Source organism: Zingiber officinale, chromosome 11B (assembly GCF_018446385.1).
Source record: "Zingiber officinale cultivar Zhangliang chromosome 11B, Zo_v1.1, whole genome shotgun sequence".
NCBI classification, from domain to species: domain Eukaryota; kingdom Viridiplantae; phylum Streptophyta; class Magnoliopsida; order Zingiberales; family Zingiberaceae; genus Zingiber; species Zingiber officinale.
Genome location: NC_056007.1, coordinates 5,342,161 through 5,414,075, shown reverse-complemented (window position 1 = coordinate 5,414,075; position 71,915 = coordinate 5,342,161). Strand labels below are relative to the sequence as shown.

Sequence of the window (71,915 nt, the reverse complement as noted above, 5' to 3'; positions counted from 1 at the left end):
ATACCATTTGAAAACAAATTATAAAACATTAATTCAATAATTATTATTTTATTTTATTTAATAAATTTAAGCCCTATTCACCATTCGTGTATTCTCTTTAAAAAAATATAAATCAAAATAAATACCATTTGAAAATAAATTAGAAAGAAATTTATTAAATAATTCTTATTTTATTTTAATAAATTAAAACCCTATTCTCTTGAAACCTAGTTTTAATTTGTTCGTTCGTGTATTCTCACCGTCGTCGACTTCTTCTCTCCTGTGCATCTTACTCGCCGAGGATCTCCTACTCTCTCTCAACTAGTAATCCTTTGTTTATTCTTCTTCCTTATACTGTCATGTTGCACATCCTTATTGTCGCAGCAAATGTGTGTGACCAGTGACCTCTTTGGCGTTGCACAACCAAATCACAACAACCTATTACCACCTCCTTGGCCGCAGATGCGCGTGACCAGTGGCCTCTTTGGTGGTGGGCAATTAAATTGCAGTGACTTGTTGCCACCTCCTTGGCCATAGCCGCTACCAAAAAAGATGATGCAATACTTTTCCCTAACTCCTAGATTAAAGTGTTTGTATAGTTCTAGGCATACCACAGAAGATATGAGATGACATGATGTTGAGTGACCAAAAGAGAATGATGTTTTAAGACACCCAACGAATGGTTCTGCTTCGAAGATATTTGATGATACATTTCCAGTACTTGGCATGGATCCTAGAAATGTACATCTTGGTTTCGTAACAGACGATTTTAATCCATTTGATACCATGAACACTGCTTACAGTATATGGTTTGTTATAGTTGTTCCATATAATATGCCACCTTAGAAGTGAATGAATTCTGAAACCAAGATGTTGTCTTTATTAATACCTGGATTGACATCTCCTAGAAAAGACATGGTTGTGTTCCTTCAACCACCTATAGAGGAGTTAAAACAATTGAGGGAAGGTGTGAATACTCGAGATGCAGTGACTAGTGATATTTTCTTAATGCATGCAGTAGTTTTGTGTACCATCAATGATTTCCCTGTGTATGCTTTAATGTCTGGATGGAGTACAAAAGGGTATAAAGCATGTCCAACTTATAATTAAGAATTTCCTTCAAAAGGCATAAGGAGTAAGATAGCTTATATTGGACATAGGCGTTTTCTTCCTCTAAATGATCTAATGAGGCAAAACAAACAATTTGATAGTCAAACGGAAAGGAGATCTCCTCCTAGAGAAGTAGCTGCTGAAGAAATACTAGCTTAGTTAAAACATGTGCATGTTGGTATTCTTGGAAAACATAAGCAATATAGAGGTATAAAGCGCAAGCGTTCTCCTATCAAGCTTAATTAGTTGAAAAAGAGCAATTTTTCTAGCTTAAATATTGGCAACACTTACCACTTCAGCATAACTTAAATATAATGCACATTGACAAGAATGTAAGTGATAATGTTCTCAGTATGTTGTTGAATATAGAATCAAAAGACATAGAAAAGGTTGTTGGGATGTATACTATAAGCCTAGCTTTTCTATGAACATCCGTTTTGAAATATTTTGAAATGAGAATCACTTTGATCAAATGTTTGCATTTTATATTTATATATATGTCAATGCAGTTGTCCATTTAATTTATATTGTAGATAACATGGTGTGTGGTGCCACACAGAAGATAATGTTATCGGGTCCTTATAAATTATAAATAGTAGCTCACAACCAAGATGGATTGGGATAAACCATTGGAATGGTTGTAGTGTAATTTGGTATTAGTCTGTCTTGACTATAAAATTACACTAGTACACTATGTGTGTATTGAGCAGGACCATTTGAGGTTGTTCGATTTATATTGACTACAGAAAAGAACAGAACCTATGTTATTATGGATGTGCGCTCTCTTAATCCCTATATAATAACAAGCACGTATACTTAGTATTTATTTCTTTAACTTATCAATGGGTGAGATTTATTCGTTAAATCAATAGGCCCGATGAGTTGGGAGATAGATTATTTATATGGTGTGTTGTTGATAATAAAAGGAAACTGTATCCTAATTATTTAGGCTGATGATGCCCCCTTGAGGAGCTCATAAGAATTATCATGTAGGACTTAGTCCGACATGATAATAAAGTTGAGTGATACTACTCTTGGAATCATATGTTAATTAATTGGGTTGTCAGTAACTCAATTAATTAATGGACATATGATATCTTAAACACAGGGAGATTAACGCACTCATGATAAAAAGGAGCTCATATTGTAATATGAGATCGATGCGGTAGTTCAATAATAATCCTTTAGTGGTATGAGTTATTATTGATGGACTTGGGTCGGGTGTTCGGGCCGAACATAGGAAGCCTAAGCCCATCAGGAGGTCTAAATCAATTCCTCATCTAGGTCCCTGTTGTAGCCTCTATATAAAACCTCGCATCCATCCATCCAAGTTGTAGTTGGTTTTTGTTTTCGGTGCCACCTCCTCCTTTCCTAGGGTCGGCGACACCATCTCCTCCTCCTAGGGTCGGCGCCACCTTCTTCTCCTCCTAGGGTCGGCGCCACCTCTTCTTCTCCTTGGTGGCCAACACCTCTTCTTCTCCTTGGTGGTCGGCGCCTCTTCTTCTCCTTGGTGGTCGGCGGCTTGGAAAAGAAGAAGAAGAGTAGAAGGCGCCCCATCCTATAGCTTCTCTTGGTGGTCGGAGATTTGGAAACAACGAAGGGAAGGGTGTTTGTTATCTTAGTAGATCGTTGCCCACACGACGTCCAAGAAGAGGAGAGGAATACAGCAGAAGATTAAGAGAACTTTAGCTATAAAGGAAAGGTACAACTAGTTCTTTGATTCTGCTGCGTAATTAGTTTAGTTTTCTTTGTATCAATTTTGAATACCAACACAAGAGACCAGCGATCTTGTACTTCGATCAAGGTGTGCTTTGATCCGTCATGAACTTACTTGATTGATCAAACACATGTCTGATCGAACATGTGGATTGCTAGGAAAAGTTCTATACTTGTATAATTTTCATACAGGAAAATTGAAACAGAACAGAATTTCAGCGCCTTCAAAGGCAAGACTAGATCTTCAAGACATGGGGATCAGGAAAGAGTTGCATCTCTACAAAGATGAAATAAATGGAAGAAGCCACCAACAACATATACATTAAGTGTTGGACCGTGATCGTTCGATAGAAGGGGGGGGGGGGTGAATATCGATTACGAAAATTCGTTGAATAAACGCAGCGGAAAATTAAAACAATGCTAACACAGAACCTTTTTACTTGGTTCGGAGCCTGTGTCGACTCCTACTCCAAGGCCCATTGTAACGACCCGTCTTCTACTGACTAGGCTGTAAGGCCGGGGTTACATTATGCTAAATTGTTCTTGGAATATCACTAGATACCAAGGTGCGAAAAAACTGTAATAATTTAAAATTTCTACTAATTGCTATCAAATCTGGAATTTATATTCCAGATACACTTTTATTATTGTACCTATGCTAAAGAAGGAAACTTAACTTCCTATTTGGTCGAAAACCTGTAGTTAGACACTTCTAGCTGAAATCAGACATTCCAATCGATCGGCTGATCGATTGGAGTTGTCTGATCGATCCACTGATCGATTCAACATGCTACTGTGCACGGAAGTCCCGTCTGGATCGATCGGCTGATCGATCCAGTCTGGCCAATCGATCCAGAGATCAATTCAGAAGCTCTCTGTTTACGGGATTAAAATTCTTGATCGATCGGCTGATCGATCCATGGCCGATCGATCAGCTGATCGATTCATCAGCTTTCTATACACGGCAGATCGCTTCCCAATCGATCGGCTGATCGATTGGGGACCCTCCAATCGATTGGCTGATCGATTGGAGTTCTGATTTCTGCGATTCCTGCTGCATTTCACCTCTATCCCACCTACAACACAATTGTATCAACTTAATAGCATTACTAACTTGCTAAGCATGTCATTACTCTCATCATACCTAATTATTTAACCAGCATCAAGACAACTAGTGGTCTAAACATAATATAGCGCACACATTCATAAGTCATGACCCATAATACTCTAGAAGTACAGAAATTAACCAAAACTGAAATGCTGAGTCCTTAGGTGGGCTACTCCCCAAGGATCTTTATTCCAAGTTCCTGCCCACACACATCTTGATGCATTGCCCTCCAGCCTCCGCTAATCCATCTTTCCTTTGCCTTTATCTGTAGTATAAGGAGAAATGAAACTATAAGCTTGGGAGCTTAGTAAGAAACCATCTACCTCAAAAAAACATGTATTCGATGAAATCATGCTTTCAAAAGATGCTATTTGAAGTACATGCTGATGATCATGCTGTAAGTGCTAAAACATGGCATATAGACAATTAAGTCATGCTAACAAATTCTGAATAAAGGGAAACTAACCTTTGTATCAACAAGCTAACTAAATCGATACATAAGCTATGTTATTTGTTATAACATTAAGAAAACTAAATGGGAACTAAGCTGTATTCACACATCTGGTTTGTGAAGTTAAAAAAAACTATTTATATACATAGATAAAAATACTAATCATGCTGCTGTTGGGCCCGGTAACTGTACTTGCTATGCGCGCATCCCTAACTAGACCCGAGGTAGCAAGTCCCGAATCTAGTAGGGTTACTAGGTTATCTAAACCTAGGGACGACTATGAGAGCCTAACCCATGGACAACTGAAGTCCAGTACAGTGCCTCTGATAAAGTAAAATACTGTTTATAACTTGATTTATCTTATCTTGCTTTTACTAGGTTATCTGAACCTAGAGGCGACTATGGGAGCCCACTCATTGGACCGTAGTCCCATATAACTGAAGCAAGGCTATGTATGCTATTTAGAATGCATCTATGGCATTTATCTGAGTTATTAAAATGACTACCGTGGTATTTTACTAAACTAGTCATTTTGTCTAACACCTGGTGTGCTCTAATTCTGCATATGACTGCGCTAAGAACATAAGAGCGAACTAAAGACATAAAAACATGCTATCAGCTACTTATACTGCAGGTGAGGGGTTACTCACATCCTGCGCTAGTTTTCTTACGAATCTGATCGCTAGGTTTCCGGAAAAGATGATCTCTTCGGCGATCCTCCCACGTCTATGCGTTCTTCTCGCAGAGAGGAGCGTCCTCGTATCGGAGACGTCGCCGGAAGGTGCTCCTATGGCCCTAGGGATGGAACCCTAGGTCTCCTTGGCTTGTGCGCCGAGAGGATGAAGAGAAGAGAGGCGGCGTCGGGTGAGGGTGAGGGAGAAGAGAATTGCCGATCAAAAATCCCAACTCTCCACTTTATTTCCCTATTTATTTTAAGTGATTAATACACCCCTACTAAACCTTAAGTATAATTGTTCTCCTCTTCTTTCAGCACACCCCTGCTGGGGCCCCTTGGTTACTAAAGTCATCTATAAGTCGTAAGGTTCGGTAGGTCTCGGGTTCAATTCCTGCTTAGGCCGTTTTATGTTTTTATTTAATTTTGCTACTTCTGCTATTCCAAAAAAATTCCCTAAAAATATTCTAAAATTCCAGAAAAATCATAGAATATTTCTAAAATTACTTTGAGAATTTTCGGGCATTACACCCGTACTCGTTGAGTATTTTCGTTGGACAATCACTATCAATTCGAAAATGAAATTCCAAGTTTAAAGTACAAGAACTGATAGCAAAGAAAATACTGACAAAATGAAAAGAAATAGACTGAAGACAACGCTTTGTCGGAGTAGCCTCGCGGCGTCGTAGGAGCACAGTAGAGCAGTTTGAGAGTTTTGAGTTGTATATGAAGCTCCAGCCTTGACCCTTCTTTTATATGATGCTCAGGGCGCCTGGATCCCTTCCGGGCGCCCTGGTGTGACGTAGCAGTCCCAACCAGCGAGCTCCACGTGTCGACGCCGCGTCTTGGATAAAATTTGCCTCCGGGTGTCCGGACCTCCTTTCTTCAGAAAGTCCGTCTCCTGCAAGACAAGGTTAGTCCGAGGCAAATATATAATGTGTATCCTGTAAAACAACGTATTAGCACAATTTATAAGTTCAACATAAAGAATATGACTTAGATTCTGTCTTTCCGAGACCGGAATCTAGTCACGATCTCGACTTAGATATCCGAAATGGATCTAAGCTGGATCGACGCCTAATGTTCCCTTCCCGGGAACGCGTCCTCATAGACACTCCCCTCCAGTGACTTACCTTTACTCGTTAGACATCCGGTCAGCCCTTCGACCCGTCTGGACTTCTCGCTAGCTATCCGGTCAGCCCGTCGACCTAGCTGGACTTTTCGTCGGCTATCCGATCAGCCCGTCGACCTAGCTGGACTTCGTGCCAAGCGTCCGGTCAGCCCGTTGACCCGCTTGGACTTCGTGCCAGTTATCCGGTCGGCTGTCGACCTAGCTGGGCTTCGTGCCAGACATCTGGTCAGCCCATCGACCTGTCTGGACTTCGCCTGCATACTCGGTCAAAGTGTTAGATCAACAACAAAACTAACTTAACCTATTTTGTCATTCATCAAAATCTGGGTTAAACCGTTAGTGCTAACCGCACCAACAATCTCCCCATTTTTGATGGAATGACAACCTGGTTAAGTTAGTAAAAAAAATATGCAAGTAAAAACCAAGCATGGTTTTTAAGGTTTTAAGTTAGTTTTTCAAATTTACATTTAGTTGCTCTAACTTAACCACCTATCCCTTCCCCTTTGACATTCATCAAATAAGGATATAAGCAAGTAACCAATAGAATTAAGATAGAGTAAAACTTATAAGTTGTAAGAAATGATGTTAAGTTAACTTGGGGGAGTTTAAATTTTAACACATAGTAATTTAACTTTTGTAAAATAGCTAAGTTTTGAAAAATAACTAATTTAGCAACACAACTTAGTATTTAGTATATTTTGAGAAATTTTTTAAAGATAATTTTTGCAAAATTAAATGAATTTGCAAACTCAAAGAGAAAATTTTAAAAGCTAATTTTCAAGTATAAGTTTAGATAGTCTAATTTTCAAACATAAGTGTTTAAGTTCCCCATTTTAAGAAATTAAATTTTCAAAATAAGTTTCAACTTGGAACACTTTACAAACATGGGTTTTCAAAATCAAAGTTTCAAGATTAAGGTGTAAGTTTTTCAAAACAAGTTTCAACTTTGAAACACTTTTCACACATGAGTTTTCAAAACCAGAATTTCAAAACTAAGTTTGAAAAATCTACTTTTCAAAACTAATTAAAATTTATTTTTCAAATCTGAGTTGCAAAAGTTTCTATTTTCAAAACCTTAGTTTATAAAATCCAATTTAAAAGTTTAGTTTTGTAAAAGCTTGTTTTAAAAAAATAGATTGTATCAAATTAGATTTCCAAGGATCAGATTTAAAAAAGTTTTTAAGAGGAGTCATTACTTTTAAAACGGAGAAAATAATTTTGGCACTAAGTATGAAAATAAGTTGATTTAATCCTCCCCCTGAATCTGACATAATTTTAGAATAAATTTTTTAAAAATATTCACAGAAAAGTATTTAAAATGTATTTTTTTTTAAAATTGAGGTAGGATTTTCTAAAGAGATTTAAATAGAAATTTGATAAAAAGAAAAAATTGAACCTCCCCCTGAATTTGTTACTCCCCTTAATTTAATATCTCCCCCTTAAGTTAATACTAAGATTTGGTTATATTAAATTTTACAGCCTCAATACATTTTTGTACCTAAGTGTTTTGGTGGATGCAGTGTTAGTAATACTTATGTTTATCATCGAGTATATTATTTATTTAAGTATTTTTATATACTTGGTATGATTTTTTGATAAGAATTTGAAATGAATGAATAACCAATTATTCTTAATAATAAGTAATAAGTAATTTATTACAAACTTAATAATAGTTAATCATTATCAATAGTTTATTGATTAACTTTTATTTTACTTGACTTATCTAATTAAATTTCGTATTAATTGTCTTAATATCAATGGATAATAGTTATAATTATTATTATTATTTTTTTATTTACTTCCTTTTAAGTAGGATTAATTTAGTTTGAAGTTAACATGAAGTTAAAGTTATTAAACAGAGTTAAGTAAGGTTTAATTCAAGTCAATTTTAGTTCTCAACTAAAGTTAGACTTAAATAATTAAGTTATACATAATTAGATTTAAAGTTTAAGTTAATGGAATTTAAGTTTTTAAGATAGGTGTCTAATTTTTAAATGAATTTAAAAGATTTTTTTTTAAAGGGATTTCTAAAACAGTGTTTAAAAGGAATTTACAATGATTTTTATAATATGTTTCATGGCAATTAACATACGTTTGATTCAGTTTTAATTTTAGATTTAAATTAATATTAGTGGTTAATTTAAGTTTAAGTTTAATTTTAAGTTTAAGTTAAATTTTTTTAATTTGAATTGTAATTTCAATATTAAGTTTTAATTTTCAGTTAAGGCAAATTAAGTTTAAAAATAATTTTTAAAATAATTTTTAAAATATTTTTTTAACTTAAAATATTTTTTTTAAGTTAAAGTAATTTTTAAAATAATTTTTAAGTTAAAATAATTTTTAAAATAATTTATTAAGTTAAAATAATTTTTTAAAAAATAATTTATTAATTTAAAATAATTTTTAAAATAATTTTTAAAATAATTTTTTAAGTTAAAATAAATTTAAGTTTAAAATAAATTTTTAAGTTAAAAAAATTTAAGTTATATTTTAAAATAAATTTTTAAAAAAATTTAATTTAACATGTTAACTTAATTGATTTAATTAATTTAATTTAATTAATTAATTAATTTAACTTAATTTAATTTAAATTTAGTTTAATTCAATTAATTTAATTAATTTCATTTAGGTCCTTAGTCATCTCACCCGATCTATGTGTTCAATCAGGGAATCCTATAATTTTGTGAGATGAATTGAGTTCAATTTTAGGGTTTATTTTTAAGTTGTGTTAGATTCAGGTTTAGCTTTGGGTTCAACAAATAAGAGCTCTCTGGATAAACTTCTGGGCTATGGTGAGTCACTTGGACATCATTAGAGTAACCATGCCTTCGAGGTTTTCCAAATAGTCCTATACACTGGATTTAGTATAAAACCTTGGTCTAACTGGTTAGGATCCATAAAGGGTAACTTCGGTCTGTTCCACTTAGCCAAATGCACCAGGTCGAAGTCATATCTTCCTAGACATGCATAGACTAAGCTTTCCTAACGTACTATCATCCAAAACATCACCAGTACCATTTTTCAAGTTAAACTTGAACCCTTTTTAACTAGTCCTAATTACCCTGTCGGGTAGGTTGGTTAGGGTTACCCTGCTGGGTATGTTAGTTTTGGAGGTGCCATCTATTCTGGAGCCTCCCCCTGAATTAATGACCATTAATTTAATTTTTAGTTCTAGGTTTATGTCTATTTCTTTTATAGTTATAATTTACTTGGTGATAGTCTAAGTTTTGGTGAGTTTTAAAATATTTAGATTTTAAATTTTTTGGTTTAGATTTGCATTTTGGGTTTTGATTTGGCTTATTCGGATTTACATAATATATTTTTTCTTTAGGTATATAGAATTGGTTAAGTCATACTTGCGTGATCAAACACGCTTTCGGAACCCAGGCTTTACTCGTAGGTTTGTATTGGGTTATTAATGATTTAAAAGTTTTATTTGAGTTTGTCTTATATCCGAGTCCGATTTTATTATAACATGTCTTTTGATTATTTAGGATTAAGTCTAAATTTTTTGATCTGGTAGTAAATTTTTCTAACATATTTTTTAAATTATTTATTTCTAATTTTAATGATGAATTCTCCTCCTCAAGTGTTAGATCTTGAGTTGGTTTATTATTTACAATTTGTTCCTTGAGGATTTGATTTTCCTCAAGGAGCAATTTGTTTTCATTTTCTAATTTAACTAACTTATTATTTAAGCAAGAAATAATTTTAAAAATTTTCGGTTTAAGTTTAGATATACCTCTTCGGAACATTCGGAAACGAGTACGGACTCGTGGCTCGATTCGGGTTCGGATCCGTCTTCCGATTCGTCTTCCGACTCTGCTTCGCGGGCCATCAGTGCGAGGTGGCTCTGGTGCTTCTGATCTTCGTCCTCCAATTCGTCTGAGGAGGAGTCGTCCCACATTGCTTTGAGGGCATTCTTTTTGGTCGGCTTCGTTTTGTCGATCTTCAGTCTTGGACACTCGTTCTTGTAGTGCCCCTTTTTGTTACATCCGAAGCATGTAACGTTCCTCGAATCGGCTGGAGAACTGATTTTTTGTAGATCCTTCTTGCTGAAGCTTCTCTTCCTCTTGGTGAACATCTTCCTTACCAGGTTCACCAGGTGTTCTTCATCTTCAGAGCTCTGGTCAGAGTCTTCTTCAGGTTCAGACTTGTTCTTCTTGGAGGAACCTGCATATAAAGCAACACCTTTCTCGGCTCCAGCGTTAATCTGCTCATGTAACTCCAATTCACAAAACAATTCATCTAATTTAAGTTTAGTTAAATTCTTAGAGATTTTGTAGGCATCCACGATAGATGCCCACAAACTATTACATGGAAATGCGTTTAACACATACCTGATTAGGTCTCTGTTGTCCATCTGGTGGCCTATTGCATGGAGTCCGTTGATGATATCCTTGATCCTCACGTGCAGCTGACTCGTTGTTTCTCCTTCCTGTATTTTTATATTAAATATTTTATTTAATAATAAATCCCTTTTTGTTACCTTAGCATTGCTAGTTCCTTCGTGCAGCTCGATCAATTTATCCCATAACTCCTTAGCGTTCTGATGCGGTCCGACCCGGTTCATCTCTTCTCTTGTTAATCCGCATTGTAATGTATTGATCGCCTTATTCTCCGTTGATGTCTTCTTCTTTATGTCTGATGTCCATTGTTCAGGATCCAGTAGATTCCCGGAGCTGTCAACTGACGGTTTATAGGCTTTTGTGATGCTCAGCCACTGGTCGAAATCTGTCTTGAGATACACCTTCATCCGCTTCTTCTAGTACGGGAAATCATCCCTGTTAAAAAGGGGAGGTCGCACTGTGCTGAAGCCCTCGATCTGCGACATTTTAATCTACAAAAAAAAAACAAATAGAGAGGTTTCAAGACTTGGTCTTGGATTAGTAGTGCGGGAAGAATTAAATAAAAATAACTAAATTGATGTTGCACCAATTTAGATTTAATTACGACGGAAGGAGATTTCCAAAACAGTAATAATACCAGTTTGGAATTATACGAAAAACTGAAATCCGAAAGCAAGAGAAAAAATCTAAAAAAACAGATCACTCCCTTGTCTGATTGGTGGTTGCACCAAATCAGAGCGGTACCTGTTATGATACCACTTGTTGGACCGTGATCGTTCGATAGAGGGGGGGTGAATATTGATTACGAAAATTCATCGAGTAAACGCAGCGGAAAATTAAAACAATGCTAACACAAAACCTTTTTACTTGGTTCGGAGCCTGTGTCGACTCCTACTCCAAGGCCTGTACTTGCTGAGTACTTTCGTTGGACAATCACTATTGTTAGGACCAAAAGTAGCTAGAGGGGGGGGGGGGGTGAATAGCTCGTCGCGTGCTCATTGCTTGGCGTGGCTTGTTTCTTCAAAGATGTGCAGCGGAAAATAACAGAAACAATCACACAACGCTAACAAGGTTGGTTTACTTGGTATCCACCTCACAAGAGGTGACTAATCCAAGGATCCACACCACGCACGCACCCTCCACTATGAAAACATTCCTTTTCGGTAACTACCGAGGGCGGAGAAGCCCTACAAGACTCTCAGTACAAGAAGAAAGGAAAGGGAAACAAAACACAAGCGCAAAGCTTACAATGAGTACTGAAAACCCTAACCCTAGCTTCTCTTCTTGCCTTTGATCCGCCTCTTGACTTGGAAAGCTTCCAAGATCCTTCAAGAACTGGCGATCTGATCTTTGAGAGCGCTGTGGAGGAGTTGGCGAGAGATCTGGAGTGAATCGGAGAAGCAATGCCGAAGGAATCGTGCGCCTGCGGCCTTTATCGACGCCAACGGTCGGATCTCGATCGATTCGAATGTTCCCAATCGATCGGGGAGGCTTTGGATCGATCCACGGATCGATCCAGAGTGCCTCTGTACTCTGGGAAAAAAGCCTGGATCGATCCATGGATCGATCCAGCGCTTATCGCGCGAAGCAGCCGCGTCCCAATCGATCCACTGATCGATTGGGACATCTGGATCGATCCACGGATCGATCCAGAGGCTCTCTGTTCGCTAGGAAAGGATTGGATCGATCCACTGATCGATCCAGCTCCTGGATCGATCCACTGATCGATCCAGTACTTGGTTTTTATCCAAAACCAAGTCCCAAGCCTACCAAACCAACACTCGGTCAACCTTGACATGTTGGTACACCATGCCTAGCATCTGGTCACTCCTTTGACCTGCTAAGACTTCCCACCAAGTGTCTGGTCAATCCCTTTGACCCACTTGGACTTTTCTATTCATGCCAAGTATCTGGTCACTCCCTTTGACCTACTTGGACTTCCATCAGATGTCTGGTCAATCCCTTTGACCTATCTGTATTTCCTCGTGCCAAGTATCCAGTCAATCCTTTGACCTACTTGGACCAGATGTCCGATCATCCTTGATCCATCTGGATTTTCCCTTGCCTGGCTTCACTCACCAGGACTTTCACCTAGCTTCACTCACTAGGGTTTTCCATCTGCCTAACTTCACTCACTAGGGCTTTCACCTGGCTTCACTCACCAGGACTTTCACCTAGCTTCACTCACTAGGGTTTTCAATCTGCCTAGCTTCACTCACTAGGACTTTCCTTCTGCCTGGCTTCACTCACCAGGACTTCCATTCTACCTAACATCCCAGTTAGGACTTCCCAGTCAAGTATCCGGTCAACCTTGACCTACTTGACTCTTCTTCAATCAATTTCTTATTGTCAAACATCTAAACTCAAACCAAGACTCATCTTGGTCAACCAGGTCAACCTTGACCTGAGGGATGTTGCACCAACAACTATTAATTCGAAAATGAAATTACAAGTTTAAAGTACAAGAACTGATAGCAAAGAAAATACCGACAAAATGAAAAGAAATAGACTGAAGACAGCGCTTTGTCGGAGTAGCCTCGCGGCGTCGTAAGAGCACAGTGGAGCAGTCTGAGAGTTTTGAGTTGAATATGAAGCTCCAGCCTTGACCCTTCTTTTATATGATGTTCGGGGCGCCTGGATCCCTTCCGGGCGCTCTGGTGTGATGTAGCAGTCCCAACCAGCGAGCTCCACGTGTCGACATCGCGTCTTGGATAAAATTTGCCTCCGGGCGCTCGGACTTCCTTTCTTCAGAAAGTCCGTCTCCTGCAAGACAAGGTTAGTCCGAGGCAAATATATAATGTGTATCCTGCAAAACAACGTATTAGCACAGTTTATAAGTTCAACATAAAAAGTATGACTTAGATTCCGTCTTTCTGAGACTGAAATCTAGTCACGATCTCGACTTAGATATCTGAAATGTATCTAAGCCGGATCGACGCCTAATGTTCCCTTCCCGGGAACGCGTCCTCACAATCACTCCCCTCCAGTGACTTACCTTTACCCGTTAGACGTCCGGTCAGCCCTTCAACCCGTCTGGACTTCTCGTCGGCTATTCGGTTAGCCCGTCGACCTAGCTGGACTTCTAGCCAGCTATCCGGTCAGCCCGTCGACCTAGCTGGACTTCTCGCCAGCTATCCGATCAGCCCGTCGACCTAGCTGGACTTCGTGCCAAGCGTCCGGTCAGCCCATCGACCTAGCTGGGCTTCGTGCTAGACATCTGGTCGGCTCGTCGACCTGTCTGGACTTTGCCTGTACACTCGGTCAGAGTGTTAGATCAACAACAAAACTAACTTAACCTATTTTGTCATTCATCAAGACCTAGGTTAAACCGTTAGTGCTAACCGCACCAACATTAAGTTCTCAATAGAGAAGATTATTTTGTCAATTTATCAAATTTGTCAATTTATCAAATCAGTGAAGTTTCTGGATTGTTTTGCCACCAACTTAGCAAAACTATCAATGAGGTCATTGGTAAAATTTTGGGACTTAAGGCAGAGTGATATGTTTTAAATAATTGCCAAGAAGTTAAAAGTTACCTTGGGTAAATCATATATAACTCTTTCAATTATTACCTTTACCTAAATACATATTTTTAGTTGATAATATTATTTTAAATATCATGTAAAGAGCATCGAAATGCTTTACTAGCAAGGGGAGTGTGTAATTTGGAGCAACAACAAGAAGTTGAATTTTCATTATGATTTAAGGATAAGGCAAGTAAAAAGACATGTTTACATATGTATGATAAATGGTTCAATTCTAAATAATCTTAGAAATCAAATAAAATTCTATATAATGCTTCTCCAAAAAATCTTTAGGTTAATGAAATGTGAGCAGTTGAATCATCTGAGGCCATAGATGAATTGTATGCATTACCTAATAGATCTAATTTTAGTGTGTATTTATGCTCTTGTGCTATTATCAATGGTGTTAGGTTTCTTGTGGAACAACGAGATGTTAGACGAACCACACAAAATAGCGATATTCTTGTACCCAGTGACGTAGGAGGGCAGAACTATTATGACGTTGTTCAAGATGTTATAGAGTTGTGTTATTTAAAAAATTGTATAGTATTAATATTCAAGTGCAAATGGTTTGACACTGATCTTAGGAGAAGAAGAATTCAAGAAGACAACAAATTCATGAGCATCTATACTAGGGGAGAATGATACAAGAACAATCCATTTATACTTGCATCGTAGGTGAAATCAGTGTATTACTTGAATGATATCAAGAATGATCCAATGTTGAAATTGGTGCAATCTTATACCCCACGTAATGTGTGGGACTATCTAAATGTTGACAGAACTACTACTGATGCTCACATAGTGCAAAAACTTAATTCACAATCATTACAATTAGTGGTAGAATTACCAGAGTTAGAGAATGCCACCTTCTATCATGATGATATCAAACCAACCGAGGTTATCAATATCGATCATTTGCAGCAAAATATAATTGATTTTGTAGTTGGTGACAATGATTTTGAAGATGACACATTAGAAGAATATGATGAAGAAGACGACAGTACTGTTGAAATTGACGATGATGATAGTATTGACATTGAAAATAATGACACGACTTTAGAAGAAGTAAGAAATATATTTATATGAATTAATGTTTGTTTATTTTATTCATGTTGTATAGTCAATTTATTCATGATTTATGATTGCATTCATTTATTCGTGTTATTGATTTTTCTTATTTTTTTTCTAGGATGTCTAGTTTGAATGCTAATAGTTTAGGTGCTAATGAGGGTGGATCAATAGGTGATGGAAGAGGTAGACAAACGACATGGAGATGATAATCTTGTAGTAGAGTTCTCGAGAAGACATAAAATGGAAAAAAAAAGAAGATAAATTGAAGGTTGAATTTGAAGAGCATACCCGGGGTAGTCTCGAAAAAATGAAAAATGGTTTAATAACTTAATAGCAAAAATAGTTCGAGACACAATAACTCCTCATATTACGGGTTGGGAGGATGTCTGTTTGTGTTGGATATTGGGGCCTTAAATGGACCAAAACGATTTTGAAGAAGGAAGCCATCAATTGTTGAAAGTCGTAATTGACTTCAAAATTGAAATCTACGATTCGCGTAGATAGATTTAGACTATTAATTTGCTCAAAACCGATTAAGGGTGAATGAGAAATTAATGTTTAAAGTTAGCCCAAAATAATATTTATTATTCATTAATAAAGTGCATGGGAGAATAGTCCCACATCGGAAATTCTCGATGTGTATTCTCTACTTATTAATGAAGATGTGTTAATGGAGTTAACACAAAAATAAAAGGACAAGTGCTCCCTTAGCCCAGGGCGAGCAGGTGCTCGCACCTGTGAGCCCGCCACCCGCCACGTGCGCAATGGGCGCTTTGTAGGCGCACTTTGCACTTCGCATTGAGGAGCTTAAATTTATGCTCCAGGTGACATTGCAGTGCCTACGTGGCACTCGGGTGACGTGTCAGGCTCGTACCTGACGTGGCAGCACCTATGCGGCATCCTCGTGGGCAAAGGGAGATGACTGGACAGTTGACTTAGGGAATGGATGGCTACCGTTGATCAACGTTGATCAAATAGGTATGATGGATCGCTTGTGATGCGATTTAGAGCGTTGAATCGCAAAGAGTAACGATCTGACGGCTTGGGATGAGACTTGATCTGAAGCATCGAATCAATGGATCCTGATCCGATGGCCGATGACAATAGGCGGGATCTGAGGGTCACAACTCCTCAGATCTGATGGATGAGATTGAAGTGAGCTTGGTGAAGGGTTACAACCCTTCAGAATGGATGATCTAGATCGATCCAGCCCAAGGAACACATCCACTCACCCAAAGGACAATCAACCTCTTCTATAAATAGAACCCTCCAGATGATGGAATATTCACTCAATCCTCTCTTCTCTTCCTCAAGCATTCATCTCATCTTGTGCATTCAATAGTCCAAGAAGTCTACTAGAAGGTTCGCTGGTCTCGGAAGTCGGAGTGCTACGATTCCGAGACGTTCGTCGTCGTTGTATCTTGGGAACGAATTGCAACAATCCGTTAAGCACCGTAGCGGAGCAATATCGTTTACGGAGATAGTGTCGAACACTAGCCACGACGATCAGTTTGCATACTCCAGAAGCTACCCGGGAATAACAGTCGTAAACGATATTTCGTGCAAACTGATATGACTACCAACGACATTTCGGCGGCCGTTCCGACCGCCATTCCGACAACCATTCCGCACGGAGAAAAGCCGGAGAAATTCATCGGAACCGACTTCAAAAGATGGCAGCAGAAGATGTTGTTTTATCTAACAACGCTAAACCTTGTACGGTTTTTGCACGAAGACACGCCAGCTGCTACGGAAGGTAGTAAGGCTGCTAGCGATGCATGGTCTCACGGAGATTTTCTGTGCCGCAATTATATACTCAACGCCTTGGACAACACGCTATATAACGTATATTGTTCTCTAGAGACGGCAAAATCTTTGTGGGAATCCCTTGAGAAGAAATACAAGACCGAAAATGCTGGATTGAAGAAATTCATCGTCGGTCGGTTTCTGGATTTCAAGATGGTGGACTCAAAAAGCGTCTCATCTCAAGTCCAAGATATGCAATTAATACTGCATGATCTGGACGCCGAAGGCATGAAGCTGAACGAGACATTCGCAGTTGCTGCGGTAATTGAGAAGCTCCCTCCATCATGGAAGGATTTCAAGAATTACCTAAAGCACAAGCAAAAGGAGATAGGGCTGCAAGACCTGATCCTAAGGCTACGAATAGAGGAGGATAATCGAAAGTTATCCGACTCCAGAGGAACCAAGCGGACTATAGACGAAATGTCCAACCTGGTCGAGCCGAACGCTAAAAAGTCGAAGCAGTTCAAAAAGAAGGCTCAAGCAAAGAAGTTCAAAGGCTCCTGCTACAACTGTGGAAAGGCAAGACACCTGTCCAAGGACTGCAGACGCCCAAAGAAGCCAACCAAGGGGCCAAAGGATGCTGCGAATCATGTCGCAACCTCTCTTGAGGACTTGGATCTCACTGCGGTTGTATTTGAAGCCAACTTGGTGGATACCAACCCGAAGCAGTGGTTCATTGATACTGGAGCAACTCGTCATATCTGTTCCGATAAGGCGATGTTCTCCAAGTATACTCCGATAAATGGCAGGAAGCTCTATATGAGTAATTCCACGACGTCACCAATTGTTGGACTCGGAAAGGTTGTTCTGAAGATGACGTCCGGAAAAGAGCTAACACTCATTGATGTACTCCATGTTCCCGACATCAGTAAGAACCTAGTTTCTGGAGCGGCATTGGTCAAGGCCGGATTTAGGCTAGTGTTCCAGTCAGACAACTTTGTACTTACGAAGAATGGTGTCTTCGTAGGAAAGGGGTACCTAGAAAAGGGTCTATTCAAAATGGTTGTAATGCCTGTACTCCGAAATTTTGATGGTAATAAAATAAATGCTTCCAGCTATGTTGTTGAGTGTTTTAATTTATGGCATGATCGACTCGGACATGTGCATAATAATACTCTCAAACGTCTCGTCAAATAAAATTATTACCAAACGTCAATGTTGATGGAACACACAAATGTGAAGTGTGTGTGGAAGCGAAAATGATGAAACTACCTTTTCATTCGGTGGAAAGGACAATGATCCTGTCCGAACCAGGAGTCAACGGACACTGGGCACGTGGCGCTCCCTGCTGGATCCTCGAGTGCTCCGGCGAACCTGCAGCAAAACCGAGCAGGGAGGGGTGTCCCGGCGACGGCCCTCCGACGCTCAAGTCAGGCGAGGAATAACGAATAGGTGGCCTCAAGATGAAGATTTGCATACCTCCGGTGAAGAAATGGAGACCTTATATAGACCTCTCGAAGAAGCCTGGGCGCGCCAGTCAAAACAACCACCTGCCTTTGACCATGCCCAGGTATGGGTCTGTCAGAAGGGCCATGCCCAGATATGGATCTGTCAGGAAGACGTCTATGAGGCCATACTGCTACTGTATCAACCTTCCCATGATGTGACGGCAAGATCCTCCATCGTGTGATCTTGTGTATGGCCTAATCATCAGACATGCTTCTGCTGATATCCCATAACCCGAGCCGAGCGCATAGGCCGCTCGGCCACCTTTGTACCCTCGCCCCTATCCTGGCCGAACGAACCACCCGATCGGCCCTTCGGTCCCAGCCGAGCGGACTTCCGCTCGGCCCTTCGATCTTCCTGCCTTGGCGTCGGAAACCCAAGCCCATGGATGGGTTATCTCTAGCTCCGCTCGGACCATTACCCGCTTGGCCAGCCTTCCATCCGTCCTTAGGTTGGGACCCTTCAGAAGGTGGGCCCCCCATTCTTACCGCCGGATCACTTGCCTTCCCTTCAAGTCTAGTCGAAGGAGGAAGTGAGTCCGACTGACTGGACCATATGTGTCCGAGCGGGCGGTCGCCGTCTTTCTGTAGCTTATAATATCCATGGGGCCGTTCGGCCCTTCTGCCAAATTCAGCCGTTCGGCTCTTCATTTCGGTTGTCTTGTCACTTAATGTGGATATTTGCTTGTCTAGATCTTCTCGAAAATCACACAAATCCTCCCCATTAAGTCGAAGCATGCGTGGTATGGGCGCATTAATTGTGCCTGGCGACAGAGCGCCACGTGTCGACCATTGTGTGGCGGCGACGTTACTTACGATGGGACGCCCTCGTTTAAAATGGACGGCCCGATGGCGTCCTTGCCTTTCGTGACCTGGATCGGACGGCGGAGGCCGACAGGCCCCGGTTGTATAAAGTCTCAGTTCCCCTCCTCTGCCGCACGCTCGCTCGTGCTTCCTCCTTCTGCCTCCTCTGCCGATGTAGCCTTCGGCGATCCAGTCCCACTTTCCGGCTGCTACCTTTTCCCCGGTGATCTTTTCCGCCCGTTTCCTCCTCAGTGAGTGTTCTTCCTTCACTTACTAAGTCTTCCCTGCTCATTTCGCCCTTTTCGTTTCCCTTCCTTCGATTTCTTGCTATTCTTTCGCCTCTCCGAGATGGCAAGCTCCTCCGAACCCGCTGTTGGTGTTCAGGGCCCTTGGTACCTGACCATGGAGAGCCGATTTGATGAGGAGGGTGCTTGGCGCTTGGTTCGGACGTATGGGATTCCTGATGACCACGAAATAATTATAGCTGACCCGACCGACCGGCCACATGACCCGCCGATCGGCACAATTTGTTTCTTTTTAGATCAATTCCAGGGCGGCCTCAGATTTCCTACCCATCCCTTTATTTTGGAGGTTTGTAACTATTTCCGCATCCCGCTCGGCCAACTTGTGCCGAATTCCTTTAGGCTGCTGAGCGGAGTGGTCGTCCTCTTTAAGTTGCACAGTATTCCTCTTGACCCTAAAATATTCCACTTCTTCTTCTACCCCAAACAATCCGAGCCGGGCACTTTTATTTTCCAAAGTAGAATAGGCTTTAAATTTTTCGATAATATGCCGACCTCCAACAAACACTGGAAGGAGTTTTTCTTTTACATCCGACTTCCCGAGCGGCCAGCATTCCGAACCAGATGGCAGACCGCTGTGCCGAATCAGCCGGAGCCCATGCGGTGAACTGGTTGTCCGGTCAGCGATACAAGATCGACGAGTTGCTGCTCAAAGGGTGTTGTATATTTTCGGATTGTCTCCGTTCGGGCAAATCTCCCTTCCGCATGAGTAAGGACCCTTTACTCCCTTGGTCTTTTTGTCTAATTGATTTTAATTTCTTTTATTGCATTGAAGTCATGTGGCGCTCCAAGGCTACCGCTAACCTGAAATTGAAGTCCGTGGAGATTAGGCGGCTACGAAAAAGAGCTCGCGAGGACTCATCGGCCGTCCGGCGGATGCGAGGAGAGGAGGCGCGATCGCCCAAACAAAAGCGCCCCATCCGCTCAGCGGAGGTTGAGGCGGATCATTCCTCGGCCCCGCCGGGCGTTCAGGTTGGAGATCCACCATTGGAGGTTCGGCGGAAACGTCGCCGACCCCAGAGGGGGAACCACAGGCGCCGATCAGCGTAACTTCGCTTGACCGCACGCCCCCGCAGATCGGGACCCCTGTGGCCTCGCCTATCGCATAGCCCTCCGGCTCTCCTCCTCGAACTCGCCGCCGCTTACGTCGGTTGGGTGAAACTTCCACCATAGGGGAGTCTTCGCATCAGGCAGCCGCGACTGAAGAAGCGTCGTCCGACCACCCTACCATCAAGACTACCCTCTGATTCCCGTCAGAGGAATATTTACTGTCTGCCGATCGACCATCGAGCCCCGTTCACGAAATAACCCAGACTGGTCCGCTCGCCAAGCTCTTCGAGGACGCCCAGATTCAGGTGGCCCTTATGACGCCCAAGCAGCTCGGCGATAACAATATGCAGCAGGCCACTCAGGTAAACCCATCTTCATTCTCGTGTCATGCTGTTGTTTGATTCCTGATATTATTATTTCCCTTACAGCGCTGGGATGAGCAAATTGCCACGAGCCATCGGCTAGCCGAGTTAGAGGATCTCCTAGAAAAACTCCAAGTGTCGGGAGGTCCCACGGCCGAGTGGGAGAAACAAGCTCTTGAGGCCGAACAGAAGAAGGCTGCCGATCTGGCTGCAGAGGTGGTCCGACTCGATGACTTGGTGAAGAAGCGGGACGGGGACGTGAAGCGCGCCAATGGTCGGAAGAGGCGGGCAATTGCTGATCTAGATAAAATGAAAGTCGAAGTCCGGGCCCTAGATCAGCAGTCTAAGAAGCTAGGGGCCGAGCTGGATGCCGAGCGGGAGATCCGTTCGGCCGAACGCACAAAAGCTGAGATGGACTTGAAGGCTGTCCGAGATACCTTAACCGCTTCCCGAGCGGCACTCAAAAAATATAAGGAGGGCGAGCCAAGTCGGCTAGCAGCAGCGCGCCAGGAATACCTCCGCTCGGAGCACTTTGGCGAAAAGTTTGGTGGCAACGTCTCCTCAATCTTCCTCGAGGCGGTCAAGGTCACCACGGCGTACTTCAAGAAGGGGGGCATCTTCCTGCTGACCTGAGCATTCCCCCTCCCGAACTGGCGGCCATGATTGACGACATCCCGGACACCTTCTTTAACTTTGAAGACCCCGAGTGAGGCGAGTTTTTTGAGTGCTTTCTGTGTTTCATCCGCTCGGCGGATGTAAAATTTTTGTATGTGCCGTTCGGCATAATTTTTCTTATAATGAAACGATGTCCCTTTGCTTGTCTTCCTACTCATTGTCCACAATATTCTTCTGTTTGCTTAACGTTGATGCTTAGCGTCAGTCATGTTCTTAAGCATTCTCCCTCATGCGTCCGATCGGCTTGGCTCATTGCATAAAGTCCGAGCGAGGAGGCCTACTCGCTCTGCACGTATCCTGCCTGCGTGAAGTCAACAAATGCCGAGCATCGAAGGACCAACCCCCAATCGGGCCTGAATGTTTTAATATTTGTAGTTTCCGCGGTTTCTTACTCTGATATTCGTTCTTCCGCTCGGTATATATTTATAGCCGATCGGCGCGGCTCTCGATTTTTAACGACGGTGCTCGTCGGCGCGGATGTTTATAGCCGATCGGCGCGGCTCTCGATTTTTAACGACGGTGCTCGTCGGCGTGGATGTTTATAGCCGATCGGCGCGGCTCTCGATTTTTAACGACGATGCTCGTCGGTTTGCCGCTCGGTTTTTATAGCCGGTCGGTGCGGCTCTACGGTTTAACGTCTGGGCTAGACGACTCTGGCTAATTTTGACGCTTCCGTTCGGCGAAGCTTTTGCCCTCCTTTTTATCACTTTTGGTTCCTTTCACCCAGCTCGGATAACGTACTCTTGGCCGAATGGCTCAGGGTCTGCTTCGTCGAGCATCTGGGCTAGGATAATATACCTCCGTCCGACTGGTACGGGGCCTTCAATTTTAGAGCGCTTGGCCCGACCCATTTACCTCCGGCCGAGCGGCTCGGGGCCTTCGTTCTTTTGTTGGCGATGTCTTATTTGTTCTCTTGATTTTTCGTTTCTGCATTTCAAGTATTCAGTCGAAAAAAAGTACATAAGATGATTTACATAGGCACACCTTTCACCCTGCCCGGTAAGGCTGGAGGTGGTTCGCGCTCCACGGCCTATCTAGCTGTCGACCTTCCTCATCCTCCAGATAATACGCGCCCGAGCGGAGCTTTTCGATGATTCTGAAGGGACCTGCCCATGGAGCTTCAAGCTTGCCGACGTCGCCGACCGGCTTGACTTTCTTCCAGACAAGGTCGCCGATCTGGAATGATCGGGGAATGACGCGCCGGTTATAGTTTTTCTTCATTCGTTGTCGATACGCCATCAGCCGAACGGATGCCTTTGCCCTCTCCTCTTCTACAAAATCCAGCTCCATGTTTCTCCGTTCGGCGTTGTCCTCATCGTAGCTCTGGATCCGGGCGGACTCCACGCCGACTTCAACCGGAATGACGGCCTCGCCACCATATACCAAATGGAACGGTGTGACTCCTGCCCCTTCTTTTGGCGTTGTTCGGATGGCCCACAAGACGTTCGGCACTTCATCCGGCCAACTTCCTCCCAAATGGTCGAGCCGAGCGCGCAGAATACGGAGAATTTCCCGGTTGGCCACTTCAGCTTGACCGTTGCTCTGAGGATAGGCCACAGATGTGAAGTGTTGCTCAATGCCGTAGCTCTTGCACCAATCCTCTAACATCTTCCCTGTGAACTACCGCCCATTGTCGGACACTAGTCGGCGAGGGATGCCGAACCGACAGATGATGTGTTGCCAGATGAATTTTTTAACCATTTGTTCAGTGATCTTTGCTAGCGGCTCGGCCTCCACCCACTTGGAGAAATAGTCTACCGCTACTAGTAAGAATTTCCTCTGCCCGGCCGCCATCGGAAATGGATCGACAATATCCATTCCCCATTGGTCGAACGGGCATGAAACGCTTGACGCCTTCATTTCTTCGGCCGGTCGGTGGGAGAAGTTGTGATACTTCTGGCATGAAAGGCAGGTAGATACTGTCCGAGCGGCATCTGTTTGTAAAGTTGGCCAAAAGTATCCGGCCAAGGGGATCTTCTTGGCCAATGAGCGCCCGCCCGGATGACCCCCGCATGATCCTTGATGTACTTCTTGGAGGATGTAAGCTGAGTCCTTCGAGCTTACACATTTGAGCAACGGGCGAGAAAATGCTTTCTTGTAAAGCGATCTCGATGAGTGTAAACCGGCTCTTCTTCCGAGGAGCCGGGTTGCATATTCATCGAGGGTGTGGTGCCGACGGAGAAATTCTATAATAGGTGTCCTCCATCGCTTGGAAGCGTGAGGCCTTGCATCCGATCGACGTGCGCCACCAGCAGTACTTCAATTGGTTCTGAATGGCAGCGGGTGTTATTGAACTCGCGAGTTTGGCTAACTCTGCTTGGTTCTCCGTTCGGGGATCTTCTGTATAAGAACCTCTTGGAAAGTAGCTTTGAGCTTTTCAAAGGCCTCAACGTAGAGTTTAAGCGAACACTATTGATTTCAAAGGTGCGAGAAAGTTGTTGAACTGCGAATCCGAATAGAGAGTCACCCGGCCGGCACCCCCGTGCTGCCTGCAATCCGGCTATGAGGGTCTCATACTCCGCTTGTTGTAGCCTGGTAATCCAGCCGGACAGATAGGTGCATCTTTTCTTCCTGAGGTGAAAGTAGTAAGATTCCGATCCCACTTCCGAGCCGAGTGGAGGATCCATCCACATATATTCTCCACATAGCTTCCTGCTCTGGCCTTTGCACTTCAGTCACAAAATCAGCCAAGGATTGGGCTTTGATCGCCGAGCGGGGCTGATATTGGATGTCAAATTCACTTAATTCTGTCGTCCACTTGATGAGCCGTCCAGACGCTTCTGGATTCAACAGTATTCTTCCGAGTGGACTGTTCGTCCGGACAATGATGGTGTGAGCCAAGAAATACGGTCGAAGGCGCCGAGCGGCTAGAACCAAAGCAAAGGCCAACTTCTCGAGGCCCGTGTAACGAGATTCAGCATCTTTCAAAATGTGGCTTAAAAAGTACACCGGCCGCTCTTCGCCGCTCGCCTTCACAAGTGCCGAGCCTACAGCATGCTCAGTTGACGACAAATAAATATAAAGTGACTCACCCCCGATCGGCTTGGCTAGCACTGGCAGAGAATTAAGATATGTCTTCAATTCTCCGAACGCTCGGTCACATTCTTCGTCCCACTGGAACTTAGTAGCCTTGCGCAGGATCTTGAAGAATGGAAGGCTCCGGTCGGCGGTTTTGGAGATGAATCTGGACAAAGCAGTTATCCGACCGGTCAGCCATTGTACTTCCCTTGTATTTCTTGGGGGCGGCATGTCTTGCAGAGCTTTCACCTTGTTGGGATTTGCTTCGATTCCCCGCTCGGTCACTATGTACCCCAAGAAACGCCCTCCTTTTGCTCCGAACAGGCACTTCTGGGGATTTAGCTTGACTCCATATTTGCGCAGTGTTCGGAAGGTTTCTTCCATATCCTTGAGAAGATCGGCCGCTCGGACAGACTTAATGAGAATATCGTCCACATAGACTTCCAGATTACGCCCGATCTGCTTCTTGAACACTTTGTTCATCAAGCGTTGATAGGTGGCCCCGACATTCTTCAATCCGAACGGCATCACATTATAGCAATATGTGCCGTCGGCCGTTACGAAGCTTACTTTTTCTTGATCTTCCCGGGCGAGCGGCACTTGATGATATCCTTGATAGGCGTCAAGCATGCAAATTAATTCGCAGCCGGCCGTAGAGTCCACCAACTGATCTATCCTGGGCAGGGGATAAAAATCTTTGGGGCATGCTTTGTTTAAGTCCCGAAAGTCGATGTAGACTCTCCACTTGCCGCCCGGCTTGGAGACTAATACTACGTTAGCCAGCCAGCTCAGGAATTGCACTTCTCGTATGTGGTCGGCCTCCAGAAGTTTCTCTACTTCCGCCCGGATGATGGCGTTCTGCTCGGCACTGAAATCCCTTTTCCTCCGGTCGGACATGCAATTCATGCTGCGCCAGGCTCGACGAAATTCCGGGCAACTCATGTGTCGACCAGACGAAGACATCATGATTTCGTTGGAGGCATTGGATCAGTTCCTCCTTTTGCTCCTCCTTCAGATCAGAGGCGATAAAAGTCGTGGCCTCCGATCGGGTCGGATGAATCTGAACCTCCTCCTTTTCATCATAAATTAAAGCAGGAGGTTTCTCGGTGATGGCATTTACCTCGATTCGAGGCGCCTTCCGAGCAGAGTTGGATTCTGCTCGGACCATCTCGATATAGCATCGCCGAGCTGCTAACTGATCCCCCCGTACTTCTCCCACTTTGTCTTCGACGGGGAACTTCATCTTCTGGTGGAAGGTTGAGACGATGGCTCGGAATTCGCTAAGCGCCGGTCGTCCCAAAATGACGTTGTAGGACGAAGGAGAGTCGACCACCACGAAGTTTATTGTCCTGGTCCTTCTGAGCGGCTCCTCTCCCAGCGAAGTAGCCAGCCGGATCTGTCCAACCGGCTGGACCTCGTTGCCCGTAAACCCATAGAGTGGGGTGGTCATGGGCAGCAGCTCGGTTCGATCAATTTGCAGCTGATCGAACGCCTTCTTGAATATGATGTTGACCGAGCTCCCTGTGTCAACAAATATGCGGTGAATAGTGTAATTTGCTATTACCGCTTTAATGAGCAGAGCGTCGTCGTGGGGCACTTCAACTCCCTCTAAGTCTCCGGGCCCGAAAGTGATTTCTGGTCCACTTGCCCGTTCTTGGCTACAGCCGACTGCGTGGATCTGCAACTGCCGGACGCCCGCCTTTCTGGCTCGGTTGGAGTCTCCTCCGGTCGGCCCACCAGCAATAACGTTGATCTCACCTCGGGAAGTATTGCTTCTATTTTCCTCTTCCCGCGCGGACGGCCGGGACCGCTCTCTGGACGCTCGGCGATTCTCCTGTCTTGGGGATCGGTGCCGATCGGGCGTCTGGTGATGTTGCCTCTCGGTGCGGGTCCGGTCAGCTTCATGGGTCCTTTGTCTCCTGTCGATGGGAGGAGACCGTCGTTCGGCTTTCCTGGGAACGGGATTAGCCACGAAGGGAAGACTTCGACAATCCCTCGTGTTGTGCGTATCCGTCTGGTGGAAGGAGCAGAACATAGGGGTCCACCTCTTCTTTGGTTTGGGCCGAGCGGCAGCCACTTCTTGTACGTGCGATCTGGCGTGGGGGGATCGGATTGCTTCGGCCCTCGGTCCTCGTGGTGGCTGCTGAGCGGTATGCTGTTTCCGCTCGGCCTGAACAGGTGCCCGCTCGGTTGGAGTTTCCTTTTTCCGAGCGGCTTGCGCTTCTTCCACATTTATGTATTCGTTGGCCCGATGCAGCATGTGATCATAATCTCGGGGCGGCTTTCGGATGAGCGACCGGAAGAAGTCCCCATCTACAAGGCCTTGCGTGAAGGCATTCATCATCGTCTCCGATGTGGCTGTTGGGATATCCATCGCCACTTGGTTGAACCGCTGAATGTAAGCTCGAAGCGATTCTCTCGGCTCTTGTTTGATGGCGAACAAGCTGACACTTGTCTTCTGATACCGCCGACTGCTAGCGAAATGGTGGAGGAAGGCCGTTCGGAAGTCCTTGAAGCTAGTGATGGATCCGTCCGGCAACCTCCGAAACCACCGTTGCGCCGATCCCGAGAGGGTTGTAAGGAAGACGCGACACTTTACTCCATCTGTATATTGATGGAGTGTAGCTGTGTTATCAAACCGGATGATCATCCGGGTCCATTGTTCCATTATACTCGCCGATCGTCGAGGCGTAATGCTTGGGTAGGGGTCTCGTAGAATAGCCTCAGAATTGGCGATTGATCCGCTCGGAGATGTGTCAGCTCCTTTTACTCATCGGCATTTCGTCTGAAGAAGAGCCTCTATCTCTCCGAGATGGTGCGGTGCGAAATAAGGCCGGTGGAATGCGACGGTGGCTGAGGTGCTTCCGCTCGGCCACCCGTCAGATGTTGCTTGTTGCTCGGCCCGTCGCTTTCTGTTTTTGCTCCACAAGTTTGGCGGCCCTCATCTCGACCAGAGCGTCGAGTTCTTCTGTTGAAAGCGCCACCGTGTGTTGTCGTCCAGCCTCGTCCATTGTTCTTGTTCGAATGCAGGAACATTCCCACAGACGGCGCCAATTTGATCCTGTCCGAACCAGGAGTCAACGGACACTGGGCACGTGGCGCTCCCTGCTGGATCCTCGAGCGCTCCGGCGAACCTGCAGCAAAACCGAGCCGGGAGGGGTGTCCCGGCGACGGCCCTCCGACGCTCAAGTCAGGCGAGGAATAACGAATAGGTGGCCTCAAGATGAAGATTTGCATACCTCCAGTGAAGAAATGGAGACCTTATATAGACCTCTCGAAGAAGCCTGGGCGCGCCAGTCAAAACAACCACCTGCCTTTGACCATGCCCAGGTATGGGTCTGTCAGAAGGGCCATGCCCAGATATGGATCTGTCAGGAAGACGTCTATGAGGCCATACTGCTACTGTATCAACCTTCCCATGATGTGACGGCAAGATCCTCCATTGTGTGATCTTGTGTACGGCCTAATCATCAGACATGCTTCTGCTGATATCCCATAACCCGAGCCGAGCGCATAGGCCGCTCGGCCACCTTTGTACCCTCGCCCCTATCCTGGCCGAACGAACCACCCGATCGGCCCTTCGGTCCCAGCCGAGCGGACTTCCGCTCGGCCCTTCGATCTTCCTGCCTTGGCGTCGGAAACCCAAGCCCATGGATGGGTTATCTCTAGCTCCGCTCGGACCATTACCCGCTTGGCCAGCCTTCCATCCGTCCTTAGGTTGGGACCCTTCAGAAGGTGGGCCCCCCATTCTTACCGCCGGATCAGACAACAACTCCTCTAGAGTTGATACATAGTGATCTATGTGACTTGAAATTTGTGCAAACTAGAGGAGGTAAAAAATATTTTATTACTTTTATCGATGACTGCACAAAGTTCTGTTATGTCTTTCTTTTAAGAAGTAAAGACGAAGCCCTAGAGGCGTTCAGAATCTATAAAACAAAAGTTGAAAACCAACTTGACAAACGAATTAAAATAATTCGAAGCGATAGAGATGGAGAATATGGTGCACCGTTTGATGAATTTTGTACAGAATCTGGCATTATCCATCAAACAACGACGCCTTACTCACCTCAATCAAACGATGTTGCCGAACGTAAAATCGGGCACTAAAAGAAATGATGAATGCCTTGTTAATAAATTCAGGTTTACCTCAAAACTTGTGGGGGGAAGCAATATTATCGGCAAATCACATTCTCAACAGAATCCCTCATAAGAAAAATGATAAAACTCCATATGAATTATGGAAAGGCCGCGAGCCATCGTACAAATAACTGAAAGTGTGGGGGTGCTTGACAAAGGTCGAAGTATCTAAACCAAAGCAAGTAAAGATCGGACCTAAAACGTTCGATGCGGTATTTGTCGGATATGCCCATAATAGTAGTGCATATCGTTTCCTAGTTCACAAATTAGACATTCCTGATATACATGTGGGAACAACCATAGAATCTCGGAATGCGATATTCTTTGAAAACGTATTCCCAAATAAAAGGGGAAACGTTGAAAGTGATAACAACGGAAGTTCAAACAAAAATGACGTTACCGAACTTAGCTGTTATAAAAGGACTATTGACGATCAAAGTGAAGAGCCACGTCGTAGCAAACGGGCTAGAGTTGTGAAATAGTTCGGGCCAGATTTCATGACTTTCATGTCAGAAATGGAACCAAGAACATTAAGTGAAGCTCTCTCTAGACTCGATGCTCCAATGTGGAAAGAAGCTGTCAATAGTGAAATTGAGTCTATCATGAATAATCATACTTGGGAATTAGTAGACCTTCCTTCTGGTAATAAACCATTAGGTTGTAAGTGGATACTAAAATGTACGTATAAAGCTGATGGATCAATTGACAAGTATAAGGTCAGACTTGTAGCCAAGGGGTACAAGTAAGAGGAAGGCCTTAATTACTTCGATACATACTCACCGGTGACAAGGATTACGTCCATACGAGTGCTAATAGCCATTGCAGCACTGTATGACCTTGAAATACATCAAATGGATGTTAAGACTGCGTTCTTAAATGGTGAGTTGGAAGAAGAAATTTATATGGAGCAATCTGAAGGGTTCATGGCTCCTGGAAATGAGAAAAAGGTGTGTCGACTTGTTAAGTCGTTGTACGGATTTAAGCAAGCGCCTAAACAATGGCACGAAAAATTTGATAAAGTAATGCTGTCAAACGAATTCAGAATAAATGAATGTGACAAATGCATTTATGTCAAAAACACACCTGAAGGCTATGTAATTGTCTGTCTATACGTAGACGACATGCTAATAATGGGCAGTAATCATGATGTAATCATGACTACAAAGAAAATGTTGACCAGAAATTTTGATATGAAAGATATGGGTCAAGCAGATGTTATATTGGGAATTAAAATTCTCAGGACATCAGAAGGGATAGTTTTAACACAATCCCATTATGTAGAATCTGTATTGAAAAAATTCAATGCGTACGATCTCTCTACAGTGAAAACACCTATGGATCTAAGTCAACACTTAGCGAAAAACCATGGTGAGACCATATCGCAGTTGGAATATTCTATGATAATAGGCAGTTTGATGTATCTCACAAACTGCACACGTCTAGATATTGCCTGTACGGTCAACACACTGAGTCGTTTTACGAGTAATCCAAACGACACCCATTGGAAAGCATTGATGCGAGTTCTCAGATATTTGAAATATACTATGAACTATGGATTACATTATGGAAAATATCCCGCTGTGTTGGAAGGATATTGTGATGCTAATTGGATATCAGATACAAAAGACTCCAAATCCACTAGTGGATATGTATTCATGATCGGTGGGGGAGCAGTATCTTGGAAATCCACTAAGCAGACTTGCATTGCTCGGTCAACTATGGAATCCGAGTTTATAACACTAGACAAAGCAGCTGAGGAAGCTGAATGGCTGCAGAATTTCTTGGAAGATATTCCGAGCTGGATGAAACCTGTGCCTGCCGTACTAATCCACTGTGATAGTCAATTGGCGATTGGAAGGGCACAGAGTAATATGTATAATGGGAAGTCACGACATATACGTCGTAGACATAATACCATTAGGCAGTTGATCTCGAATGGAGTGCTTGCAATCGACTATGTTAAGTCTAAAGATAATTTGGCAGATCCTCTAACGAAGGGGTTGAGTCGAGATCAAGTATACTGCTCATCAAGAGGAATGAGATTAAAAATCTACAACTGAAAACGACTGTAGTGGTAACCTAACCTTGTTGACTGGAGATCCCAAGATCTTGGTTCAATGGGACAACGAAGTTACAGAAGTTGTGGTCCAGCACATTCGATAGTTTATCTCTATCCCAATCCTAGGATGAATTTGTGCTGTCCTACCTCATGTAGTGAGGTTAAGTTTATGCTTTTAGTGACTTCTATACCTGATAAGGTGGAGTATGGTAGGATACTCTTGATAGAAGTGTCACCTATGTGAGTGTGAAGACAGACCGCTTCAATGAAACACTCATGAATCCAAGATGTCCATGGCCGAAACGGAACCAACCATGAGAACCTAAAGTAGGTGAGATAGATCTCTGTGTGGGTGTTATTGTCTAAGTATACACCAACAGCTGAGCAGTTCAAAACATCACGTTCACTGTGCAGCCTAGTATACTCGATAGCATTTCACTACGGAAGGTTCAAAGCCACAAGCTACCTCTCCCGATGCAGTGACTTATCGATTGAACTCCTGTAAAGTGTCAGCATGCATACACGCATTGCATTAATTTCCATTCATGTGCGGGATTGTTGGATATTGGGGCCTTAAATGGACCAAAACGATTTTGAGGAAGGAAGCCATCAATTGTTGAAAGTCGTAATTGACTTCAAAATTGAAATCTACGATTCGCGTAGATAGATTTAGACTATTAATTTGCTCAAAACCGATTAAGGGTGAATGAGAAATTAATGTTTAAAGTCGGTCCAAAATAACATTTATTATTCCTTAATAAAGTGCATGGGAGAATAGTCCCACATCGGAAATTCTCGATGTGTATTCTCTACTTATTAATGAAGATGTGTTAATGGAGTTAACACAAAAATAAAAGGACAAGTGCTCCCTTAGCCCAGGGCGAGCAGGTGCTCGCACCTGTGAGCCCGCCACCCGCCACGTGCGCAATGGGCGCTTTGTAGGCGCACTTTGCACTTCGCATTGAGGAGCTTAAATTTATGCTCCAGGTGACATTGCAGTGCCTACGTGGCACTCGGGTGACGTGTCAGGCTCGTACCTGACGTGGCAGCACCTATGCGGCATCCTCGTGGGCAAAGGGAGATGACTGGACAGTTGACTTAGGGAATGGATGGCTACCGTTGATCAACGTTGATCAAATAGGTATGATGGATCGCTTGTGATGCGATTTAGAGCGTTGAATCGCAAAGAGTAACGATCTGACGGCTTGGGATGAGACTTGATCTGAAGCATCGAATCAATGGATCCTGATCCGATGGCCGATGACAATAGGCGGGATCTGAGGGTCACAACTCCTCAGATCTGATGGATGAGATTGAAGTGAGCTTGGTGAAGGGTTACAACCCTTCAGAATGGATGATCTAGATCGATCCAGCCCAAGGAACACATCCACTCACCCAAAGGACAATCAACCTCTTCTATAAATAGAACCCTCCAGATGATGGAATATTCACTCAATTCACTCAATCCTCTCTTCTCTTCCTCAAGCATTCATCTCATCTTGTGCATTCAAGAGTCCAAGAAGTCTACTAGAAGGTTCGCTGGTCTCGGAAGTCGGAGTGCTACGATTCCGAGACGTTCGTCGTCGTGAGCTTGGTGAAGGGTTACAACCCTTCAGAATGGATGATCTAGATCGATCCAGCCCAAGGAACACATCCACTCACCCAAAGGACAATCAACCTCTTCTATAAATAGAACCCTCCAGATGATGGAATATTCACTCAATTCACTCAATCCTCTCTTCTCTTCCTCAAGCATTCATCTCATCTTGTGCATTCAAGAGTCCAAGAAGTCTACTAGAAGGTTCGCTGGTCTCGGAAGTCGGAGTGCTACGATTCCGAGACGTTCGTCGTCGTTGTATCTTGGGAACGAATTGCAACAATCCGTTAAGCACCGTAGCGGAGCAATATCGTTTACGGAGATAGTGTCGAACACTAGCCTCGACGATCAGTTTGCATACTCCAGAAGCTACCCGGGAATAACAGTTTGGTCAAAAAAAAAATAACTCATCTTTAATCGTCTTAATGTAAGACTGAGAAATTATATTATGTTCTTTAATGTATTATGTTCTAATTATATAATAATTTATGTATTTATAAGTTTTTTTCCTGTCAGAACAAATTTGAACATGAAAAGACAAGCTTCATGATGGTAGAGGTAGAGCAGCTTGCAATGAGAGCTATTCGAGAAGAAAGGTGTAAGATGAGGAGGCACTAGAAGCAATTTGAGGGATTGGAAAATAAAGATGCACCAAAGAGGAAGTTGTACGAAGGAGTAAGCCAAAATGATTGAGATTTTCTTTGTAATTATTTTGTCAGAAAAAACAAATGGTTATTAATAATTAAATTAGTTGGTAAATATTTTTTTTATTGTTACTGGCACTAATATTATTCTCTTTTTATAGGAAATATCTAAAAAGAATACTAATAATCGATTTAATAGGTCGCTTGAAGGTGCCCATAGATTAAAGACTTTGGTTCAACATTATCACAAAGCTGTAAGTTTTATTTGAAAATAAAATTTCTTACCACAATTTATATTATAATAAATTGTTTCATTTTCTAAGACTGATCCTATGACAAGAGACCTTCCGTGTGTGATCAACACCTTCGAAAAATTCTTTCACAAAGGAAGACAATGGAAGAATGATTGAGCATCACAAAAACAAGCAAGATCTTTTACTATTTTATCAAACTAGTTTAAAATTGATGAGTGTGTGCTATACGTCCTATTGAACATTAAAATGGATTCAAATTAATTAGGATATTCTAAATTTTTAGTATTTTCATTCAAAAATAGATTTTTTTTTTACTATTCTTATCAATATTTTATTTATTTATTTGAACTATTAAAATTTCATAATTATCTGTTTTTTTAATTGTCGATGTTATCTAATGAAATAAAGTCTGGGTTTTTAATTTAACTTATCCATTTTTTATTTGTATAATTATTTTTTAATTTGAAATATAAAATTTATCATTTTAAATAGGATAAATGTGAAGATTTTTGAATTCAAGAACCAATAGGAAACTTGAAAAACTCCAAATCAAGTGTTTTGAATGGAATGTTAAAAAATATATTTGACGAACTCATTAAATTAAATGAATAGATTTAAAAATATATATATTTCAATGTTTATCAATAAGTTTTTTTATTAAATTTATAATAATCAAAGAAATTCTAAAAATAAACAAATAAATTCATAAAATTAATTATTATTCTCACTAAATAATTAAATAAATTTTAAAAATATATAAAAATTTTAAATAATCAAATAACCTTCAATTACGTACTGGTTTATTTAGATTAGCTTGACTTGTATATAGCTCTAATTATTTATTATCTTCATTAATATTTTATTATCTTATTATTATTATTTTATTTTAATACATTTTATTTAAATAAAATATTTTATCTCCGTTTAATTAATATTTTCCCTTCTCTTCTCCTTCGTCTCAGCCTTCTCCTTACGCTTCTCCGATCTCCATTCTCGTCGCTCTCCATCGCCACTCCAAAACCCTAGCTCCGGTCCCCCGCCGTATGGCCTCCTCCGACCACCGGGATCTCCTCCCCCCACTGCGAACCTCGGACGCTGCCGCCGCCTCCGATCACGTCTCCACCTCCTCCGCCGCCGCCGGAGACCGCAGGGTCAAGCTTCGCTACAGCTACAGCGGCAAGATCCTGCCGCGCCTAAGCGACGGCGCCCTTCGCTACGTAGGCGGGGAGACCCGCATTCTCACCGTCCGGCGCGACGTCTCCCTCCCCGAGATCCTTCGCAAGATGGTCGAGGTCTACGGAGGCTCCGTCGCACTGCGGTACCAGCTCCCAGATGAGGACCTCGACTCCCTCATATCCGTCTCTACAGAGGAGGACCTTGAGAACATGATGGAGGAGTACGATAAGCTTGCGGCCGAGGATCCCAACGCCAAGCTTCGGGTCTTCCTCTTCTCGCCCTCCGAAGTGGGTACCGATCCGCTTGCTCCCTTCCATGATTTACAGGACACTGGCGCGAGGTATCTCGAGGCTATCAATGGATTGGATTTGAGCATCAGGAGAAGGGATAGCGTGGCTAGCTTATCTTCGACCCAGAATTCGGATGGAATTGCGGTTGCTGAGGCAGTGGCCAACGAAGGCACTGCCAATGAGGGTATGTTGCCTGTTCGTTTGTCCCCTCCTGTTGCATCTGATGAATCAAAATCTATTTTTGTGGGGCAAGACGTTCCAGATCTATTGATGACTACAATTTCCAGTGGTCAAACTCAATATTTAATACCAATACAATTGGAGGTGCCCCCTACCACGCCAAATCAAAATTTGTTCATCAACACAATACAAGCTGAATTACCTTCTGCAACACCAGCTGTTGCACAACCCTACATAGATGCACAAAATGCTCAAATGATGAATCCCCAACCTTTCCTAGCAATGGGAGTTCCTCAACAGATTAATGTTGTAGGGCCACCGCATTCATATATGATGCCATCCCAAACTAATACCTCAACCACCCATGTGGGTAATGGACTGATGAGAGTGGAATCCCAGATGGACCCTCATGCTGGAAAGATTCTTAGGATTCCTGGTGATGCAAAGCTTCAGCCTCTATCACAGCTCCCTCCACTGCCTCCTCCGCACTTCATCACAACAAATGTAGAACGCCGCCAAGTGCCTCCATCATCCCAAGGTCTGTCAGTGAGATTTGAGGGCTGTTATCTATGTCAGAGAGCCTTACCTCATGCACATTCAGATATCCTTATCAGTGACCAAGGTAATGACCAGAAACATGCTAGTCCTGAAGCAAATACACTCTTACTGAGCCATCATTCAGAGGATTTCACAAAAAGGATACCCTTGCAGACAGCAGGTATGTTGTTGCCTATGGATAATGCGGTGGACATACAACCTAATAATTTGGTAGCAGCTGCTCTTCCAGGGAACCATCAGTTTGCTGAGACAATTCAGGCAACCCCCCAGATTAATGCAAGACCAGTTGTAAATCCAGCCAATCTGGACCACACTAAGATATCCATGCCAACAGCTTCTGGTGATTTACCAGGCCTTTCACAAGTATTACATGGACCTGTCGGCAATCCTGAGAAATCTCATCAAGAAGAGTCGGTCCAAAACCAACCAGAAGTGCCTGTAAATAGTGATTGTAGTAATATAGTACAAACATCAGCTTCAATGGCAATGCTCCACAATCTTTATGCAACATTCATCACTCAATCTCTTGGAGAGGATTCCTCACAGCAGATGCAATTGCCACAGCAGATTGGGTACCATAATTATCCACTTAATCTGGGTATTACCAATAGGTCTTTTGTTATTGATGCTAATTTAGTTGGAAGTACAGAGGTACAAGAGGGAGTACAACTGACTGACAGAACTATGCCTACTTTCTTGCATGGTCATGTTAGGCCTATGGATGGGATGCTGCAACCTCTTAATGTACTTCCTGCTGGAATTCATGGTTTCAACAACCATGCAAGATCAGTTGTCCTGGCTGATATTGGCACCTCCAAGGATTCAAGGGTTAATCAGCCACCATTGGTCATGTTGAATAGCCATAACACCAGGATACAGGATGGAGAGAGTGGACTGTCTAATAGCAATCCACTAATTGCATCTGCAGTGGTTCCAGCTGGAAATTCCAGTTTGCTACCTAATCAATTGACATCTATGTCGAGGGATATTGCATATGAGCATAGCGGTCAACTTTTTAATCCCATCCACACTCCAAACATCATAGGGAATTATGGACAATACTCGGATCATCATGAAACAGCGGCTGGACTAAGAGGGATGTACAATTATGTAGATCCTACCCACAACAACAATTATACCAGCAATAGGAATGTAAGTGATAAAAAGAACATGGAAGCTCCTAGTGTCCGTTCAGTAGAAGTATTTGATGGTGGGTCAATACTTCAAAATGACAGTGCACAGCTTCACCTTAACATGGACCAATTGCATCAAGCTGTTTCCTCAGATCCACTTGCCTGCAACATGGTTCCTGTGAAACTGTTGGACAATACAATCCTGCTTCCAAGACCTAGTAATATTTCTGCAGCAACAGAGGATTTATGCAATATAAACTATTCTGCAAATATTTCAGATTTCGAGATACCTATTCCTGCAAGTGTATCTGGTCACTTACCAAACTCTTCAAAAACAGATGTGCCCACAGAGCTCCCACATCCATTAAAAGGTTTTAATCTTTCTTATGCTTTATGAATAATTCTTGATGATCTTTCAAGTTCAAGATATTCATAATCTCTTTTGTTAATGATTTAGGAGATGCTTGCATTAAGCAAGATATCCAGCTAAACGAAGGGAGAACGAGAGCAACAGCATCAGCACCAACACTACAGCCATGTGAAATTTTGGTACCTATTGTCAGTTCCCATGAAACAGAAGAGACCGGTTTCAATTCTTTGAAGGAATGTACAGCCGTAAATGATGAAGTAGCTATGGATGGAAAGACAGAGGTGATGGGCATGTCTTTTTTTCCCCATTTGTATGTACTTATGGTATTACTAACTGCTTAAAATCATTGTAATGCAGACTAAGAACAGACAGTCAGATAAACCAAAGATCCGTTTTCCAAATATAGAAGGGATTGAACACCTCCAGGTCAGAAGATACATTTAATATTGTTCATAGTTTAATCTGTTATTTCTATATTTGTCCACGATCTTAAAATTATGTTTGCATCCTCCTCCAGGTAATAAATAATAGTGATTTGGAGGAGTTGCAAGAACTTGGATCAGGTTCTTTTGGGACTGTATATCATGGCAAATGGAGAGGCACAGATGTCGCCATCAAAAGAATCAATGATAGGATTTTTTCTGGGAACTCCTCAGAGCAGGATCGTGCGGTATGCATTTCTGGTAGTAATTATCTTGATATGCTCCTTTTCATGTACAACACATGCTTACATGTGTTTATGAATAAACTCAGTGGGCTGACTTTCTGAATGAGGCTTGTAAACTTGCAAGTCTGCACCATCCAAATGTTGTGGCATTTTATGGAATCGTTCTTGATGGCCCTGAGAGATCTATTGCAACAGTAACGGAGTTTATGGTTAATGGTTCACTTCGGCGTGCTCTACAGAAGAATGAGAAGTAATCACTTGATGCTGGTTTTTATAATTATTTTACTTCATTTGTTGGATTAGTTAATGTCGTGTCAGTATTTCCGCACGGTTACTTGAATTTATTAGAATTGGACTAAATGAACTGATTGGATCTAGAATTCTGAGCTGGAGACTTTAGTGTTGCCGTTCAAGTTCATTCAAACAGTTGAGGAATTGGATTGAAGAAATCCAACTGCCAACTGGCCATATTTTTTGTGAACTCGAAAATAGCTGGTCACAAGCAACTTCAGGCTCCTCTTTACCCATAATCAATTGTCGCCTTTGACATGGAATTTTAATTACTCTGCAAAAGGAAGTGAATCTGAAAGGAAGGCAGTCTTAAGCAACCTTCTTTTCTCTTAGGACATGTCATTGTGATTTTGTTTATTAACTGCTCTTATTTATTAAGTTTACTGCCCTATACTGTAAGCATTGTTACTAATCTGGTGAAGTTCTAGGTACCTGGGTTATGAGTTGGATTGCTGGATTGGCCAACTCGATTAAGTTTTACTAGAACAGATTGAATAAATAAATTTTAATATATAATATTGAAAATTGATAAAAACATTATTATTAATTAAATGATCTCAATGGAAAATAAAATTTAAAATGTAGTCATTCATAAACCAACTAATTTGAGAAATTTAATTAAGAACGTTTGTATGATAATCTCTTACATTTATGCAATTATTCCTCGAGTTTATTGAAAAAGTACTGAAGGCTTTCTTTCAAAAAAAATTATAAAATAAAATAAAAAACGTGGAATACTTGACATCTCAATTTGGGTGGTCATTAGCTCTTAGTTTTGTGTGTGAGTTCAACTCATTTTTTATCAAGAAAACTTGGAGGTGTCACATTTATTTTTTTTCCTACTTTTATTGCCAATTGTGAGATTGAGGTGATTTTATAAACTAGCTACTTCAGCGGGTCATCAGAAATCGGCTGGTTCAATGCAGAGTTCCTTCTGCACAATTCTATCGTATTATAGAACTTCTGATTTTTCTGGACATGCTGGCTGGCCTGATCAATCATAATAACTATGCTTGTATGTGATTTAATGATATATCTTATGCAGTTGGCTGCATTTGGCTGTTTGTTTTATTTATTTGAGTTTGCCATTGTTTCCTTTTGACAGGATGTTTGATAAACGTCGGCGTCTTCTTATTGCGATGGATGTGGCATTTGGCATGGAATACTTGCATAGTAAAAGCATTATACACTTCGATTTGAAAAGTGATAATTTTCTGGTCAACTTGAGGGATCCCCAGCGTCCAATATGCAAGGTAAAGGTTAGAGTTACACTTAAAATTTTGATTGTGACTACTTTGTAAATTCCAACTTTCACAATTGAAAATTTGTGTATACAATTGAATCTCTTTAAAATTTGTGCTAGGAGTGAGACAAACATAAATGTGCAGTATACAAAGTTTCTGACACTTTATTTATGTTGAAATATTAGTAAAATATAAAGAAAAATAATTCCTTGGTAAACATAATAAATAAGCACTTCTCATGAATCATGAATTAGAATATGCATTAGCTTTTTATCATTGTGGATCAATATAATTCCATTTGATTAATTAAAGTTTTTTTAACAAAAGGTTGCTTAGGGAAAGAAATAGTGTAATTACTGGAGTTGAGAATTTAGTATCTGTCTCATAATTGCTAGCAAAATCAGTAAAATCTAAAGGAAATTATTTTTCTGAAGTCACTATAGTGAGAAAGGATTCTCATAAATTCAAATACTAATTCAGTAATTCTTTAACTTTGGTTATCAATATTAGTTTTGTTGATTAAATAAAATATTTTCTTAAAAAAATTAAATTCAAGTTGATTAAAAATAGTTTAATAGTTTAAGTTTTTGAGAACCTATTTCCTTTCTCCGGTTTTCAATAATTTTTACCAACCAGAGTTTTTTGTCCTCACGAAGATTTTACATCCATGCTTTTTGGAGAATTGCAACATGAATACTTATGGAAAGAAAAAACCTTAGTCTGGAACCAAAAGATGTAGAAAAGAGAAATTTTTTTGTTACAATGTAAGGGTTGAGTTGGAAGAAACAAATTTACCCAGTGTATTCTCCATCAGTTTATTTGTGATCATGTGATGTTAGTACTTTCTCCTTTTAGCCTGTGACAAGAAGTTTCTGGTTTTACAATGCCAAGTAGCTTCTCATTTTGCAGGTTGCTGATCTTGGTCTCTCAAAATTGAAATACGAGACATTAATGTCTGGCGGCATGCGAGGAACACTCCCATGGATGGCACCTGAACTTCTTGGTGGCAAAGAGAACAAGTATAGTGAGATGGTAATACTTGGTTGTGTCATTCTTATTGTCGAATCTAATGTATCTTAATTTCTTACACTATTCTGATCTGGATTTTATGTCTATTGTTAATAAACCCATTCATCATGGTTCAGGTTGATGTATTCTCATTTGGTATAGTGATGTGGGAGCTCATTACTGGAGACGAACCATATCGAGATATGCACTATGGAGCCATTATAGGTGATTTTTACATAATGCATTGCACCAGAGTCCAAGATCGATGCCGTACTTCTTTCATCGAGTCGACCACTATGCACATCTTTGTATTGTGATTTATTGTATCGATAATGCCATGAGAATTGAGTCCAAATCTGCTGACCCACTTCTATCGTCTACATCTTTAAGTTTTCACTCTTAACATGCCATAAGCGCAACCATTGAATAGCATTCAGATCTGCTTATATTTCTCTCCACTCGACAGGTGGGATTGTGAGCGACACATTGCGGCCTCCTGTGCCCGAATCTTGTGATCCCGAATGGAGATCACTGATGGAGCAATGCTGGGCCACTGAGCCTTCACAGAGGCCAAGCTTCACTGAGATTGCAAGCAGGTTAAGGGCTATGGCAATTTCTCTACCCCAGAAAGGAGATAGGCCATAGCAACTGGCCTACCGCAACATCAAGTAGCCACAGGTCAGTGCCACTCCCTGACCTATTTATCGCCTTCACGAATCTTCTCGGCGATTACAATTTTGGTTTGTAATGAAGTTGATAATCTCTTTCCCTACTCTTGATAAACACTTTGCTACTGATTCTTTAAACTAGAAAGAGGTAGTAGTGACACTTTGCTATTCTCAAATATATAGTAGTAGTATAGCTTTTTTACTTCGAAAACAAATTGTTTCGATCTATTAGACAAGGAAAATAAAGTTGGGGACTTTTTTTTTTTTTTGTCTTTTTTGTTCTTATGACTCTTAAAGAATCACATTTTGTATCAGTCCTGGCAGAGTTTATGTCACTACTAATATCTAATGTTTCCCTTTGTCTGATTGATTCATTGTTGTGGTCTTGACTTATGGTAAGATAACTTTGAGAAGAATATAAATTTAGGACTTACTTTTGATAAGTATAAAACAAGTTAGTGGGTGCATAAACACAGAGGCAATGTGTTGAGGCTGACGATATAAGAAATATTCAAATTAATGGTCGATTGAGGCGGGAGTTCCTATAAAACATGCTCTATCGCCAAAAGTTGAAAGAACTCAATGTGCTTGGTGGGCAAAGCTTCTTAATTACTCGCAATATTATATTTACTTTGGCTAGACTTTACAATCTCTATATGCTTAGAGTGTAAGTATCTAAAGTTATCCATGTCAATTTTTTTATAATATCTTTAAAATTTAGTGTAAATTATCTATTTTATTAAATTTAAACAATCATTTTTCACTACATATTATATCAATTATTCTAAAATTTTTATTTATATATATATATATATATATATTTTACTCTTATGTAATATTTATTTTTCATTATTCAATTCATTTTTTTATCATTTTATTTTCCAAATTAAATGATATTTAATATTTAGGAAATGAATTTTATTTTTTAATTTAAAAAATTATTATTTATAAAATTTAAATTTAAATTTAAAGATTGAGTAGGGTAGCTGATGCTTGATGTAAAGATTTTTTTTCTTAAAATGTAAAATTTAAAATAAATTCGGTGTGTTAGGAAGTTGATGTGGATGTTAGATTTTTTTTGGTAAAAAGATAATAACTTTCATCGAGATCATATCCTTTGGTTCGCAATCCTTAGTCCTCTCTTAATCCCTTCTGTAATTTGTACGTCGAATCGCGTTCGAAATCTGGTCAAATTTAGTTATGATATCTTCTGAGTTCATCTTTACACTTAGGTTATAGTTTAGGTCACTTGCAGTAGTGGGCGGGCTGTCTCCGATCGGCGCCATATAGTCTGCCCAATTGTCGGGGGCCACCTGTCTTGACTCAAATTATAATTTAAATGGGAAGATGAACCAAGAGAAGATCATAATCAATTTTAACCAGATTTTAATTACGATCCGACGTATAACTTATGAAAGGGATCAAAAGGAGATTAAAGATTGTGAATCAGAAGATCTGAACCCACTTTCATCTCGGGATCCCTCAAAACCATCCAAATCGGCTGACCGAGTCCCATTACGTATTAGTACGGGATAAATTTAGTGATTCGATCCCAAAATTTATTACGTCAATTCTTCCTCCTAATGGTATTAAGTACCCTTTCAGTTATCATGCATGACGACTTTCTATTCAAAGTCTTTCATAGTAACTTCTTAATTTAGTTTTTTGATGAATTTATATTGAGAGTATATAATAAAATCAAAATAAAAAATATATAATAATCTATAACCATTTTTTTAAAAACAGTTTATAGATTGTTTTTCCTAAAAACATCGTGGTCGGCAGGATTCGAACCTGCGCGGGCAGAGCCCACATGATTTCTAGTCATGCCCGATAACCACTCCGGCACGACCACTTCCGATTATTTTTGTACTTATAAATTTATTAGATCATAAAATTATTAGATCGTTAATTCTTGCACCGCGTCACTAATGCTACGCGTCAGTACTCCATTAGACGATGCCGACTTACTGACGTGGCCAAGCGTTATTAACTCCAGTCTTCTACGAGACCGTTCGTAGTTTGAGGCCACGCGCATTGCGATCTCCGAAGACCGAAGAGAGAGAGAGAGAGAGAGGGGGAGAGAGTCTACTCGTCGTCGCCCACCGCTCTGGAGAGCGGCCGCGATCGAGTCGCCGTGGCTCCGGCTGCGGCGAAGGGGCTCACCCGCCGCAAAACCGCTTCCTCTTCGAATCAGCCCTCTTCGCCCCCACCGCGTTCTTCGCTCGATCCCCAAGACTCCCCTTTCTGGCAGCAGAATTGGTTCGTGTTCCTGCTCTTGATTATGGCATTTTCCTTCTTCGCGCTCGCCTTCTTCCTCTACCTCGGCCTTGAGCTCCCCGAGGGATCCCCTGCCCCCGCTGCTGCCGCCGTCGAAGACGGCGTCGAGGTCCGTGGATCTCCTCCCAAACCCTAGATCGCTTCTCGGATTTTAACTGTTCGATTTTAATATTAGTTTTATTTATTTTTTGTTTTAGATAACCTACGGTAGTGTTATTAAATTGATGCACGAGAAGACCAAGTTTCGGCTGCACTCGCACGATGTGCCGTATGGCTCCGGGAGCGGGCAGCAGTCGGTCACTGGATTTCCCAACGTGGATGATTCGAATAGCTATTGGGTATGGTTTATCATTGTTGGTGCTGTTACTCTATTTTCTTCTCTTTACATCGATTTATTTACTTCCGGAACATGCTTGCATAAGATTTTTTTGATAATAGCATGGTTTCATAATTATTGTGTGATCTGTATGTAAGTTCAATAAACTTACATTTTCTAATAAGACTGACATGTAGATTATGTAAGAAGGATGAGAATCTGAGAGTTTAGTTCATTAGTGTATTGAACTGATGTCAGGAGAGAAAGAGTATAGTCCATGGTGTGAGGATTCTGAGGGTAAAATTCCCTACACATCCATATGAGAGAAAGAGGAAAGGTGGCAGGACGATAAGGGGCTAAATGCTGGACTAGCAATGTTGGTCCTGACCAACCAGGTCCTGATGCATCATTGACGCCAAAGGCTCCGTGCCAACAGCCTCTGCTGCCACATGTTATCATATGGTGAAGGAGGCGCCCATCCTGAAGCCTATGAAACGGGGATTGCTATGCATGGGCAACTCAATTGGACCATGGTCTCACTCGGATCATATTTCAGCTTAGCCTTGGACAACATTGTGACACAGCTTTGAACCATCGCGAACTCTAGCTCAAACTTGCAAAAGGTATCTTGGCCAAAGTGTTTAAGAAACCCTGACACCTGGTCACTCCTAACAGTTTGGGTGAACTGAATAGATCACCAGCAGCTTGGCTGACTTGGGCTGTAGTTCAGCTAAACTCTATTGTCTACTTTCTTTAATCTCATCTACACCAGACCTCGGCTGGCCAACATGTTAGTAGGTCACAATATCTGTTGTAATTAGACAATAATATGAACTATAGGAGAATGACTTTCTGCTTTGATATGTAGATTCACTGCAAAACAATATGAATGTTAGGAAATTGAAATCAGTTGCATGGGCAGACAGCATCTTTACATGACAGAATATAAAGAATTAATTGATATTGTACTTACCAATCCATATAGAGAAAGCTTAAATGCAAGAAAAGTGAATTTGGGTGACACATGGGCCCTAAAGAGTCTAAAACCATGCCTTTTTGTTGTTGCAGCATACAAACACAAACTTAATGGCATACCTCCATATCCATCTGACTTGAGTATGAAACTTTGGTTGGAAATAAAAGCTAATTGTATCTACCAATTATTTTTTTATTGCTATCCAACTTGAATACATATTTGGAAGCATATTGAATATCTTAACCTTTTTGTATGCATTCGAGGATTGCTTGTGATGCCCAAAAGTCCAAACTGTGATCTAATACCTGGTTTAGTGCTTCATATCTCTCCTTGCTATTTTTGTATTATTGGCTATTTGCCATTTTCTTTTTCACTTTTGTTAAATCATGTTATTCTCACATGGTGGAGTAACATACTAGATAAAAACTGTCAATTGCTTCTTGATAAAGCACAAGGATTGTATTTAACTAGAATAATAAATACAGGTTATTTGATTCCATTCACTAGTCACTTGTCCTTTTGGTACACATTTAAGTTTTATGTCATTCATCTCAATATTTCCAAGTGTGATATATGCTATCATGATTATTAATGCAGGTTGTGAAGTCTCCACCTGATTCATCTGCGAAACAAGGCGATGCAATACCACATGGAACTGTCATAAGATTACAGCATATGAAAACTCGAAAATGGCTGCATAGCCATCTTCATGCTTCGCCAATATCAGGAAATTTGGAGGTCAGTATTGCTAATGATGGTACATGTTGATTGCTAGCATTAAACTCTCTTGATCTTCTATGGTGGTCTGTGGTCTTGGATTTACTCCTTTTCTAAAAAGCAATTAGTTTGGATCCGGTATTCACACACATGCAAGCGTTTGATGCAAAAGTAATCATGTTGTTTTCCTACATTTTGCTATTGAGGTGCATTCAAAATTGTTGTAGGACCGCAGCCAGGAGCTTGGCTAAATGCTTAAATAAAATACTCACTTTTGCATGAATTTTTTTATACTCATGCAACCAATAAGTTCTGGATTTGCATTTGCATATGCAAAAAAACTACATTCAATCAGAGATTCTATGGATTGAATGACTTTATCTTAGTTTTTTGGTGCATCAATCATGAATGTTAAAGTAGTTTGGAGGACAGCTTTTATGGATATGGGTTCTCTACGTAAGGAATTTATTTTCTTTATTGAGGTTGTACTCACATTGTATTATATGATAATGTTTCTTGGATTTTTTATGACCTTGTTTAATATAAGTCTGTAACATATTAATATTTGGGCTTCTTTTACCTTCCTTTTTATTTGTTATCACAATAACTAATCCTTTTTTCCATTTATGTACGAAAATTAGCTGACATTTTTGTTCCTTCAACATTGTCTTTTAGAAATTGTTGCTTAATCATCTTTGCATTGGTCTGTCCTGTGTTATGTTGTGAATATATATACACATTGGCATCTCACAAAACACAACAGCTGCTATCAATTTGAACCATTTTACTTCCCTGCTCTAATACTTTGAGGCGTCGGGAAGATAATTATAGTGAATGTTTACAAAAATGGAAAGAGGAACAAGACTAAATTCATATTTAGGAGATGCAGGTAGGATAATTAGGATATACCATAAACAATAGGATCAATAAATGCATAATGAATAACATGATTGATCCATTGAAATGGTAGCACAAGTGCTTGCATTGAATTTGTTGGTTTGCACGAGAAAGAAATGGCTACAGGAAACTTGGGGTTGGGTTCTTTATGTATCAAGAGCTTTCCGAAATAGATCTTGTTTTTTATCTTCTTCAAAGAGTTTACAGGTCTTTCTAGAGGAGTCAGATTATTTAATCGCACTATATTGAGTTGTAATGTGAATCTAATTAGATTAAAACACAAGATGTAGATATCACCAGAACACAGTCTCCATTGACTTGAAAGATTCGAGATTCTCACAATTACATTGAGTGCATTCTAAGTGCACCCTTTCTTCACCTCTATCTTTATTGTCTTATTAGCTCCAACAAACCTGTAGTTTTATCCAAAGTTGAGGAAAATATGTCGTAACAGGGTCCTGCAGATCCTCCAATATCGGCAAAAACAAAATCACAGACAGTGATTCACAAATTTCCTGCATGCTTGCTTTTGTACATTAGGGAAAAAAGCTTTTGCTGATCTATTGATTTGGTGTCAATGTTGATCTTATGCACACAACATCGATCATTTTCTTACTATATTAGTCTGCTACAGGTGAGTTGCTATGGAGGAGATGACAACTCAGACACCGGCGATGTTTGGCGGTTAGAATAATTCATCTCTAAACTTTTTTGCCAGATGAGTGAAAATCTTGTAGATTATATGTCTAACCGTATCATTACTTTCATCTTTTAGTTTGGAGATTGAGGGAAATGGGAAGACATGGAGACAAGATCAGCGGATAAGGCTGCATCACGTTGATACAGGTGGTTACCTACACAGTCACGACAAGAAATATACTCGTATAGCTGGAGGACAACAAGAGGTAGTTGATCGATACATTCTTTGCATTATCACTAAGAAAATGAGTGTCATAGCGATTGACTTGCTGTAATTTTGATAACTTGCAGGTTTGTGGAGTTCGCGATAAGCGTACCGATAATGTTTGGTTAGTAGCCGAGGGTGTCTTTCTTCCAATTAATTCGAGCAAGTGACATCCTCAGATTCTCAATCGGTATAAAACATATGCTACTCCTATCTCGAACTAGTATTCATCTTACAAAAAAAAAATAGTTATGCTAATTGCGAGTGAGTTCTTAGTATGTCAATGTGGTCAGTGGATAATGTTGAAGATTAATCCTTTTTTCCTCCACATTTGGTCAATCGTATAGCCAATACTTGTTGCTACAATGGGACAAAATTTCGTTTGCTCTCAGAGGATTGCCACTTGAAATGCCATCGTCAAGAATCTTAATCTAAACAATCATCGTTTAGAATCATCTAGTTCGTGTCCAGAAAGTTTCACCTATTGGTGAAATCCAATTTATCTTTGAGTTTGAGATGTTGTTTGTGATGGTAAAATATTTCTAAAATTTAAAAGGAAATTATATAAAATGGTAATTAGAATGGTCATGTTATTAAATATAGATGATAATATGATAATAGATAAAATTTAATGATGTAGGTTTTTGGGTAAAAATTAAAAGGTCATCTCATTTTTTTTTAAGAATTATCAAAGGAATAGGGATGGACCCAAAAGGGCTTCTCACCTCCATCGATTCATGTAAAAATTAAAATGACAGGGTTGCTCTTAAATATAGTGTTTGATATTAGTATTTTTATCACATATATTAAATATAATATTAGATGAATTTGATTATTTAATAGCATTTTAATAATTATGAAATCATAACAGTTATTATAGCAGGCAGAATACAGAATTTTCGTATTTAAACAGTTATGATTTTATAATTATTATAATATAAATTTATTTTATTTAATAATATTTACATTATACCAACTATAGATGTTATAACTACCGTAGTAGCTATCAAACTGAAACAATTATGAAACATAGTCAATGCGGACTTGTTTGTTCATAGTGTTGATGGACATGATGACAAAAATAATAATATGGGAACAATGTAGGCAGTTGAGTAATTATACGTGTTTTTGGACATCTTTTGAATAAAAATATAAAAAGGGCGACCTCTGAAAATAAGGCGCCCTTTTATTTATTTTTTTTTGTATATTGTTATTGTGCTGTTTCAGTTCAATTGTCTTTGTTGGTCCTGCTATCTCTAATATAGTTAATCCTATTCTAAAATCATGGAGATGGTTAGTTAAGAACATGACTTCTGTATTGACGGGATATGGACTTCGCTTCAATATGTAATCATAAGAAATGTTAGTGTTGAATCAGGGAAGGGGTTCCTGACGTTGGTCCTCCGACGCTCAAGTCAATCACTGAAAAGATGGAAGACAAATGGAGCAAAAATAAGCACATGCATGAATAGTGAATAACGTACAATCGAACCAGGGGTGCTTTGGTTATGACGTTGTACCTTTTGACTGAGGTGCCAAGTTCGAGCACCCCCCTGCACAGGCTCTTATCAATTAAGTGGTACCGTTCACCCAAAAATCCCTTCGGGGGTTTCTGATAAGGGTCGTTTTGGTTGTGGTGTCGGTCACTATAAAAAGTTTACCCATACAGTTTTGTCCCCTCGGATGGGTCTAGTGACTAGCGTATGAGGTGTTGCCACAATGAGGTCTGGGGTTCGAATCTCGGCAAAGCCGAGGTAAATGCCTCCCTTATGTGTTAGTCACTATTCCAAAGGCTAGTAGCCGCCCGTGATTTACCTCCTCCGTGTTGGCCTTGGGACGGGTTGGCGGGGCCCTGGGGGCGAGCGTATTCGCCTTTTATCATAATGAATAGTGAATAATGTGTACCTTCGCCGGTGCATGGACTCCCCTTTATATAGCGCCCCAACAGGCTACGTATATGCTCCTCAAGGCGCAGACACGCTTTCCCAACCATCTTATGAAAGGACATGTCAAGAAAGAGCCTCTGACACCATATCTTAACGGAGCATGCAAATCTTTGATGAGGCAGCGAAAACTTTCGTCGTACGATCTGCTTGTTGACCATGCCTTATGTCAACAGCACTATCTCCCAGAAGGATATTAAGAGATACGTCAATGATCCTTCTGCTCGATCGAGCGAGATAGCCGCTCGGCTGGAACTCCTCCGCTCGATCGGACTCGGCTGCTCTTCCCTGCGGTGACTCGACTTGGTAGCTTGTTTCTGCCCGACCGGACTAACGCTCTGGTCATTCTAGCATTCCTCTGCTCCGTGACGAACGTCGAATGATCTTGGTTGTATGAGCGTTCTGCTTGGACTAGCCCTTTGTCGATCAGGAGCTTCATGCCTGTTCGGTGACTGCAGTGGAGCTCCGCTCAACCCCCTTTGATGAGCTCGTTGGTTCTCTAACGTTAACCTCTTTGACTTTGACCTCCACGCCGACTGTTATCTTCGTCATTTGATCCGCACTTAGTAGGTCTCTTTTATCACCGCATCAAATAAAATTTAAATAATGGACACACAAATGTAATTTAATTTATATTACATCAATTTGAATCATAGAAGATATAATTTTTCTATCGTGAATGACAAATTATTAAGGTGGTTCATTTAACCGAGTATTTATAAATAAATTTAGTGTTTGGTTTAATATGAGTTTATTTATATTCGTTTAATATATATAAAATTAATTAAATAAATAATTTTTAACACTTATAAAAATCAATGAATAAATTTGAATATATATATTAATAAATAATGTTACCAACAATATTTATGAATCATATTCCTTAATAAAATTTTTATCAACATATTCATACAAGTTTGAATTATAAAATTTATTAATAATCAAACAAGCTTTTCAAACAATGAAAGAGGTTTGGATATAGAGTTTTTCATACTTAAACTAAATTCAAATTTATAAAAAATAAATCAAATTAAAATTAAATAATCATTTCAATAGTTTAATTCAGTTTAAAAAACTAAGGTTGAGATTTTGACCTATTTATAACCCTAAAAAATTATTAATTAAAGATGTATAAATTTATTCACCCACACACGTAACCCTTGCCTAACAATTACAAAATTTTTCAGGTAATATTTAATACTAAAATAATAGTGAGACAAGGAGATTCTCAACCATCTTTTCCAATTATAATAAAGTGCAATAATGCAATCATATCTTAAATTGGATACATAGATACCTTCTCATTTGTTTTGTCTGATTAATTCTATCCATTATTATTCAATAATTATGTATATAATATTAGCATGACATGTAAATAAATTCACGGGTTGATAGATGTGTCAGAATTATTGAAGCATTATTGGACCAAACAATGAGAAGATATTGAGCATGAACTTAAATTTTGGAATTTGAGAACATTGATTCTTGGACAGGGCACCTTACAATCCTTAAATGGATGTTTTTTTTATTAAAATTATTAAATTAAAGTAAGTAAATTGTCTTAAAATTTCTAATAATAAATTTCAATTCCTCCTGAATTCCGTTAGAAAATTTTATTTTCACTCCATATAAATTATTCTTTATTCCAATTATTCCAATTCTAGAATGCACGTCAATTTATCTAATTATCCTTATTATTTTTAATATAAAAAATCTAAACTAAGATCTAATTTCTCCTATGAGACAACATATTTAAATTAAAATATAGTATATTTTCTATCAAATTGAAGACGTCTCATTTTAGACTTTTTGTACTTATAAAAATAATGAGGGATTCTAGTATAAAAATAACAGTGTAATTCTTCCTAAATTCAACATCATTTAATTAAAATCTAGTATATCAATTGATTTGTTATGCGGAAAAAGAGTTGTGCTCAATTTGATAGAAAATATACTATATTCTAATTTAAATGTACTGAATTTATGAGGAATTATATCTTATTTTGGACTTTTTTTACCAAAAAAAATGAGGACAATTAGGTAAATCTGTGTGCATTAGGGAGTTTTTGTACCAAAAAAAATTAGGATAATTAGGTAAATCGTTGTGTATTAGGAGTTAGAAGCAAAAAAAAAAAAATACATGCACGGAGTGAGAATAAATTTTTTATGACGTAGGACTGAGAAGGAAGTTGAGTTTGCATGTAGGGAGTTTAGGACAATTTATCCAATAAAAGTTCTGTCATATATTTTATTCTAAGAATATTTTTATTTTATAGGGGTGGATCCGCTATCTCACCGGCCCCCTAAAGCTGGTCCAATGGATATGAAGGAAGGTAAATTCATGTATATAAATGGGAGATGTATGGTGAGGTGAATTCTAGGTAATGAGTTCCTTTGAGATTCAAGATTCAAGATTCGACCCTTAGTTATTACACTATAAATGTTATGTGTCCATTGGCTCTGCTATATCCGGGGGCTATTTTCAATGTTATTATAGCAATTACGATTAATTATTCCAACGGATAAGCGGTTAAAATGTATAATAATTAATATAATATTGTTATATTGTAATTTTAAAAATTATTTAATTTTTTTTGATAAATTTAAAATAATGGCTGAAATTTAAATAGTTTTGTTTTATTTGATAAAAATATATTTGTTTGAAAGTGATTTTGATCCCTTCAAAATTATTTTATTAAATTTTAAATAATTTTGATAAATTGTTAATGAGTATTTTAATCAAATAAAATTTTATATATAATAATTTTGATTAAAATAAAATATATATTTTTTAAATTTAGAGTAGGGGTGTAAAAAAAATCCGATCTGACGACCAAATCTGAGTTGACTAAAAAAAAAATTAGATTTGGGTTGAAGGGTTTTAGGATGAAAATTTTCTGGTCGGGTTCGGGTTGATCCAAATCTAGAGTTTAGTCGGTTTTTAGGGTTAATTTAAATTTTATTTTGAAAAATTAAGATATTTTATGTATATTAATATTAATATGATAATGATAAAATATTGAGATAAAAGTAAAGAGTTATTAAGAAAAAATAGAGTTGTAAATGAGCTGAGCCGAGCCTAGCCGAGTTTAGGGTGTTCAAGCTTGTTTGATAAGGTAACTAAAATGAGTCAAATTTAAAATGAATCAAGCTTTTGAAATGACTGTTTAAACTTGATTTGGTTTATGTTTTTACGAGCTTGATCTTGTTTGAAATTTGACTTAAGTTTTGTTCATTTACATATTATCGAGCTTTCAATTCAAATGTAGATCTGTTACATTAACAGTCCCCCTAGTGCCGACCCCACGAATATAGAGGGAGGTGTATGTAGGTACATGGGCGTCAGGCGCATGGTGTGATTGAGCTCTCAATTTGAGCTTAGCTTGAGCTTGGTTCGAGTTTGACTTGAACTTGGTTTAAGAAGCTTGTTTGATAAGGTAACTGAGCTGAGTCAAGTTTAAAATGAATCAAGCTTTTGAAATGACTGTTTAAACTTGATTTGGTTTATGTTTTTACGAGCTTGATCTTGTTTGAAATTTGACTTAAGTTTTGTTCATTTACATATTATCGAGCTCTCAATTCCAATGTAGATCTGCTACATTAACAGTCCCCCTAGTGCCGACCCCACGGATATGGAGGGAGGTGCATGCAGGTACATGGGCGTCAGGCGCATGGTGCGATTGAGCTCTCAATTTGAGCTTAGCTTGAGCTTGGTTCGAGTTTGGCTTGAACTTGGTTTAAGCATGGTTCGTTTAGATGTTATCGAGTTCTCAATTCAAGTTTGTTTGATTATTTGAAACTTTTAGTTATTTGATTGGTTATTGAGTTTTATAATTTAAACTTATTTATTTATTTTATTTTATTTTATTATTTATTAACATATTGAAAAGAAATTTATTAATGAATATAGTTCGTGAACATTATTCACGAATGCTATTCATGAACGTTACTGAGTTGAACACATATGTGTTCAAGCTTATTTGTTTAATTTAATGAATTGTTCAAGTTTGTTTGTTTAATTAATTTTATGTATATTGAATGAACATAAATAAGCTCATACTAAGTTGAACACCAAGTTTATTCATGAACTTTTGGTTCATTTACAGTTTTAAGGAAAATAATAAAAAAAGTTATTTTCAATTGGATTTTTCAAATTATTTGGGTTGGGTTAATCGGATTGATCGGATTCGGATTCAGATTTAAGGTTTTGGGTTAAATTTAGATTTAGGTTGAGGTTTTTTTTTAAAAAAAACTCAATCCAAACTCAATTCAATCCATTAGAATTGACACCCTTAACTTTTGTACTTATTCTTCTACCTTCTTCTCAATAATAATAATGACTATAATAACCCATTGTCACATTTGATTGGGCCTACCCATCAACTTATTTTAATTTCATGTGTCTCCTCATTCATGGTCACCTTTCTTAATTTTTAAAGGTTTCATCAGTTAATTAAATCACACATGATTACTCAATAATTTGCATCAACTAATCCCTAATTTGTATTTTCTAACTATAATTTAGTACATTTGGTTTTTATGCCTCTTATTAGGTAGTAAATGTACTTCACCACATGCATATATTTCTTTAAAAGGTGTTGTGCTGTTCCTTCGGGGCGGTACAATTGTTAAGGTATGGGGTGTTGTCATATGAGGTCTTGGGGTCGAAACTCGACGTGACCGAGCATAACCTCTCCTATGTCTTGGCCATTTGTACTAATGACTAGTAGCCACCCGTTATTTACCTCCTCCGTGTTGGCCTAAGGACGGATTGGCGGGGGCGCTGGGGACGAGCGAATCACTTTTTACCACATTTAAAAGGTGTTGTGCTAATTTCAGGCGCTAATTTTATGGTCATCTGTATATATATATGTAAATCAGTAAAATAGAGTAGACATCACATGAGAGAATATTTTCTTTGGTTTTATCAAGAATTGACCCAAATTTACTATCACTATATGTCTATATTGATTTTGAATATAAATTGTATGTCTCAGTGGTGGAAGATGAGAATTGTAAGGATGAAAAAATATATATAGTGAGAAAGTCTTGGTGCATCTATTGAGTAAAAATTTTGAGAGAAATATTTAAAATGATATGAGCATATATTTAGACGGTCAACTATAACAAGTTGAGAATTGGAAAGATGAATAATTTTTTTTTAAAAAAAATAGTGATAAAATCTGGATTGCATGGTTGAGAAAAAATTCAGAAAGATAGGTTTAAGTCTTGTGACTTGAATTGCCTGTTAAGATTCATCTGCGGTATTTAGTTAAATGATTGGAATGTTTTTTATCATTTGTGGAGCTACATGTTATAATGATAATAAATAATTTTATAAATATAAAATAAATAAAATAGTTGTTTTTTAGAATATAATAATGTATAGAAATTGAGTATAAAATAAATACAAGCATTAAATTTTGTAGCTTTCATTAACTGCTCGCCGACACACTGTACGGTGCAGATGCGAATGAAAGGGTCCACCAACGGACTCGATCACGTGAGGTGGCCTAACGTCTCTTCCTATCCCCACCATCCGATCTCCATCCGAGGGTTAATTTTTCGAAATTTCTACATGACCATGTACCCTTCTCCTGCTCTTCGTACGGCCGGGTTAAAATAGGGTCAATTAGGTCTTTTCAGTTCAATTTGCCCTTACTTTAACCTTGCCGAGGCGTCCATGGAGAAGCGCAGTGGCGGCGTTCGCTTCCTCCGAGGGGACTCCATTTCCTCCTTCTCTTCGTCGTCGTCGTCGTCGTCAAGATTGCGAGAGAGAGAGAGAGATCGATCAAGGTCTGGTTGGGGGTCTCTCTCGTTTGTAGGTGATGCAGCAAGATGACGTGGAGATCCTCTGAGCTCTGGGGCGGGCGGAGGCCCAGCAAGCACACCTCCGGCCGCACTTGCCACCGGAAGCACGTCGAGGACGGGTAGATCTGTGTTATTACATTCAGTATCTACCTTCTCCAGCAAGCAAATTCTAGATTGTAGTAGATTGGGATGGAGGAGGTGGTGGCTGCATCGCCGGCGACTTCTGTTGAAGGCCGAAGCGTGCTCCAAGGGCGGTACGAGATAGGGCGGGTCATCGGGCAGGGCACGTTCGCGAAGGTGCATCTTGCGAGGAATCTCCTTACAGGTGAGGGCGTGGCCATCAAGGTGGTAGGGAAGGAGAAGGTGATCCAGGTGGGGATGATGGAGCAGGTGAAGCGCGAGATCTCGGCCATGAAGATGGTTCGCCACCCTAACATTGTGGAGCTACACGAGGTGATGGCGACGCGGTCAAAGATCTACTTCGCCATGGAGCTGGTCCGCGGTGGGGAGCTGTTCACCAAGGTGGCCCGATCCGGTCGCCTCCGCGAGGACGCCGCCCGGCGTTACTTCCGCCAACTCGTCTCCGCCGTTGATTTCTGTCACGGCCGAGGTGTCTTCCACCGCGACCTCAAGCTGGAGAATATCCTTCTCGACGAACAAGGGGATCTCAAGATCGCTGATTTCGGGCTCAGCGCCTTCGCCGATAACGTCCGACTCGACGGCCTCTTTCACACCGCCTGCGGTACGCCCGCGTACGTCGCTCCTGAGGTGGTCGGTCAAAGGGGCTACGACGGGGCGAAGGCCGACCTCTGGTCCTGCGGCGTCATCCTCTTCGTCCTCCTAGCTGGATTCCTCCCCTTTCAGGACGAGAACATACTCGCTATGTACAAGAAGATCCGCCGAGGGGACTTTCGATGCCCTCCTTGGTTCTCGTCGGACGCCCGACGGCTCGTCACCAAGCTGCTCGACCCGAACCCCAAGACAAGATTCACCGTCGACCGGCTCACGGGATCTCCCTGGTTCAAAAAGTCGACGATTCCCAAATCAGTAACCGGTACCTCGTGGCCGCCTTCAGCCAACTTAGAATCGGAGCATTCCAGCGATAAAGAACCAGCAAAGAAAGAGGGGAAGGAACCAGAGAGACTAAACGCCTTCCATCTGATATCGTTCTCGGATGGGTTCGACCTCTCACCCCTCTTCCTCGAAGGAGAGCGAAGGGAGAAGGTCATGCGCTTCGCCACAAATGAGCCGGCAAGTGACGTTGCGTCGAGGCTGGAAAAATTTGCGGCCAGAGCGGCGGCGAAGTGCCGGGTGACGAAGAGCTGCTCGGCGGGAGTGAAGCTGGAGGGCGAGGAACGAGGTCGGATGGGCAAGCTGACGATTTCCGTCGACATATTCACAGTGGCTCCGCCAGTCCTCGTGGTGGAGGTCAGGAGGGACGGCGGCGACACCGCCGAATACGAGAAGTTCTGCAGCGACGAACTCCGCCCCGCGCTCCAAGACATCATCTTGACTTCATCATCCGACCAACTCCAAACTTCTACATTCTAATCATCCTCAATCAACATATGTAACTAAATTCATCGTCAAAATTTGTAATTATCTCCATCTATCTCCACTCTCCATTCTGTCTACTCCATTATTGTACTAATTCTTATCTCTCTCAGGAACTTTATTTGTTTCAGTTCATCATCCTCCATTATTGTACTAATGCACATCTCTCTCAAGAACTTTATTTGTTTCAGTTCATCCTCCTCCATTATTGCACTCCTTTAAAGTTTTAATTTTTCTGAATGCATTTGGTTACTCCCATCGATCCATACAAAAAGTTTGACAATCTGATTAACTTCAATATTCAAATGATGCAGGAAAAGCTTGATGAACGAGAAGCAGCAGCAGGAAAACATGTTAGATAGCGACAACTCAGACACTCCCCGTGACAAATAATGCAGCGTCCTTGTCTCAATCCAGGCTCTGTCGACATCGATGGGTGGCTGGAAAGAGGTTAGTACACAAATTCAGCTCTAAAGTAGATTCTCATTTTTGTGTTTCGATATAAAGTTGAAGAACATGGGCTTCTTTCTGCTTAGAAATCTTTCTCAACTGTTCTTGATTATCAGTTGCTCACACACAATTCAACTGGTCATATTTCGCTCCCTACTCGATTCTGAACATGTAGATGATAATAGTACATAGGACCTTAGTTTTTGAAGTAAACACAAACTAGAACTACTGGAGCATTAACTACTTGGGTTTATCGGTGGTGGTGGTGGTGGTGGCGCGGACGACGTCGGAGGGTTTGGTCCCCGGCTTAGACTTGTAGTAGAGGCCGAAATACCCTATGGCGGTGAAGATGAGGAATCCGCTGACGGCCATCGTGGTGATGCTGTAAGGCAGCCGGCGCCGCTGGTGCAGCACATCCGATGAATTCGGCAGCACCCGCTTCGCCTCCTTATCCATGACACTGCTTCTCTAATCTGCTCCTGTTCTTGAGATCCTTACTCTCTCTTGACGCTTTGTTTGGCTTTCGTTCCACTGCCATGGTCGGTCGCATGCATTGCGTCTTGGTGCAGTTGACACGTCGTGGATGGACGTGTTCTTTAGTGAACGCGTAGCTGCTGCGTGTGTCCTGATTTTGTTTTAACTAAATAGTAAATTTATTGATTAGATATATTATAGTTTTTTTTTTCTTTTTTTTTTTGAAATTATTAGTATGTTTATTAGTTGCACTATAGTTTTTATTTTAATATGTAATTTTTTAAAAAATGCGAAACACAATTTTCTCCTTTCTTCTTGAGATTTTTTTTTAAAAAAAAGAATTTCGATACTCAATTTTAAAGTTCTCTTTTCTCCTTATTTATCCATTATATTTTAGATTGATAAAATTAAATTTGTTGCTGTCTTTCTACCTATCCATTCTTGTCCTGCTCAATTTACTGATTTTATTTTTCAAACTTTAATGCACCCCTTGTGTTGTACACCTGGTAAGCATTATGTGTAATTTTTTTCACCTTTAACTTAAATATTATACCTTAAACCCTAAGCTCTAATAAAAATAACACATGGTGTTCATTGGATGTGCAACATACACACACACCAATGTTATCCTCGGCGCCCAGCATTCCTGCCCAGCATTCCCATTGGTTAGCAACCGATTAATGACGGAAAACAAATGTCGTTAAATTTACCGTTGCAGTCTGATTTAGTGACTTAATTAAACTTTCGATCTCTAAATATTGTGACTAATTAAGATTCGGTTGCTAAAATTAGCCACTAAAATGATTTATCAGTCCTAAATTTGGAATGGGGAATTTTCCCGTTTCAACAAATAGCTATCGAAATTTAATTTCGGTCGCTAATATTTGGGACCGAACTTTAATTTTGCTTTCTCCCAACTATAGGGATCGAAGGCTTATTTCGGTCACACAACTGAATTTTAGTGAAATTTGATTTCAGTCGATAATATTTTGGGACCGAAATTAGATTTCAGTTCCTATATCTAGGACGAAATAAAATTTCGGGTGCTAATTTTCTTAAAAAAACCAACATCAATTCTCTATTTTCATTAGTTTTTATCCTGTTTACATCAAAATATCACATACAAACACAATACATATTCAAATTTCACAACCAACAAACATGATACAAACAATATCATAAATTTCAACATCAAACTTAAACCATTTCACAAATAATATCCACACAATACAAATATCAAACCATAAAGTGCACGATACAAATCATATGCATGATACAAACCATATGTAATAAAGTACATGATATCCAAATGCCAACATCAAATTTCATATCTACAATACAACCATATCCAAATGTTTATGACAAACATGTCAACATGCTCAAAAATACAATAACAACATTCATCGTCCAATCCTGTATCAAGTAGAATACAGTATATTATTAAATAAATCAAGCACAGGATATAATATCAGAATGATGCACAAACAATAAAGTCTATCAGAATACATACCTTAATTTCATGTACTATCAAATCAAATCACGACCATATAATATCACAATAAAGTACATAAGTCAATCCTGCATCAAGTAGCATATGATAGACTTTTAGAATAATACACAAACAATAATAAAATAAATCATTAAGATTTATGTGAAAAATCTTTCTAAGTGAAGGGTAAAAGGCCACAGGATAAATGAGAGATGTTAAGATTTACTTCTAAAGGCTTGCTATACGTAAATTTCACCGGTGATTTTTTTTAAACCCCTGGTTATGCCAATAAGATTTTACTTTTAGGGTTTAGGGGTTGAGTTATAATATTAAGCATGAAAAAAAATTTCAAACAAAAAAAAGTTATAGGTGTTCAATGGGGAGAAAGCATGAAAGAATTAGAATACTACAACTTTCAAGTTTGTCTAAAGCATTAGGCATTTAGTTACCTGAATTACTTAGCCTTGCTGTTGTGAGGAACTCTCCATGTCTCCTACAGAGGCAAAGTGAGCAAAACTTAGAAACAACAGAGAGAGAGCATGAAAGAATTAGAATACTACAACTTTCAGGTTTGTCTAAAGCATTAGACATTTAGTTACCTGGAATACTTAGCCTTGTTGTCCGGTGCGAAGAGGTGGAGTTTAGAGTGGAGGAACGCCCCATGTATTCTACAGAGGCAAAGTAAGCAAAAATTTAGAAACAATAGAGAGACAGAACATGAAAGAATTAGAATACTACAACTTTCAGGTTTATCTAAAGCACCAGGCATTTAGTTACCTGAATTACTTAGCCTTGTTGTCCAGTACAGAGAGCCGGAGTTTAGAGAGGAGGAACGCCCCGTGTATTCTACAGAGGCAAAGTGAGCAAAAAACTTAGAGACTAGAGAAAGAGACAACATGAAAGAATTAGAATACTACAACTTTCAGGTTTATCTAAAGCATTGGGCATTTAGTTACCTGAATTACTTAGCCTTGTTGTCCGGTGCGAAGAGCTGGAGTTTTGAGAGGAGGAACACCCCGTGTATCCTACATAAGCAAAGTGAGCAAAAATTTAGAAACAATAGAGAGAGAGAGAGCATGAAAGAATTAGAATACTACAACTTTCAAGTTTGTCTAAAGCATTAGGCACACTTAGTTACCTGAATTACTTAGCCTTGTTGTCTGGTGTGAATAGGTGGAGTTTAGAGAGGAGGAACGCCCCATGTATCCTATAGAGGCAAAGTGAGCAAAAACTTAGAAACAATAAAGAGAGAGAGAGAGAGCATGAAAGAAATAATAATACAACTTTCAGGTTTGTCTAAAGCATTAGGCATTTAGTTACCTGGATTACTTAGCCTTGTTGTCCAGTGCGAATAGCTAGAGTTTAGAGAGGAGGAACGCTCCATGTCTCCTACAGAGGCAAAGTGATCAAAAACTTGGAAACAATAGAGAGAACATGAAAGAATAGAATGCAGCTCCAAATATGCACGTCTCTTTATTTAACAATATGTAGAGGCTTAGGAAAATTTTATTTATTTTTAAATTAATGTCAAATTTAATTTTTTAGTAGTAAATGCAAATTCATTGATCAAATTGACATACACATAATCTCATATTTATCTATATTTAATCAATAATTCAATAAAAAAAATTAGACAGATAAGCTGTGAGTCATTTGGGTTGGAATTGATCTTTTTAATAGGGACATAATTGGTTATTTCAATATTTAGTGATGAAAGGTTGATTTGATTTTATTAGATAAAGGTATTAGCTCAAAAATGAGTGGTTTATGTATGAAAATGTACACTTAATAATTTGAGTATGTGCAAGTATTGATTCTTATGAAATCTTTAAAGGTGTAAAATAAGTTGAAAACAAAGAATTCTAACATTGGGTTGTGACTTGAGAATAGGTTGATTGAAGGAGAGCTTTGTAAAATTGCTGACATGTGATTTTGAGGTCATGGGTTCGAATCATGGAAACAATCTTTTGTAAAATACAAAGTAAAACTGCCTACAATAGATACAATGTGGTCCGATCCTTATTCATCAAAAAAAAAAATTTGTGGTCCGATCCTTCTTTGGGATTTTGTATTGATGAGAGCTTTGTACATTGATTTGCCTTTTACCGGAGATTATGTTGATTAACTTAAAATCAAAGTTATCTTCCTCGCAACTAGTTTAATTCGCCAAATTATTGAGAAAACTAATACGTTGGACCAATTCACAAACTCCGAACAACATTTTATAATTACATAACCATTGTAGATAAAATGTAAAGAAATAATTTTGTCTCCCAATGGCGTGGTGCAGTGGTAAAGTACCGAAGAATCTCCAATGAGATGAATATTTTAGAAGTTGACCTCTAAATGTATACAAGTTCTTCAAATTTATTCGATAGAAGAATTATAAAAAAAGATTGTTTAATTTTGGAATTAATTTTGCCAAAGAAAATAGATCATTTAAAAGAAAAAAGGAATTTTACATTGAATGTCAAAATTTATGTTTAGGTTAAAAATTTGAAGGCAAGTCTTGATGCAGCGGTAAAGTTATCGCCGTATGACCTAGACATGGGTATGGGTATGAGTGTCAAAAATAATCTCTTGCAAAGTAATGTAAGATTGCGTACAATAAATCTTCTTTAAGATTCCGTATTGGTTTTAGTTTCGTGTACCGATTTGCTCTTAGATGTCAACGGTTATGCTTGTTTGTTCAAGTGATTCTGAGCAGATGATATCACGAGAGTTACTGATTGTGACAGAGAATTTATATGATAATTCCAAACTTTAGAATTTGACGATTTAGATTTATAGTTTGAGGTCATTTAATCTTACAATAAGAATTATTCCAGATCTAACCAGTGGAAACATTATAGTTTTTTTATTCTCAATAAGATTTTCTTTATAAAACAATGAGAAGAGAATGACACCAAGGCAAGATTAATATGAGACAATGACCTAAATAAATATAATATGGGTAGAAAATTAAAAGACGACTATTATTATTATTATTATTCAATAATAATAATAATAATTTTCATTGTATTGTTGAATTTGGATGGTCGCTCCCGAGCACTCCTTGTTGCCTCCAGATTCAAAGATTAACATGTAGTCATAGGGCGCCGATTTTGCTCTGATGAGGCTCATGTTTAAGTGAGACCTAGAGAAATGCTATGGAATGAAAGAGTATTAGTGAGAAAGAGCCTCCCCTTTTCTTTGGTGTTATCTTTTATAGCCTTCAATGAGTAATGACATCCATTATCATATTATGAATCTCCTTATGCAACGGTCACCAACCATCTTTTTATCCGCAACTCCTTCCTAAATAATTGATCTTCAAGGTAAGACTCCGTCCATCTTATTCCAAGTTTTCCGGAGCCTGTGTCTCGGGCACCAAGTGTCGACTGTCATATTCTCCCGAGAACTCTTACACTCGAGCTCCTTTTGTCCCCCTTCATGCCCTTCAGCATTGGTAGACTTTTACCAGGTCTCTTTGCTGGTAACTATCGCAATTTCTGTAACAAGAGAAGAAATCATGTTTTGCTTACGATGAATGTTCTTGTGGCAGATTGGTGAGGATATGGATGAGTATCAGTTGGATGCGGATCCTTTGAAGGCTGATGCATTCAGGAAGAGTTCGGTGGAAGCTGACCTTGAAGCTAACTATCTCAGACTCTCGGTTCGTCGAGATGTTGGACATGGATCATCGAACCAAGTCGGGAATGAAAGATTACAGAAAATCTGTGCCCTTTCACTAATTTAATTTCTGGCTCGATGAAATATTTCTTGTGCAGGTGTAATTCCTTGTGTAGATTGTGATATTGTGTTGATGGTGCTCGAGGATTTCTTTGGATGGGTTGGTGGATCAACTGTGATCCTTATCGATATCCTGTAATGATTGAAACTTCTTTCTTATTTTGAGACAACATCGAAAATTCTTCTCGACTTCTTTCTCTTTTCTCCATGCTAGTTACTACTTTTTGTCTCGCTTCTCCTTTCTTTTTTCCTCCCCTTTGGATTTAGTGTGACCTGCATCAACTTATTTTTGATCAAGTCTATTAAGTTGCTATAATATTAAAGCATCTAGGATTTTTTAACTGCTCATTCACATACTTTTTAAAATAGTATATCATGTGCCTATTATATTAACATATTTTTTATTAACATGCACTCGTTTTAATATTAACATTGGTTATTTATGGATCCTATTATCCATTTATTCATTTTATTCTTTATATTTAAAATTTATTTTTTATTTATTTTTATACAAATCCGCTTATTAATAGCGTTCAAAAAATTGAACATGGTTAATATGTAGGTGTTTTAACACATATTCATATTAGTTTGTAATATTATTTAGGTGTTGTAATACTCACATATGGGGTATGACATTTTTCCTTTAGAAATAAGAGAGATTTAAGAAAATAATACAAAACATAATTTTCTTCTTTATTTGTATTTGGTTAATTTTGTTAATAAGTGAATCAAATTAATCAGAAATAGGTTCAATTTTGGCCAATTAAAATTTTGTTAAAATTGAATTAAAAATTGATTATTTTGGTTAAAATTGAATTAATCAAATTTATTTAAAAAATAATAATAAATACATTTACAAAATTAATAATTAAAATTTGATAGTTTTTTTTTTTATCATAATTTGCTTTTAAAATAATAAAAATTACAAACAATATTTGTAAAATCTGGTAATTAAATAATAAGTGTTATTAGAGAAATAACCTTGATTTTTTTAAAGAATTTTTAGAAATTTGTTGGGATTTAATCGGAGCTCGTATGACGTATTTTGAGGGGATACATCTATGGGTTCGAGAAAAAAATCTATTTGGAATATCCAAAAGTGAGAGTTGATTGAGAAACTAATCTAAGGTTTAATTGAAAAATCCCTAAGTTATAAATCTAATACCCGTGCCCTAGCTCCCAAATCCACGCCAACTCCTCTCTTGCCTCTCCCTCTCGTGATCCACCGCACCCCAGCCACCGATCTCCTCCTTACGCAGGCGCTAGCCGCTGAGCCACAGTCGCCTCTCCTCCTCTCTCAAGCCACAGTCGTCGGTGATCTCTCCTCCTCACGCGAGCATCTCCTTCTCGTGATCTCCTCACCAAAACTGTCGAGCCACAGCCGCCGGTTTCCTCTTTTCCCTCACGCGAACACCAGCCGATCTTCCTCTCGCGAGTTCCCCGCACCCTAGACGACCTCTCTTCCTCGCTTGAGCACCACAACCGTCAGCTCTCCTCCTCACGCGAGCACCGCAGCCGCCACAACATCCGACCCCATCGCCTCCAATCGCGGGATGACCATCGACCGAGAAGGGGAAGCCCAAACCCTAGCTTCGATTCCCTATCGTTGAATGCTGATGGATGCAGCCAACGTCGATGCCCTAAATCCTCTGTCTCTATTTCCGTAAGCAACCAGATCAAGGTAAGCTATCTTAGATAATCAGATTTCATGTTGTTGGTGGATTTCGGATGATGGTATTGAGTGCAATCGTTAAATTTGTTGTGATTTAGGGTGTTGATATGGAGATGGTAGAGAAACAATGAGCTCCGACCATAGTTTTCCAGTAGCAAGTTTCCCCGATTGTGAGTCAACCGCGGAGCGCCCAAATTCGGAGAGATTTGGAAGTTGATTTTATTTCTATATTGTTTTGGATTAGGAGTGATGGGTTATAGAAATTGATTACATTATGTAATGTACTAGATTAAGGAATCAATTGAAATGTGGATTTAACCTAGGGTTTAGGTTAGATCCGAGGTTTATGGTTAACCGAGTTAATGAAAGAATTAGAATTTTTGAAGTTAAATAGGAATTCAAGTTTATTATTGGATACATGGGGTATAACATAATTATATGTGTTGTTACAGGACTTTGATTTATGACGAGTCACTTGACGGGTGGATAATTTCGGACGCTCGACCTATATTAAAGGCGGGTACTTCTTGCTTTATCTCTTTAGTACATTGATCTTAGTGCATGGGTTATATTTTTAGATAGTTCCTGTATTTATCTTGACTCCACTCGTTTTTTTCCCGTGCTTGATATTTAACCACTCAATATTTGAGGAACTCGTTTCTATATCTATACAGTCTCTCGTTGCTATCTATGATATTTAGCAGATACCGGATACCAGATACCTGATACTAGATAGTAGATATTGGATATACGGATACTAGATACCATGTTTACTTGCTTGAATGTTGTTATTTACACACCTTACTGAGCATGATGACTTCATGTAGCATACCTGTTTTCTGTTTATATGTATATGATGACTGTTGCATTTTACGCATCATGTCATTGCATGCATACCGGTGACTGTGTCTTCCTTGCGGCTAAGCGGGTTGTTGGCCAGGGCCGCACGCTAGGCCACTCATGGGTAGTGGTAGCAGGAGTGTGCTGCTTGTCCTGTCATGCACTCACTCGGTCACTCATGGGTAGTGGCGGCTGAAGTTGTGAGCAACAGGGACCCTATTGCTACGTAGCTAGATAGCTACTATGCAAACTGCCCATTCGATTACTTGAGAGTAGAGGCGGCTGAAGTGTCATACAGTTGTCATCGATTCGGCCTCTCGACCAGACAAGGGTTGTGGTGCGGAGGGGTGGACAGAGTGACCATCCGTGCATACGCTGTTATTATTATACCTGTTGATGCTGTTGCTTACTTATGCTGTTGTTGCTTACTTATGCTGCCATTGCTTATCTATACTACTGTTGCTTACTTATGCTGATATGCTCATATAGGTTGAAATATATACCTAAGGTATGGGTTTAGACATTGGTTTGCTTATTGGTAATATGTATATACCTCACATGTTACCCATGTAGTTATGAGCAGTACTGTAGTAGGTCTTTGCTACACCTAACCTTCTATTACTAGCTTAGGATATGGTTTCAGGTATGAACACTTATTATGATATCATTGTTGTATCTGCTATTTTCTCTACAAGACTGTATACCTTTGTATCTCTAGTTCTTTATTATATTCATGCATTATCTGTCTATTACTTGCTGACTCTTAGTACTCACCGCCCCGTAAACTGGTTTATTTCGCCAAGTAGCAGGTAAAGGACTTATGGAGTCGCTTGGAGAACTTGTCCGCCAGTTCCACGTCACATCTGAGGATGATCTTCTGGTTTTGGTTTCCTTTGCTATTTGTGTTTTGCTTTGTGATATTTTGTATTTGGTTTGGTAATGATGCGTCAAGCCGAGCCGGCTCGCAGTTGGTTGTTTGGTTTATTTTATGTTCGTTATTTTGTGATTTCCGCTGTGTTTATGTTACAGCCATGTGGGCTGTCTATTAAACTACGTGGTTGTGTTACTTCCAGCCTTGTGAGCTGTTATTAAACTGCATGATTGTGTTTTCATCCAGCCCTGTGGGCTGTTGTATATTGCTAATGAGTATGCATGTGGATGTATGTATATGTGTTTCAGATTGTCATCAGTACAGGGGAGATGCTGTCGAAATTTTATCGGTAGGGACTCCTCCGGGGACATCACAATTTATTGGTATCAGAGCCACAGGTTTACGAGGCCTATTTTCCGTGATTTGGATTTTCACGATTTGGTTTCTTGATGTGACTTTTCGAGTTTTAGGACCAGGCAGCGACATGAATCTCCAAGCTATAGGAGGTATGTGGTCTATTGTTATTATACACTTCCGTTGTTATTTGACTAGTTGTTTATATCATGTATGACTTGTGTTATGTCAGTCATTAGTTAAATCTATCAAACACTGCTAGAGATTAGGGATTACAGTCTCATGGGATTTCTTTTACCATACCACCAGTATTATTAATTTCTATTATCATTAGTTTGGTCGTGGATGGTATTTACTAAATATCATGTTGGCTTAGTCAGTAGAGTATCGATTTACTCATGTGGGTTCGGTTAGTAGAGGACCAATTACTCTTGTTGTTTCGGTTAGTAGAGGACCGATTTACCTTTATTGACTTGGGGTAGTAGAGGATTGATTTATCTTAGTTGCTTCAGTCTGTAGAGGTTCGATTCACCTTTGTTGACTTGGTCAGTAGAGGACTGATCCATTCTTATTGGTGTAGTTAGTAGAGTACCAATTTATTTTTATTAATTCGGTTAGTAGGAGACTGACTTACTGTGGGGCTGACAAGAGGGGAGGGGTGAATTGCCTGCAAATGAAAAATTATCCTCAAACTTTCAACTCTTTAATGATAGCAACAATAATAAAACAAAATTAATTAACAGAAACGCAAGAAGGAAGACTCAGCAGTTGACTTGGTTACAACCCAGAGGGTTGTTAATCCAAGGCGGTGGAATAACACACTATCAATCTCCTTCTCTAACGGTGGAGAAACCTTTTACACACTAAAAGCTCTTACAAGTCGCTAGGAATTGAATGCTCAGTTGAATTGATTATTTACTAACTCCAGGGGTCTTTATATAGCGTATGGAAAACTTATCTCGAGCCTTGAGGGCGCCTCCAACGGGGTTGAGGGCGCCTCCAACCGAGGTGAGCGGATAAAACTTTATCCGTGTGCAAACGGACGAGTTGACTAGGCTGAAGGCGCCTTCAACAACATTGAAGGCGCCTTCATCAGTGTTGAAGGCGCCTTCAACGTTTAGGGCGCCTTCAACACTGTTGAGGGCGCCTCCAATGGCTTCTTCAGCTGTTCTTCATCTTCATGAAGGCTTCCGAAGTTCTGATCGCTTGGGTGATTGCGGCCAACTGAAATAGGGCTCACCCGAACCTAATTTCCGGCTTTCTCCTCAAGCAGGCTTCTGGCCCGACTTCTCGCCCCTCGAACACCGCGCACGTTCTTCTCGTCCACCGGTGTACTCTTTCGTCCTTCGGAAGCACTGAGCCCGTCAGCTCCCTTCCCGGTCCGTCCTTCTCGCTAGTTGTGTCTTCTGCTCAACTTTCTGCGCTCCTAAGCTCCTGCACACTTAGACACAGAGATTAAATAACAAACAGGACATAACCTAACTTGGCCGATCACATCAAAACAGCCACGGGGTTCAACAATCTCTCACTTTTTGATGTGCATCAACACAAGTTCAAATTAAGAAAAAAAATGGACAAATAGTAATGTATAGAAATTACTAAACTAACAGTTTAAGCATAAAGATTGCATTAATAGAATTTGCAACACTAAGAAAAAAAATTTAATTTTTAACTCTCCCTAAACTTGTTCCTATAACTCCCCCTTTCATCACAACAAAAAAATGGGGTCATAATTTCCAAGTAGAAGTTTTCTAAGGAAAAGTTCAAGTTTTAAAAGAAATCATTTTCAAAATAAATTTCTAAGTTAAAAAAAATTAAATAAAATTTAAAATAAATCAGTTTCAAAATAATTGCCAAATTTTTTTTAAAGATTTTACAAACATAAATATTTTTGAAATTTTTCTAAGTAGAAGAAAAATTTTAACTTAGGCAATTATTAAATAAATTTGAGAATTTCTTTTGAAAATTTTCTAAGTGAAACTTAGGTAAGATTTAAACCAAAAATTTCTAATTTTAGAAGAAATTTTAATTTCAAAAAAAATATTATTTGAGAATTTTTCTAAGTAAAAAATTTTATTCATGAAACATTTTTCTAAGTATAAAAATATTTTTTTAAAAAAAAATATTTGAAAAACTTTTTAAAGCATTATTTAATTCTAATTTTAATGCTTTACCAGAAAGTTAATTAAACATTTTATTTAAATATTTTGGCTTCTAGGTCAGGTTGAGGCACTAGGCTTTCTTGGTTATTGGCGCAACAACCACTTCTTTTGACAAAGTCTCATAAAGAAATTTTAATGTTTAATTTTCTTGCTGAAAGCTTTAATTTAAAAAATTTAGTGTAGAAAAGATTTTGAAACCCAGTAAAGATTCCTTCTTACTGGATTAATCAAGAACTTAGGGGGTACATAACTTTTGGAAACTTTTCTAAGTTATCCTTGATGTTTTCTAATGTACCAGTTTACTTTTCCATATAACTTGAGTTTTGATTTTGGAAATTTATTTAAGCATGCATAATCATTTTTCAATTTTTCAATTTCTCATTCTCTAATTTTAAATTATCGTACATTTCTAATGGGCATGCTTTTGCTAAGCTTAATTTCAACTCATTATTCTCCTTTTCTAATTTAACTAAGTCTTTAGTGAAAACTTTTATGAATTGAAAGGATTACTCGGGAGTCAGATTACGTACCTCACTTACCTCTATATCTAATGCTCCTCCTTCATCGCAGCTTTTTTCTTCTGATGATCCTCCCCCTTCATCTATGCTCATCTCCGAGCTGGTTTCTTCAAAAAGATGGTTGACCATCAATGTTAATCCCGAGAATGATGATTCATCCCATGTAGCCTTCAGACTCTTGCACTTCGAGGACGTCGACCTTTGAGACTTCTCCTTGTCCTTTTTTTAGTTTTGGATAGTCGTCCTTGATGTACCCTTCTTCGTTGCAGTTGTAACATTGGACCGTCCTTTTGTTGCGTTGTTGTTTCCTTGACTGCGGTCTAAATTTATTAGTTTTAATAAATTTATTTAACTTCCTTATCAATAGCGCTGCTTCAGTTTCATCGATCGACGCTTCAGAGTCGGGATTATCCTTTTCGGCTTGTAGGGCAATATTGAGATTTGACTTCTCTACTTATTTAAGCTCTGTAATTCGAGACTCGTAAAGTTCGAATATAGAAAACAGATTTTCTAAAGTACTTACCTCAAAGTCCTTAGAGATGTAGTATGAATTTACTAAGGACGCCCATTCTGGAGACCTTGGGAAGGCGTTGAGTGCATACCGGATCGAGTCTCGATTTGTTACCGATTCTCCGAGGTTGTTCAACTGCGTTATCAGTGTTGGTGCAAGCTGCACCAGAATCAAACCTGAGTTTTGATGTTGTCAAAGGTTCAAGTTAAGTCTTGTTATGATCTAACAAGTTGACTGAGTGTGCAAGATGTTTTCTCAACCGGGAAAGTCCTAGATGGAGGCTAGGCAGAGAAATCTTAGCAGGTCGTGGAACCCAGGTACAAGTCCAAGTGGGTCGAGGCTTAGCAAAGTGATCGAGAGGTCTGGAGGACCGAAGATCGAAGGAAAAGTCCTGGGGAGCCGATCAAGGCTGAGTGAAAATTCCAAACTAGATCTGGAGGATCAAAATTTGGCAGGTAGGTTGAGGTAAACAAACTGGAGGAGCGACAGTGAGGTCGGGTTCCCGAAGGGAACAACCTTAGGTCGCTGATCCAACTGAAGAAACCGGGAAGGTTTCTAAGTTGAGATCAAAAGAACAGTTCTACTGTTCTTTTATTTCTCATTATTATGCTATTGTGCTAATATCTGTGTTACAGGTTGTTTTGGTCTAATATCTGTGTTGCAGGTTATTTTTAACACTGTCTTGCAGGTTATGTTGGATCGGTCGACTGAACTAGAGGATCGGTCGACCGAACCAAGTAAGATCAGCACATAAGTCAGTTCAGATCAGAACCGAGCCAGAATCAGATCAAAGTCTGATTGGTCGATCGAACAGTAAGATCGGTCGACCGAACCTAGTGACTCAGCTAAGCCAGCTTGTCAGCACCGATCAGCAAGGAAAGGAAAGAAGGGCTGATCGGTCGACCGAACCCAGAGATCGGTCGACCAATCCAATCAACATTAATGCTGCATTAAATCAAGATCACGGCAGATTCTGACGAACAAGGAAAAGCTTGTTCGGTCGACCGAAAAAGGGGTTCGATCGACCGAACCATTAAAGACCAGTAAATGCAAAAGATCGAGCCAGCTTCGAACTTCAGCCAGGAAGGAAGGGAGCGGGTTCGATCGACCGAACAAAGGGATCGGTCGACCGAACCTCCAGTACACCTATAAATTTAGACTCGAAGACAGAGGCCAGTATACAACAACTTTTTTGATCAAATTCCTGCTCTGCAATTGTCTCGTCTTCATCTGTGTAGCAAGCTACATCATCCGGAAGTGTCGACCTAAGCTAAGATCTCCATTTTATTTGTCGGTAAAATTTATTTTAAAGCTTGCATTTGTAATTCATTTAAGCAAAATAGTAGGGTGTTACTATCTTGCTCCATTGTACGTTCTGCTTCTTTCCGAAGAATTTCGAAAAGAAGAGTTATAGTGTTTTGCTCATCGGTGCGGTCAAGGACCGCGAGCATTCGAGTAGGAGTCGAGCTAGGCTCCGAACGAAGTAAACAATCTGTCTCTTTTTACTTTCCGCTGTGCACGACTTTGATATAAAAGAAAAGATTAGTTTAAAAAAGCGCGATATTCACCCCCCTTCTATCGCTTCAAACGATCTATTAATTGGTATCAGAGCCGGTTAGCTCTGAAATTTCTTAACCGATTTTCTAAGCATTTTTAAAACCTTTTCTTTTCTTTAATTTCTTTTAGAATATTTTTTATTATCTCTATTTTTTCAAGCACTACTAATCTCAAGACAAAAGTCTTGGAAATACTTTTCCTTTAATCTGTGCTTTGCAAGGATGTCGAATTCATATCAAGAAGGCTATAGCACGGTCCGACCTCCACTATTCAAGGGAGAAAATTTCAGTTACTGGAAGAATAGAATGGAGTGTTACTTGAAGTCCAACATCGAGCTCTGGTTCATAGTTTTGAAAGGATATACTCCACCAACGAAAGATGGGACAACAATAGAACCAGAAGAATGGATTCCTCAAATGATCAAGAAAGCACAATAGATCTACAAGGCGATCAACACTATTCAATGCGGGCTCACAATGGAGGAATTGAATCGAGTTGGTCCCTACGACAGCGCCAAAGAATTGTGGGACTCGCTAGTCAAACTACACGAAGGAACGAACGACTCAAAGGTAAACAAACGTGATCTACTTTTAAATAATTTATTGAACATAAAAATGTTTCCCGAAGAGACGACCTCGCAACTACACGCTCGACTGAAGGACATCTTAAACGACCTCCACTTGATCGGACACAATCTCAAAAATCGTGACACGATAAGGTACGCTCTGAATGCTTTTCCAAGGAATACTTTGTGGGCATCAATTGTAGATGCGTACAAAGTTTCTAAGGATCTTTCGATTCTTAAGTTAGATGAATTGTTTTGCGAGTTGGAATTACTCGAGCAATCTAACATGAGCCATGTCGAGAAAGGAGTTGCTTTGTATGCAAGTCCTAGCAAGGAAGCAAAATCAAAAACGAAGATCGAGTCTGAAAGCGAGTCAGACTCAGACTCAACAAACGAAGAAGAATTATTCAACATGGTTCGAAGGTTGTTGACTAAGAAGAAATTTAGAAGAAGCACCAAAAAGAC

The 71,915-nt window shown here is 39.9% G+C and overlaps 4 protein-coding genes and 1 non-coding gene across 5 annotated transcripts; 3 read left to right on the top strand and 2 right to left on the bottom strand.

Annotated features, from left to right (window-relative positions):
* The first annotated feature begins 34,222 nt into the window (after nucleotides 1-34,222).
* On the top strand, nucleotides 34,223-41,224 carry LOC122033636. Its single transcript, XM_042592704.1, has 9 exons — nucleotides 34,223-36,980; nucleotides 37,067-37,260; nucleotides 37,337-37,405; nucleotides 37,497-37,649; nucleotides 37,733-37,896; nucleotides 39,043-39,190; nucleotides 40,091-40,213; nucleotides 40,327-40,414; nucleotides 40,656-41,224. The coding sequence occupies exons 1-9, from the start codon at nucleotides 34,316-34,318 to the stop codon at nucleotides 40,832-40,834; spliced, it is 3,783 nt and encodes a 1,260-aa protein (XP_042448638.1). The 5' UTR covers nucleotides 34,223-34,315; the 3' UTR covers nucleotides 40,835-41,224.
* A 1,406-nt stretch (nucleotides 41,225-42,630) lies between these two features.
* TRNAS-AGA lies at nucleotides 42,631-42,712 on the bottom strand. Its single transcript has one exon. It is a non-coding gene; the product is annotated as a tRNA-Ser (tRNA).
* A 168-nt stretch (nucleotides 42,713-42,880) lies between these two features.
* Nucleotides 42,881-47,286, top strand: LOC122033637 (stromal cell-derived factor 2-like protein). Its single transcript, XM_042592705.1, has 6 exons — nucleotides 42,881-43,246; nucleotides 43,335-43,475; nucleotides 45,027-45,167; nucleotides 46,678-46,727; nucleotides 46,819-46,948; nucleotides 47,034-47,286. Exons 1-6 carry the CDS (start codon nucleotides 43,142-43,144, stop codon nucleotides 47,115-47,117), a joined length of 651 nt encoding a protein of 216 aa, XP_042448639.1. The 5' UTR covers nucleotides 42,881-43,141; the 3' UTR covers nucleotides 47,118-47,286.
* Nucleotides 47,287-54,533: 7,247 nt separating this feature from the next.
* On the top strand, nucleotides 54,534-62,589 carry LOC122034380 (CBL-interacting protein kinase 6-like). The gene is made up of 3 exons (XM_042593612.1): nucleotides 54,534-56,296; nucleotides 56,570-56,705; nucleotides 62,213-62,589. The coding sequence occupies exon 1, from the start codon at nucleotides 54,891-54,893 to the stop codon at nucleotides 56,250-56,252; it is 1,362 nt and encodes a 453-aa protein (XP_042449546.1). The 5' UTR covers nucleotides 54,534-54,890; the 3' UTR covers nucleotides 56,253-56,296; nucleotides 56,570-56,705; nucleotides 62,213-62,589.
* Nucleotides 58,474-60,103, bottom strand: LOC122034381. Its single transcript, XM_042593613.1, has 8 exons — nucleotides 59,989-60,103; nucleotides 59,807-59,875; nucleotides 59,625-59,693; nucleotides 59,446-59,514; nucleotides 59,268-59,336; nucleotides 59,118-59,161; nucleotides 58,690-58,757; nucleotides 58,474-58,592 (listed from the first exon to the last, which is right to left on the bottom strand). Exons 1-6 carry the CDS (start codon nucleotides 60,050-60,052, stop codon nucleotides 59,127-59,129), a joined length of 375 nt encoding a protein of 124 aa, XP_042449547.1. The 5' UTR covers nucleotides 60,053-60,103; the 3' UTR covers nucleotides 58,474-58,592; nucleotides 58,690-58,757; nucleotides 59,118-59,126.
* Nucleotides 62,590-71,915: the final 9,326 nt, after the last annotated feature.

Coding starts and splice junctions, on each gene's coding strand:
- LOC122033637 (XM_042592705.1), top strand. CDS start 43,142: ATGGCATTTTCCTTCTTCGCGCTCGCCTTCTTCCTCTACCTCGGCCTT. Junction 45,168..46,677: donor CAATATCAGGAAATTTGGAG/GTCAGTATTGCT, acceptor AGTCTGCTACAG/GTGAGTTGCTATGGAGGAGA. Junction 46,949..47,033: donor TAGCTGGAGGACAACAAGAG/GTAGTTGATCGA, acceptor GATAACTTGCAG/GTTTGTGGAGTTCGCGATAA.
- LOC122033636 (XM_042592704.1), top strand. CDS start 34,316: ATGGCCTCCTCCGACCACCGGGATCTCCTCCCCCCACTGCGAACCTCG. Junction 36,981..37,066: donor GCTCCCACATCCATTAAAAG/GTTTTAATCTTT, acceptor TTAATGATTTAG/GAGATGCTTGCATTAAGCAA. Junction 40,415..40,655: donor GCACTATGGAGCCATTATAG/GTGATTTTTACA, acceptor TCCACTCGACAG/GTGGGATTGTGAGCGACACA.
- LOC122034380 (XM_042593612.1), top strand. CDS start 54,891: ATGGAGGAGGTGGTGGCTGCATCGCCGGCGACTTCTGTTGAAGGCCGA.
- LOC122034381 (XM_042593613.1), bottom strand. CDS start 60,052: ATGGAGCGTTCCTCCTCTCTAAACTCTAGCTATTCGCACTGGACAACA. Junction 59,876..59,988: donor AACAAGGCTAAGTAATCCAG/GTAACTAAATGC, acceptor TTGCCTCTATAG/GATACATGGGGCGTTCCTCC. Junction 59,515..59,624: donor AACAAGGCTAAGTAATTCAG/GTAACTAAATGC, acceptor TTGCCTCTGTAG/AATACACGGGGCGTTCCTCC.